Source organism: Bufo gargarizans, chromosome 3, assembly GCF_014858855.1.
Source record: "Bufo gargarizans isolate SCDJY-AF-19 chromosome 3, ASM1485885v1, whole genome shotgun sequence".
Taxonomy (NCBI): Eukaryota; Metazoa; Chordata; class Amphibia; order Anura; family Bufonidae; genus Bufo; species Bufo gargarizans.
Genome location: NC_058082.1, coordinates 422144098 through 422216186, shown reverse-complemented (window position 1 = coordinate 422216186; position 72089 = coordinate 422144098).

Sequence of the window (72089 nt, the reverse complement as noted above, 5' to 3'; positions counted from 1 at the left end):
AATGTAATTTTTCTGTAGACGGTGTCCGCTTCTGACAGTGACCTTACCAGGGCCACATCTGCAGTGTAACGTGTGCGCTTCAAAAAAAATTCTGTGACATACAATGTAATTTTTCCGTAGACAGTGTCCGCTTCTGACAGTGACCTTACCACGGCCACATTTGCAGTGTTACGTGTGCGCTTCAAAAATTTATCTGTGACATACAAAGTTCTTTTTCCGTAGATGGTGTCCGCTTCTGACAGTAATCTTACCAGGGCCACATCTGCAGGGTAACATTTGCACTTCAGAAATTTATCTGTGACATACAAAGTTATTTTTCCGTAGATGGTGTCCGCTTCTGACAGTAATCTTACCAGAGCCACATCTGCAGTGTAACATGTGAGCTTCAAAAATTTATCTGTGACATACAATGTAATTTTTCCGTAGATGGTGTCCTCTTCTGACAGTGACCATACCACGGCCACATCTGCAGTGCAACATGTGCACTTCAAAAATGTGTTTGTGACATACAATGTAATTTTTCCTCAGACGGTGTCCGCTTCTGACAGTGACTATATCACGGCCACATCTGCAGTGTAATGTGTGCGCTTCAAAAATGTATCTGTGACATACATTGTAATTTTTTCGTGGACGGTGTCCGCTTCTGACAGTGACCTTACCAGGGCCACATCTGCAGTGTAACGTGAGCGCTTCAAAAATGTATCTGTGACATACAGTGTACTTTGTCAGCTTTCAAACCATACTCCCCCCGGAACCCAAATACTTTGGTTTCCAGGAAGCAGCTCGGCGTGGGAATAATGCTGCCAGATCGCCGGTCGTCATCGTTTATGATCAGAACTACGACGGTATCTGATCGTCTTCGAACCTCCGACTTTCATTTTTGATTAATGAAAATTCTTGGCAAATGCTTTCGCTTTGGTTCACCTTGCGCAATACGGATGCCCCCGGCCGTCCCTCTTAATCATGGCCCCAGTTCCGAAAACCAACAAAATAGAAACGGAGTCCTATTCCATTATTCCTAGCTGAAGTGTTAAGGCGACTCGACCTGCTTTGAGCACTGCAAATTTTTTCAATAGTCAGCTAAGCAGCAGGCACTCTCCCATATTTTTTTAAATGGTCAGCTCTGCAGCAGGTCCTCAACCATAATGTTTTAGAGGGTCAGCTCAGCAGCCGCCCCTCATATATTATTTTTTAGAGGGTCAGATCACCTGCAGGCCCTTGCATATAATGTTTTAGAGGGTCAGCTCACCTGTAAGCCCTCACCTACAATCTTTTAGAGGGTCAGCTCACCAGCAGGCCCTCACCTACAATCTTTTACAGGGTCAGCTCACCTGCAGGCCCTCACCTAATTATACCTAATAGGTAATTTGCATGCATGTGGTAGACGTAGCTGTTTCTCAGGCTCCCTCTCCGGAATTGAACACTGATTCCCCCTTACCCATGGTAACCGTAGTTGGCGCTGAAAATAACATCAAAAGTTGATAGGGCAGACATCCGATTGGATCGTCGCCGTCACGGAGTCACCAAAGCGGCAGCAGGCCCACGCCCATAATGTTTTAGATGGTCAGATCAGCAGGCGCTTGCTCTAAATGTTTTTGAGGGTCACCAGCAGTCCATCAATCATAATTTTTCAACGCTGTGTATGATGCCCTCCTTTATGTGTAACAAAGGGTGTATTGGAGTGCCGGTTCCTTGTCATTTTTGGCAGCCCTTTCAATTAGTGCATAGACTTTATGAGTGTAGGAGTCCCACTACCTGAACAATTGTACCACAATGTGAATGAGGCCCTCCTTTATGCGATATACAGGTTGTATCAGAGTGCCTCTTCCTTGTAATTTTGGGCAGCACCTGCACTTTATATACAAGTAAATATAGAGGAAAGAATGTTTCCTAACAACGTTTCCTCTAAAATCCATTTTATCTTCGGTTTCGTGCGTATTATTGTCAGTCTGTTAAAGTGGCGTACTACTCAGACAACATCGTTCCCAGCAGCGACCTGGGAGTCCAAGATGCATCCAGACATCCTCCCCATGCTGTTCCCGAACCATTTTAGTGAGGTTTCCATCAATTTCTGACCTTTTCCTATGAACCAGGCACCCTCCTCTCTTCAGAGCAGGGGGTGTAAGGTTTAATGCTCGGGTTCTCCCATTGACTTCCATTATGAGCATCCCGATGTGTTCGGCCCGAGGACCCGAGCACTATGGTGCTAGATCAACACTAGTGGCAACTTAAAGGGATTCTCTGAGAATGAGGTAAAATGGGTAAAGGCAACTTGTCATAATATGTGAGAAAGACTGGTTGCCTCCACTTGCAGAGCTGCATAGTGGTGTGAGAGAGTGAGGCCTCTCTGCACACTACACTGCTCTATGGTAGACGGTAATGATGTGATCCTGCCTACGATTTGCTATCATTGTTGAGCAGCCTCACAGGATGGCTAGCCAATATATAGGATATGCAAGTGCATAGTATATAGCAAGGCCCCATACGCTCACCCTCCTAGACAGCTCTGCCAGTGGAGGCAACCAGTGCTGCTCACATTCTAGGACAGATTAATTCAGTCATTTTAAATGATTTTCAGGGAACTCTTTTAACATGAGGGCAATTTTTTATGCAGTTTTTGCTTGAACCCTTCTCTGGTGTACTTTGAGACAAATTTATGAAGTGGCGCACGTTGTTTTAAATGTCACCTTTTAAATGCATTTGTCTAGAAATGCTTAACTTTTTTATGACATCTCCCTGCTGAAGTGATTTTGTGATTTTTTTTTTTTAAGGAGTCACAGTGATAAATCTGTACTGAAACTAATTACCATATCAAACCATGCCCACTTCTCCAACGACTTTTTAAAAATTGCATAACCTGAGTAATATCTCAAAAACTTGGATTTGCACCAAATGTTTCGACTTTTCTATGCCAAAAAAGGAAATAGACTAGATTGTCTAAATGTGTGCCAGATTTATCATCTAGCATCAGCCAATTTATCAAAAGTCTAAGGGGGAAATGTATCCGGCTCTAAAAAGTAAAAACAAAAAAAAAGGATTTTCCATTTTTAACCACTCACTCAGTTTTGAATAGTGCATGGGAAAGTGGGTGTGGTGAAATATGCTAATTCGTTTCATTCTAGATTTATCACTGCACCTTTTTTTTTAAAAAGCTGCAAGAAAGTAATAAACTCACTCCGGTAGGGAGTTGTCGTAAAAAAACGGGAGACGTATTTCAAGACAAAAGTGTTAGTTTTAAAGATGTCCAAACAGTGACAAGCACTGTTTAATAAATTTGATACTAAATATTTGATGCAAAGTATTTAAGCCACGCCCCTTGCTTCGTTCCCTCTAAGCCATGCCCCCTTGTTGGACAAATCAAAAAAGTGTCTCAGCGCTTAATAAATGTTGCGCAAAGCTTGTATGCCAGTTTCTGCTGCAAATGAATCCAGAAATCTGGCGCATTTTGATTAGTAAATCTCCCTGATTGTGTTTGAAGTTTCATTGGAGGCATATTTAGGGAGTAGTTGCCGATGTATACCTTTGACGTGAGGTGAATGGGCATATACCAGGTGAATGGGCTCTGAAATAGGACAATCCATATATTCCTTGTAGCCCGTATGGTGACAAATAGCAACTGGATGGCAAACAATAGAAGATTGGAGAAAATTCATAAATAAGGTTATTAACATGAAATATGGTCTTACAAATATTGATGCAAATGCCAGTGTGAAATGAAAGAAAAAATTGTAGCATGCTTCATGGCGTGCTTTTTGTCTGTTTGCAGAAAAACTGCACTCATCTCATAATATACTTCTGATTTCCGCTAAGAGGATGAAGTAGACAGACACAGCTGGTGGGACCACATAGGCTAGGTCAGGGATCAGCAACCTTCTGTCACGGCTGTAAGTGAGCAACACACAGTAAATAGCAACTGACCGGACCCAAACTAGGGAGGATAAAGGGTGACCCCTGTCAGACCCTAAAAGCTCTCCCTAAGCTGCTGTGCACATGTCCAGATCCATATGGTAGATCGAGACATGCCCACGTACCTCAGGCTGATGACCATTGAAACCCCTACAATAGTGGAAGGGGCACGGCCACCGGTGCCCTGCTCAGTATATGGACGGAACCGGGGTCGCCTCGGATCCAGTCAGCAAAGAAACAGAAACACACAATGTCTGAACACTTATCTGAAGGAGCTGCGGCTGCAGTGAAAACAGATCCAAAGTCAGCAGACAATATCCGAAGTACTTGCTTCAGCAGAACACAGATCCAGTGAAAAGATATCACACAGGTGAAGCTACTCAAGCGAGAGATACAGCTCAAATGAAAAGTATAATCCGCACCTCTACAAAGGAGGAGGGGTGATTTAAAGGCAGTGAAATCAAACACAGGAGAGACAGCTGGGAGGAAGGAAACCGAAAGTAAAGACCTCATCACAGGGGCGGAGAAACAGGGCAGAGGGAATTCCTCCAAGCTCTAGTAGTGACATCACAGGGGTGGAGAAACAGAGCTGTGAGAACGTCTCAAAGCTCTGGTAGTGACACCTTCAGCATTCCAGCTGTTGTGAAACTACAACTCCCAGCATGCTCCTTTCACTTCTGTGGGAGTTTAGAGAACAGCCTAGCAAGAATCCATGATGGGAGATGTAGTTTTACAACACCTAGCGTGCCGGAGGTTGCTGATCTCTGAGCTAGGTGAACATACATTTTTGTTTTAAAAACACCATGGCCCAAATTTACTCACCCTACAGATGGCACCCGTTTAGACCACCAGATTTATCACAGATGCTCAGGCTGCATAATAAATCTGTTGCAGGGATAGAGACTTTTCTCTGACTGTATGCACTATTGGCTTATGTTGAGACAGATTTTCATGCTAGAATTGCGCCACAATTTTGTTGTAAAATGGTGCTCTTAGGTCCACACCCTTTCCCCTAAAGTCCCACCTCCTGTCGAGCATGTTAAGAATTTTTTGAAACCCTAGATGCCCCAAATTGTGCCAATTTTTTACTCACACACATTAGTAAATCTGGGCCCATGTTTTAAGAAAATCTGCAGCACATCATAATTATCACCCGAAAGGGGACTGGAGACAGTTGTTTTAAACATTTCAGGGGTCATTTATTAAGACTGGCATTTTAGATATCGGTCTTAGTACCCCTTTAGCTGCCGGTGGATGCACTGAATTTATGTAGAGACGCCGGCCTTTACATAACTTAGGCACAGCCACCGCCTGTCTTAATCTATGCCAGTTCCCTTGCTGGTGTAGATTTAGACTATTTTCTATGCCTAAAACAAGTGTAAAAAATGATAAATTAGATGGGTCTGCGCCCTGCCCATGCCACACCAACTTTTTTAGACCTGAAAAGTCGCAGATTGCATTGCTAATAACGTTTGCGCTGCAATCTGTTAATTTGTCTGTCATCATTAAAGGTAATCTGTCACAATGATTTTGGACTATTATCTACAGTAATATGTAAGCAGTATTGCGCTTAAGAAACCCAGATCACAGTTTTTTATTTTCCTACTGCCCCGATTACCCCGGTATGAGCTCTGAAAGCTGCACTGAAATACACAGCCCAGACTTCTGTGCTCTTCTAACATAATGGAGAGGACTTGTGCGTGTGCACAGCAGTCCTGACAATATATTTCACTACAGCTTTAAATGCTGACAGCAGGGGAACAGGAGGAGTAGGAAAATAAAAAATAGTAATCTGGGCTCCGTAGCAGCAGTACTACTCATGTATTACTGTACATATAGGGGTGCACCACCAATGAGGCCAGGTGAGGCAGCACCAGTTAGGGGCAAGAGGGGGGGACAGCCGAAGGGCCATGAGCTGAAGGGAAGGGGTAAGGTTAAAAAATTGTCATTGGGTGGGGGGGTGCTGTTTCAGATTTCGCCTCAGACCGCAGGAAAGATAGGTGCACTCCTGTGTACATAATGGTCCAAAATCAGGGTGACAGATTCCCTTTAACATTGGGATACTCACAATCAATTGTTCCTATAGTTGGTATGTAATGCAGTGGGTTGTAATCAGTTTTGATCTAGAGGTTGGGTAGGGGCATGGACTTACAGTATTATTTTGCATGTGTATAGAAGTGGTATCTAATTTCCATGCTTCTGGTTGTAATCTGTATCAGATCTGGATCACAGCTGGGGATCAGTTCTAGTTATTTTCACACTAAACCAAAAAGAGATGAGAGGCACCGAGTGACAGTGAGATCCCAGAGACAGACAATGTATTTTCTATGATGTCAACTCTTCTCTTGTTTAGTTCTGTATGTCAGCCCCCTCCTTGCACACACAGACATACAATTCTTTCTCCTACTTTAAAAAATATGCTTACCTGAAGGAAATCATGCTGACATCTTTACGCTGTCTCAGTGAAGTGAAAATGTGACATATTGTAACCGTACCCTGCAGTTGGATGACACTTGAATGATCTAGCTTTGCAAAGTGTTGCACTTCTTAAGGTCATCATTATTTAGTCTTACTCTGGAATGTGCCACAAAACATAGAAGAGAACATAAAATTACAGGCACAGTCACTCAGACAAGACAGGATTAAACAATAGTAACGGCATATAGTAACTGTCATTTATAAAGTAAAGGGATTTAGGATGAAGAGAATGTGGTCACCCAGGATTTATGCCAATATGCACCTCATTAGATGCTAAAAATGATAATGTTCAGAAACAGGGGATTTTTTTTTTTACATGAGTGATTCCCCTTTTAAACATTTGATAATCCCTCGAAAACATTTTCCTTTGGTAACTTGAGTCGCCATGATTATGCCAGGATTACACTACAGGGCTTTTAGAAGCTAGCACCATCCTACAGGGAAAAGGTTGTCAGGAATGAATACAGCTATTCAACTGTGAAATTGTGTACAAAGTAACTTTTTTATTTATATTTTTTTTATTTAGCCTGTAGTCAATCAGATTGAAAGGTGGGACAGGTAGGCATCGCTCCCATGCCCCGCCGCAGAACCTAACTGTATCGTCGTCCTGAGCATGGCAATACATAATTGGTGTTGCGCAACTGGTTAGGGGGGCCTGGTTTAAATTGAGATTGCTGAGACTCCGATAGCTACGCCCCTGTATACAGTCCACACTTAAAGAGGTTTTTCGGGCTACAGATATGAATAATCCATCCTCACTGATGGTGGGCCTCTGCCAAAAGATGTTGTTGCAGTAGAGGAGGGTTGCGGGCTCCTAGAGCTTTCCTGTGCTAAGAACGAGCTATTACTAACACTTCAGGTTCTTATGGCAGTGTCCTGCTTCACAGCCCGGGTTTGGAGAAAGCTCTGATCTTGCCTGTTAGCCCTTTGATTGCTACTGTCCATACCAAAGGACTCTCTCCTACAATGGGTTTCCCATTGGCCAGATCAGAGACTTGGGGAGCCATCTGCAGTAAGCCCTGAGAACCTACATAGGACTCCAAGGCTGTCAGTCTGTCCAGTTATCCTCCTGCTGTTAGGGCACACTGCACAAAAAACACCATAGCATAGTAAACATTTTATTGTACACACATTAAATCCAAATTCCCCTGTACCCCTGAACAAAGCAAAAAAAAAACCAACTTAAGCATTTCTTCTGCATTTACAAGCCAAGCCAAATTAAAAAAATTAAAAAATGATGAATGCTGAGAGGTAATAATTAAAAATAATTGCTAGTTATTGAGGCCTTTTTGGCCCTGGTCATTAGGCGTAAAATGTTTCTAAGTGTAGATTATGCTGCTGATAACTGATTTAAGCCTTATTCACACGTCAGTGTTTCACGGACGTGTGCTGTACGTGTTCTCCACGGACAGCACACTTCCCTATTCATTTTAATGTGTGTATTCACACATCAGTGTTTTAGTACTGTCTGTGGGTCAGCGTTTTTAGCACGGATGCGTGCTCTATTTTGTCCGTATCCATCACGCCCATTATAGTCTATGGGTCCGTGAAACGCACGGATGCCATCTGTGTTGCATCCATGCTTCACGGATCATTAAAGATTCTTTGAAAATCATTTTTCAGCTGTTCAGTGTCGGTGAAACACGAATGCAACACGGACAGCAAAAAAACGGTCACACGGACCCAACACAGATCCTTCACGGATGCATCACTGAACACCTGCTCACGGATTTGAGCACGAACACGGACGTGTGAATTAGGCTTTATTGTTTCCTGCATTTACACTGTCTAAATATTATTAAAGCGTCCCTCTTTGACCATCCAAAGTGTTGAGAAATATGATGACCCCTGTGTAGCTAAACTGGTTGCGCATGGCATGAAGAGTACAAACCCCAAAAATACAAGCATATTAATACTACCTTCACCTGACTCCTGTCCATCTGTCTTGATAATGGTCTCGGTTGACCTAGTGGTGACTTTAGTCGCTCAGTGCTCTTAAGCTTTCCAAAGGTAGTGCTGCCTTTCAAGAGTCAGGATAGTGCAAACTTTCTTTATGCTGAATTTGACTTATGCCTTGGGTTCTCCTGACCAAAAGCATTGGTCTCTATCGAATTAACAATACTGTATAAAATCCAACATAATAAAGTATATGACTAGCTCTTTCTAATCAAGCTAGAAATACTCCTGTAGCTCATATGAATCCAGAGATCTCCCTATTCATTGCTCTGCCAGATTTTTTTGAGCTGGTAGGTGAGGGAGCATGTCCGTCCTGTTGCATTTCTCTCCCTTTCACAACTCTGGTTGTGTCTGTTCTGCTGCAACTCTCTCTCTGTCACAGCTTGCAGGCAAATCAATATGTATGACTGCCTTTACCTCCTCTCTAGGATGAGCTTCACAAATGCTCCAGATAGTCTGCCTATTCAGATGGAGACACCAGTTCTAGATATCTCAAGGAGACCCTGGAGAAGGAGACCCTGGAACTTCCACATAGTGAAGGACTGAGCAGGATGGACTGGGTGCTCCAAGCTGGATGTAAGCAGAGTAATATGGCAAGGATCCCTCTCCATTTTTTTGCTTCTCTATCCTCTACTGTGTGAGTCTCGTTACACAGTACAAGCCGTTCTCTCAATAGAATAGAATAGAGAAGAAGGCAGTTGACTATCAAGAAGATCAATCAGCCCTTCTAAAACATGATCTGGCTGGTGGCAGTTGACAGATGGAAATGAACATGTGTGACCGGCTCTGTCTGCTCAGTAGGAGGACATGCAATTTACTACATGGAATGAACACTAGGGGTGCCACTTTAATAAAGTAAAGGGAATCTCTTGCAACTGGAGCATTTTCAAATAAAAAGTAAATTACAATAGTAATTAGTCATTAAAGTTGAATTATATTAAACTAACATTTAACATTGGGACAGTGTCATCACCTTCAAACCTAATTCTCCAAGGATGTCGCCCTCCTTCCCTAAATAATCTGGCACTAAAATTATTTGTATTACTGTATATAATACACAGAGCCTTAACTGGTATTTCTGGGTATGTGCACCTATAGTTAATAGGAACAGCATCAATTCGTAGGTCGTACATAAAATTATCTTAACCATCCATGGAAAAAAGAAAAATGCAAGCTTGTCCTTTATATTTCCCCGGGGACAGGAGAGCAGTGGGTACCGTTTATGATGTGTTTTTGAGCAGGAAATGTGATGTGACATTTAAAACCAGTGACATGTAGAGATGTGTGGGAGTGAGTCTCCCATGATAGTTCTTGCTCATCTTCTTTCTTTATGACACCTCCTTTTTTCCTTTCTGTCTCAAACGCCCACCATTCTCCTCTCCAGTCTCATTCACTCTTAATGTGTACTTAATACAATGAAGACAGGCTCCAGTGCAGTTAATGATTTTTCAGATAATCCCTGGTTAGGAGCCTACGCTATATTCAGTCTTCACTTTCTCAACAAAAAAAATAATCTGTTAAGGTTATGTGATTATAGTGTGTATGGGTTGAACATTCCAGTATTGTTATATCTTAGTGCGAGCGTACCACTACTGATTGTATCCAGACTTTTTTTTAAGATCCATCTTGCTATTTTTAATGATAATAATTGTATTAAAGTATTCTCCATATTCACTTCCATCACAGCTGCCAGGTTTCAAAACTGCTTTTGAGAAGTGATCCACAATATTCTAGTCCTCAAATAGTAGCCATGCCAGTTTAATGAAAACCGGTGCACCGCCATTAAAGGGGTTGTCCCCCTTTTTTTATATTGATGACCTATCCTTAGGATAGGTCATCAATATCAGATTGACGGGGGGCTGAATCTCAGCACACCTGCCGATCAGCTGTTTAAAGAGACTACAGCGCTTGTAGGAGCACTGCCTTCTCTTCACTGTTTACCTGCTCATCGTTGCAACTGCAGCAGTGAGCAGGTGTAATTACATCTTAGCCATCCCCATTCACTTCAATGGGCCAGCTCCTTAGTGTTCACTTGAATAGGAAGGAGCCGTCCAATGGAAGTGAATGGGATGGCTTAGTTGTAATTACACCTGCTCACCACTACTGTTGCAGCTGCGAACAGTGAAGAGAAGGCAGCGTTCATACAAGCGCTGCAGTCTCTTAAAACAGCTGATCGGCAGGGTGCTGAGGATAGGTAATCAATGTAAAAAAAAAGTGGACAACCACTTTAAAGGGCTTTTCTAGGAGAACAATATTAATGACCCATCCTTGCTCTGTAGAGTGGTGCAGCCTCTTCCTAGGCCACTGACGCCACAATCATTGGTCACTTGGTCATGTGCAGTTCAGTCCTATTTTAGTGGATAGCCTTGGGCTACAATACCAAGCACAGCTATTATACAGTGTACGGTGCTGTGTTTGGTAGGCTGTGAGGAGGCTGCAGTGCCCATCGGAGTTCCACAGCCTCTTCAAACAGCTGATCGATGGCGGAGGCGGAGTTAGGCAGTGAGCGGTCCGTGGAACCACGGTCTGGATTCCTGCTGAGAGCAGGAGCGCACAGCGTCATTGGTTGCTATGACGCCGTGCGCTCCCTGCTGCCGCCGCAGTACAGTAGTACACTGGCATGATCTATACCAGTGTATTACTGTACTGCGACGGCAGCAGGGAGCGCACGGCATCATAGCAACCAATGACGCTGTGCGCTCCTGCTCTCAGCAGGAATCCAGCCCATGGTTCCATGGACCGCTCACGGCCGTGAAAAACAACCGTGTGCATTTGGCCTTAGACCCCTGCTGAGCAGATATTGATAACCTATTTTGAAGATAGGTCATCAATATTGTACTCCTGGAATACCCCTTTAACAGTTTCAATGTGCTACCATTAACAGTACAATTTGCTCAAAACTTCGTTTTAATGCTGTACGGAGACGGATGTATGGGCTCCGGCAAGAGAAATGCGTTATCACCGAATAACTTCGGGAATTGATTTTTCAACTTGAAAACCATTTTAAAACTTAGTTCCAAAGTCAGCTTTGGTATTGAGGTACCAGCCGGTATCGAAGCCTACTTTGGACTCCTCTTTTCATTTTTAAAAATTGAATGCTGAAGCCCATACACTATTCAAACACAGTTTTGACCGAAGCGACTTCGGATCTAGCATCTAATTGTGACAGACTTCCTCACCAGCACATTCACCATCCTAAATCGCTAGATTGATACAATAGTGTGGATGTCTGTGATGTATTTCCTTGGGTGTATTATCCCCAATGATGTCTAGGTTTGGCATCTGTGTGATACTAGCATCGTTACACACACATTCAAACTGTATTTCTGGGTTGATACATTGATTCATGAATCTATTTGGAGCATGACAGCACAAATTAAGAAAAAATTATGGCTGTAAAAACCCTAATTAACATATTGACATGGTAATTGATATGAGTCTCTGATTTACCAAGCTGCTTAAGGGTTAAATAATCTGAGGATATTTTTAACTGAATATATGCATAAATATAGCCATATTTACATTCACGGATGCAGAATATTTTACACTGACAGCAGATGTCTTTAAGGGTAATGATTAAATTATGCAGAATCCCTACATATGCAGCTGTATAATCCCTTACCCCATCTACTGCACGCGGTAAAAAAATTGTCGCCTTACCTCACATATTAGATTTACTGACATTTATAAGAATGGGATTCCCCTGATCTGAGCAAAGAGGGGGGTGGAAATTGGCAGTGCTGAGTTTGGCAGGAAACTGGAGCTCACCGCCTCTGCCGTCTGTCTACACTCAATACCGCAGCCCCACTTTGCAGTGTGTTAATGCATTGTACAAACATCATATTAGAACATTATGCATGACATTTTTTGTAATTGCCTACACTATTTCCAGGGATCTGGCAGCAAATTATCATTATAATGGTTAATAAATCTCCTTTCTAAGGTCATTTTCACATGTCAGTATTTGTTCAGTATTTTTCATCAGTATTTGGCCGCCTGCACACAACCATGGTGTGTTTTGCGGTCCGCAAATCTCGGATCCGCAAAACACGGATGGCGTCCGTGCGCGTTCCACAATTTGCGGAACGGCACGGACAGCCTTTAATATTAATGCCTATTCTTGTCCGCAAAGTGCGGACAAGAATAGGACATGTTATATTTTTTTTGCGGGGCCACGGAACGGAGCAACGGATGCGGACAGCACACTGAGTGCTGTCTGCATCTTTTGCGTCCCCATTGAAGGCAATGGGTCCGCTTCCGAGCCGCCAAAACTGCGGCTCGGATGCGGACCAAAACAACGACCGTGTGCATGAGGCCTTTGTAAGCCAAAACCAAGAGTGGGTCCAAAACAAGGAAGAGATGCAAATATTTTCATGATAGCTTACTCCGTAGGTTTCACTACCGGTTTTGGCTTACAAATACTGATGAAAAATACTGACTGCATGAAAGTGGTCCAAGGCTGAAATCTCACATGCATTTTTTTATTTTCTTTTTTAGCAGATTTTGATGTGTTTTTTTTTTAAACCAAAACAAGGAGGGGATCCAAAAAGTTGAACCACATACAGGAAAGACTGATACTACTACTCTCACTCACTCCAGTATTTGGCTCAAAAGCTGTATACAAAAACTGCAGGTGTGGTTCTAGCTTAAGGGTACTTTGTTATGGAATTGTCACGAGGGTGTCAAGAGCCACGTCTGACTCCGTTATACCCGGGGTCAGGAAGTCGCAGCGGGTGGCTGCGCGCTCTATGTCTAAAGATCACGGTGTTTCTTAGTGTTTGTTTTCTGTGTTTGCCTTGCTATCCTTTTTGTCTCACTCAGGGATCCGTAGCTTCTCCTCCTCAGCTGTTTCTTGTCTGCCACCCCCAAACTCCTTATATTCTCCTCTCACACTTCTCTTGTTGCCAGTTATAGAGCTTCCTGCCTGGACATCTATGCTGACCCACTGGAGCTGAGAATCTGGTTGTTGTTCCAGAGTGCTACCCTCCGGATCCCTGTTGGGCTTTTGTTGTCTCCTGTTGTTGCCCTCCTGGGATTATATGTTTAGTTTGTATTGTCTGTCCTCCCCTTGGTGTTTTCCTTTAGAGCTAGTGGTGCGGACTAGTGTTCCCACCGCCCTGTTCACTATCTAGGGCTCATCCTAGGGAAAGCCAGGGTTTTAGGCACGTGATCGGCGTACGGGTGAGGAACCCGTCTAGGGACGACAGGGCAGCCAGGTGCCAGTCGCAAGGTGAGTCAGGGGTCACCACCTTCCCTCTCACTAGGGCAGGGCCTCCCTCTTTTCCTCCCTCCGTGTCACGTATGTGACAGTTACGCCGATCGTGATATTATAACTGGCCCTTATTTTTTTTTTTGAGGAAAAAAAAAAATATATATAATTTTTTTTTTTCTCTCTACTTAGAATCCAATATGGATCCTATTGCTGCTTTGGCAAAACAGCTTCAAGGCCTGTCTTTGGAGGTGGCAGGATTGAAGGCGTCTGTCCTCCAACAGCAGCAGCAAATGCAGCAGACCGTAAGCCCAGCGGTTGCTATGGGTAACCAGGTTGTTACAGAACCCAAGGTTGTTCTTCCTGACAGATTCTCTGGGGGAAGGGACAAATTTGTGTTGTTCCGTGAGGCCTGCAAATTATATTTTAAGCTGCGCCCCTACTCCTCAGGTAATGAAGAACAGCGGGTGGGGATTGTTATTTCCCTGCTTCAGGGGGACCCGCAATCCTGGGCGTTCTCGTTACCCCCTGGTTCCCAGGCTCTCCGGTCAGTGGAGGGATTTTTTGGGGCTTTGGGTCTCATATATGATGACCCTGACCGTGTCGCCCTGGCTGAGTCGAAGTTACGGAGACTCCTACAGGGAGATCGGCCAGCAGAGGAATATTGCTCAGAGTTCCGCAGGTGGGCTACGGATACTCAGTGGAACGACCCGGCTCTCAGGAGTCAGTTCTGCTCTGGGTTATCTGAAAGGGTTAAGGATGCGCTGGCGCTGTATGAGACCCCCCTTTCCCTTGATGCTGTTATGTCCCTCTCTATCAGGATAGATAGACGTCTTAGGGAGACCTCTCCCAAGCAGCAGTTAGTCTGTACTGACTTGGATGAGCCTATGCAGCTAGGAGGAACTTCTCGTCAGGTCCGTCCTCCTGAGGTTCGCCGTAGGTGGGGGGCTTGTTTTTTCTGTGGGGGGAAGGGTCATTTCATTAATGTCTGTCCCTCCTTTTCCCAAAAACAAAAGACCGTCGGAAAACTACTAACCCCAGGCTGTGCGGAGGATGTCAGCCGGGGGGTATACGTTTCCTCCATATGAACATCTCAATTTGTGTTGCCAGCGGTTATTGTTTTTGGTGTTAAGACGGAGTCTATTTCTTTTTTTCTAGACAGTGGTGCAGGGGTAAATTTGATAGATGCCCATTTTGCCCGCACTATGGGTTTGTCTCTCTGTACGCTGCAGAGACCCATTCCCATATTCGCTATTGACTCTGCTCCTCTGTCTCAGAGAAACCTCACTCACGTTGTCCATAACTTACATCTTCGGGTAGGGGACCACCATAAGGAGCGTCTTTCATGTTACGTTCTGGAGGGCCTTCCCTCTCCTGTGGTATTGGGTCTTCCCTGGTTGGTAGCGCACAATCCAGTGGTGGATTGGCAGGCCAGGGAGATATTGGAGTGGAGTGAGCATTGCAGAGAGAATTGCTTAAATAACAATTGCTTAATCGCCTCCATAGCTTCCCTACCTACATTTATTTCGGACTTTGAGGACGTTTTTTCTGAAAAGGGTTGTCAGAAGCTACCACCTCATCGTCCTTATGATTGCCCGGTTAACCTGATTCCCGGTGCAAAATTACCCAAGTCCAGGTTGTATAATCTTTCGGGTCCCGAGAGACAAGCCATGAAAGATTATATCTCCGAGCGTCTGGCCAAGGGACACATCAGACCCTCTTCTTCACCCGTGGCTGCAGGGTTTTTCTTTGTTAAAAAGAAAGATGGGGGCCTGCGTCCTTGCCTAGATTTCCGTGAGCTAAACCGGATAACCGTCCGAGACCCATACCCTCTTCCTCTCATTCCTGACCTTTTTAATCAGATTGCGGGTGCTAGGTGGTTCTCCAAACTTGATCTTAGGGGGGCCTACAATCTGATTCGTATCAAGGAAGGGGATGAGTGGAAGACAGCTTTTAAAACCCCTGAGGGGCATTACGAAAATTTAGTCATGCCTTTCGGTCTGACCAATGCCCCTGCTGTCTTCCAACATTTCGTTAATGATATTTTTAGTCATCTCATCGGCAGGTTTGTAGTCATATACCTAGATGATATCTTAATTTATTCGGCTGATCTGAAAACACATGAAGTACATGTCAGGCAAGTACTGCAGGTCCTACGGACGAATAAATTATATGCGAAAATTGAAAAATGTGTCTTCGCCGTTCAGGAAATACAATTCCTGGGATATCTATTATCTGCTTCAGGTTTCCGTATGGATCCTGGGAAGGTCCAGGCAATTTTAGATTGGGATCTTCCTGAGAACCTGAAAGCTCTACAACGGTTTTTGGGTTTCGCAAATTTCTACAGAAAGTTTATTAAAAATTATTCAGTGATCGTTAAACCCCTTACTGACATGACTAGGAAGGGGACTGATTTTTCTAAATGGTCTGACGCCGCTAAAATTGCATTTTCCTCTCTAAAAGAGAGATTTACCTCGGCACCTGTCCTAATTCAACCTGATGTCTCCCAGCCTTTTATTGTTGAAGTTGATGCGTCGGAGGTGGGAGTGGGGGCTGTATTGTCTCAGGGTCCGTCTCCTGGCAAATGGCGTCCTTGCGCTTTCTTTTCCAAAAAATTATCTGCAGCAGAAAAGAACTATGATATTGGAAATAGGGAACTGTTGGCGATTAAACTGGCGTTTGAAGAGTGGCGTCACTTCTTAGAGGGAGCAATCCACCCCGTCACGGTAATTACGGATCACAAAAACCTTCTGTACCTAGAATCGGCTAAGCGTCTCACCCCTAGACAAGCTAGGTGGTCGCTATTCTTTACCAGATTTAACTTTGTAATCACCTATCGTCCTGGGGCAAAAAATACCAAGGCAGACGCATTGTCTCGTAGTTTCCCTGGAGGGGGTAATGTTAGTGATCCGGTACCTATTTTACAAAGAGGAGTGGTTGTCTCTGCTGTACACTTTGTTCTAGAGGGAAAGGTGTTAGAGGCCCAGGGGGACGCCCCGGCCTCTTGCCCCTCAGAGAAATTGTTTGTACCGTTAAACCTGCGTCTTGAGTTATTGAAGGAACATCATAATTCGGCACTTGCTGGGCACCCGGGTAGTAAAGCAACCTTGGAGCTATTGTCTCGTCGTTTTTGGTGGCCAAGGTTGCGTCAGGATGTAATAGATTTCGTGTCTACTTGTTCTACTTGTGCACGCGCGAAAGTCTCTCATACACGTCCAGCAGGGTCTTTATTGCCACTTTTCATCCCCAATAGACCATGGATACATCTATCAATGGATTTCATCACTGACTTACCTTTGTCTGCGGGTAAAACAGTTATCTTGGTAGTAGTAGACAGGTTTAGCAAAATGGTACACTTTATTGCGCTACCCGCACTTCCTAATGCTAAGACTCTTGCTCAGGTGTTTATCAGTGAAATCGTGAAGCTTCACGGGGTCCCTTCCGATGTGGTTTCGGATCGGGGAACCCAGTTTATTTCTAAGTTTTGGAAAGCTTTTTGTACCCGTTTAGGGGTACACTTATCCTTTTCCTCAGCTTTCCATCCTCAGTCGAATGGACAGACTGAGCGTACCAACCAAAACCTAGAAACATATTTAAGGTGTTTTGCGTCTGAAAACCAAGAGGTGTGGTCATCATATTTACCGTTAGCCGAGTTTGCCATAAATAATCGCCGTCAGGAATCCACTGGCAAGTCACCATTTCTTGGTGCATACGGTTTTCATCCCCAATTTTGTACTTTCAAAGAGGGGGGGTCTTCTGGGGTTCCCGAAGAGGAACGGTTTTCTTCATCTCTTTCATCGGTATGGCAGAAGGTGCAAGCTAACTTGAAAAATATGAGTGGTAAATACAAATGCATGGCCGATAAGAAACGGTCGCCAGGTCCGGACCTAGGAGTGAATGACTATGTGTGGTTGTCTACTAGGAATATTAAGTTGAAGGTTCCCTCTTGGAAACTGGGTCCTAGGTTCATTGGTCCTTATAAAATTGTAGCCGTCATTAACCCTGTGGCTTTTCGCCTGGAGCTACCTCAGACTTTTAAGATCCATAACGTCTTCCATAAGTCGCTGCTCAAGAAGTATGTTCCACCTCTAGAACCATCACCGCTGCCACCTCCTCCTGTTGTTGTGGATGGTAATCTGGAGTTTCAAATATCCAGAATTGTTGATTCTCGTCGGGTCCGCCGCTCTCTTCAGTATCTGGTGCATTGGAGGGGTTACGGTCCCGAGGAAAGAATGTGGGTTCCAGCGTCAGAGGTAAACGCCAACAGGTTGATTCAGGCTTTCCATGTCTCTCATCCGGAGAGACCTGGTCCTGAGTGTCCGGAGGCCCCTCGTGAAAGGGGGGGTACTGTCACGAGGGTGTCAAGAGCCACGTCTGACTCCGTTATACCCGGGGTCAGGAAGTCGCAGCGGGTGGCTGCGCGCTCTATGTCTAAAGATCACGGTGTTTCTTAGTGATTGTTTTCTGTGTTTGCCTTGCTATCCTTTTTGTCTCACTCAGGGATCCGTAGCTTCTCCTCCTCAGCTGTTTCTTGTCTGCCACTCCCAAACTCCTTATATTCTCCTCTCACACTTCTCTTGTTGCCAGTTATAGAGCTTCCTGCCTGGACATCTATGCTGACCCACTGGAGCTGAGAATCTGGTTGTTGTTCCAGAGTGCTACCCTCCGGATCCCTGTTGGGCTTTTGTTGTCTCCTGTTGTTGCCCTCCTGGGATTATATGTTTAGTTTGTATTGTCTGTCCTCCCCTTGGTGTTTTCCTTTAGAGCTAGTGGTGCGGACTAGTGTTCCCACCGCCCTGTTCACTATCTAGGGCTCATCCTAGGGAAAGCCAGGGTTTTAGGCACGTGATCGGCGTACGGGTCTAGGGACGACAGGGCAGCCAGGTGCCAGTCGCAAGGTGAGTCAGGGGTCACCACCTTCCCTCTCACTAGGGCAGGGCCTTCCTCTTTTCCTCCCTCCGTGTCACGTATGTGACAGTTACGCCGATCGTGATAGGAATGTAAATTGAAGCAGAGATAATATTTGATTAACTAGTGGTTCACAATAGCGTTTACGTACTGAACACGTGTATCTTTTTACTGCCTAAATAAAGTACGTTAAAATTGTCTTTATTAACTTATATATTAAAATTGTCTGCAACACATTAGGCTTGGTAGGGTGAAATGGGATATCTCAGACTAATGATGCTGATCCCTAACATTCATCCCTACCACTAGAACTCCCAATTGTAAGGAGTTAATAATATGCGGCGTGTTCCTTCATAGGTTTGGGGTATATGGTAGGCTCCCATATATAGGCACCCGATTGAAACAGTGGCGTCCAGCACTCTCCGTTTAAAACACGTAGTTCATTAAGTGACCGCTGTCCCCAGTGTAAGGGGAAGAAAATCAAAACGGTGACAGTGAATTTAATGTGTTACATAGGGCTATATGCATTACATCAATTGCATATGGTTTAATATCTAGTCAGATGATTCCTGAGGCCTCTTGCTGCTCTGTAATGCACCCTGTGTGAGAGGGTGACATGCGGAGATAACAGAGGCTTCAGCTGTTTGCTCCTGATGAACCAACCAATAAGTTGGATAAGAGAAACGCGTCGAGCACTCAAAAGCTGTGATAACAACTACAGATTGACTTGCTGACTTAAAAGCCCACGGCCTGTTCCGATATCCTCATTGATTGGGATTTGAGCTATCCTAGTAGTGTTACCTGACACTGGGTGATGTGCATAGTCTCTTCTACTGGAGACCTGACACATTCACCCACTGTTTCAATCGGGTGCCTATATATGGGAGCCTACCATATACCCCAAACCTATGAAGGAACACGCCGCATATTATTAACTCCTTACAATTGGGAGTTCTAGTGGTAGGGATGAATGTTAGGGATCAGCATCATTAGTCTGAGATATCCCATTTCACCCTACCAAGCCTAATGTGTTGCAGACAATTTTAATATATAAGTTAATAAAGACAATTTTAACGTACTTTATTTAGGCAGTACAGAGATAATATTTGACAAATCCATGGATTTTGCTGTGAATTTAAAATTCATAATCTTTCACTAGTTTTTTCTCCAGATTGTGGATGATATTTGTAAAATCCACAGCATATATGCTGCATATACAGTATGTGGACATAGCCTAATGGTGATTTCATGTATAAAATAATATGCAATAGTAAGACTAGAAAGGTTACTGTAATTGTGATGCCCAAAATTAGGGACGGCACTAGTTCAGCTGCAATGTTCCCAAAAAAGGTGGCAGCACACCACAGAAATTGGCCACGTTTCAAGTGAAACAGATGTGGCTGGACACAATGATGTCACTGCTGTCCCGTGTGCCCCTATCCTTACAATTTTCAAAGGTCAATTAACAAGGAGCAACAGAGCTCACCTATAAAACTGTATATAAAATGATGTTACAAATTTGGTGGATATATGCAGATATGCATTGGAAAAGTGTGCTGTATTTCTCAACATATTGCAAATTACCTAGCCTAGATACCAACCTCTCAGTTAGGGCTCATGCAAACGAACGTATTTTTTTTCCGTGTCCGTTCCGTTTTTTTTTTTGCGGAAGTTACTCCGTGTGCATTCCGTATTTCCGTTCCGCAAAAAAATAGAACGTGTCCTATTATTGTCCGCATTACGGACAAGGATAGTACAGTTCTATGAAGGGCCAGCTGTTCCATAGAATACGGAATGATCACGGATGTCATCCGTATTTTTTGCGGATACGTTTTGTGCGGACCGTGTGCATGAGCCCTTAGGGTAGGCCAGGTCTGGTTTCCTGATGCAGTTCTGGAAGCCAAAATCAGGAGTGGATCAAAAAAGAAGAAAAAGAATAAAGGACAGATCTGACATCTCTTTTTTGAATTCACTCCTGGTTTTTACTTCTAAAACAGCATCAGGAAACCTGACCGTGTGGCCGTACACCTACATTGGGCCAATTATCGGGAACAAAAGTTCATAAAATGCTCGTTCCCAATAATTGTCCCATGTAATTATACTACTGATCACCAACAAATGAGATCAAGTGATCCATCCTTTATGTGGTAGCACATTGCCCTTTGTAAATAGTGATGTACTTCTGACAAAACATGAATCTGTATGGGGATAAACAATCGTCGTAACGATTGTTCATCCCCACACAGGGGGGATATTTGCTGTGTGTAAATGTGGTTTAAATGAGTGCGCCATCCTGAGGACAGTGATACTATTGAAAACTGCAGCGAGGGTGGTGTTTTTTTTTGTGCTGCACTGTGGTATTTGGTTCTGCAGGAGCTGCACTACAGTATTCCTGGTCCTTCCTACTTGTGTTGTCCCTGATTACTTGTTCTGTCAACTTGGACTTTCCTACAACATTTAAGTTTCCAGTCTGCCCTGATTATTATATTAGAGTTAAAAATGATGGACCGCCAGGCACAAAGGACCACATTAACGGTCGTCCGATCAATGGATTTTTTTTTATGTGAAAAGCAACACGTTTTGGAGATATAATTCTCCGTCTTTAGGTTTACATCGTGAAGCAGTAAAATTATATCTCCGAAACGCGTTGTTTTTTGCAATAAAAATAATCCATTGATCGCACGACTATCATTCTTAACTCTGCTTATCTCCTTGGAAGACTTGGGCACCAGTCCTTGAAGTTTGTGTGTCTCCCGCTGCATCCCATACGCATACATTAGAGTTGTGCCTAATCGAGCACAACCTATACAGGTGAGCCTCCAATTTACAGGGGTCTGACGATACATACTCCTGATATACTCACCCTATGGTGCGCTGCTTATTTCTGTTTTAACCCTAACAGATACTTCCTGCCTTCCGTTGGAAATCGATAACTATATTAAACACTATAATTTCATGATGCAGGGTTTTGCGGCAGACATTCTATAGGAGAGACCTGTCAAGCTGTGACAAGTTTACAGCTCTATAAAATATGTCACAGATCCTGTTGTTTTACAGTGGAAACTTTTGGTGTGTGGTAAAATGTATCCACTAAATGAAATAAGTATGTGTTATATTCACTGGCTACTTGCCTCCAGCACCAAGACTGCGCTTTGTAAGTATGGATTGGTAATTCCTTAGCTCCTGCAAGTTGTTTAAAAAAATCCAGTTATGCAATTTTTGGAGCAGACAGATCAAACAATAGTCTATACATAAAAGAAATCCTCATACACATAGGGACAAAAGACCCAGATTTCTGCTATATCTTCATGATTGCCTCATTATATCAGGCTTACAAGTAAAGTGAGACTACTAATTAAAAACATTGCCGGTAGGGAAGAGCGGAACACGGAGGACTGACATCTTTCAGCACAGACAAATATATCCTTCTTGCTATGTATTCAGTTTGTAGACTATATACAAAGGTTAAACTGTTCCTCCGGTTACAGTATAGTAATATACTCTGCCAGCTTTATTTAAAGCATTTCCTTATATACGGTACTTTATTAGGGGCCAGAGATTCTTCTTTTTCTTATGGAGCTACAATGCCACATTCCCCTAAGGGCTCATTTACACTTACAGATCAAATATGGACATGCATTTGTAAATCCAATGCATTGACTTATGGTTTAAAAATTGTACTCTTACAGACACGATGGAACAGGCTGCAGAGTGGAAAAATGCCAATGTGTTTTCAATAAGAAAAAAAAAACTGAATAAGGCCTCATGCACACTGCCGTGTTTCACGGCCGTATGCGGGCCGTGGAACCGCGGCCTGGATCCCTCCTGAAAGCAGGAGCGCACGGCGTCACTGGTTGCTATGACGCCGTGCGCTCCCTGCTGCCGGCACAGTACAGTAATACACTGGTATAGATCTATACCAGTGTATCACTGTACTGTGCCGGCAGCAGGGAGCGCACAGCGTCATAGCAACCAGTGACGCCGTGCGCTCCTGCTCTCAGGAGGGATCCAGGCCGCGGTTCCACGGCCCGCATACGGCCGTGAAACACGGCAGTGTGCATGAGGCCTTAATAAAGATCCGAAATATGCAACTGTGAATATACCCTTATACATAAATATTAAAATTTTGGTTAGTCTATATGGACTTCATATAGAATTGGGCTTGCATGCAGGTTCCATTGATTTTAATAACTGCTGTATTTGGATCAGTTATCCTAGTGGTGGTAGTGGGCCACCATCACTTTCACGTAAAAATGCCGGAACAGAGGGGGTATGGCGCTTCAACTGCAAACGCAGTACTAGGAAACATATTTAAATTAATCAGGCCACATGCCTACTGGAGATACACTTTTTCAGTGACCCTTCAGTGCTCGTTGTCCTCGTAGGATTTATATTTAGATGGTCGACACTATCTTGGCCTTTCCCTGGCAGAGCACTGTAGGAATGCCCAAGACATGCCCCCCCCCCCTTCCCCCCCGCTCCATTGCCCTCAGATGGACACAGCATCAGAGCAGAGTAGTAAAGTCTAAGAGATGACCCCCTGTTATTGCCCCAGTACAGAACTTCAAAAGCTTTTTCCTGGTCTAAAATACTGAGGACCTATCCTCACAATAGGTCACATAGCCTTATTGCAGCTCAGTCCTGTTTATATGGCGGGGTCTGGGCTGCAATATCAAGAACAGCTGTTATACAATGTGAGGCAGTGTGCCTGGTATGCTGCGAGGGGGCCCCAGCACTCCATGACCTCAACGGAGCACCATGGCCTCTTGGACTCCCACCAATCAGATATTGATCACCTATCTTGAAGATCGTCCATCAATATTGAACTCTTAGAAAACCCCTTTAAAAGTCTTGCTTTGTTCAAACAAGCTAATAATCACAAACTCAGGTACTGTAATTCTACGTCTATGTTTGGTAAGCGAATGACTTAGTTCTGCCTAACTGGTCATAGACATAGGCTTAATAATAATAATGTTATGTGGCCCATAAGTGCTGTATTGGTAATTCATGTATATGATTCCAAAAATATAGGATACAATCAACTAAATCCCTTTGAATGAATAGGAATGAGGCGAGAGATTTACTAACGCCTGAGTGCCAGGATTCTGGTAGGATACCAAGTAATGCAATGATCTACATTAGACACTTTTCACGGCTTGCTAGACATTTTCAAAGGTCTAGAAAAGGAGGTGATGCTTTGTGGAGTCAGAAAATGCCCTCGATTTATTAATGGAATTGTCAGTTTTTTGGAGTAAAGGCTGAAACTATCACACAGCATATGTTACTGTGATAAATTTGGCACATCTTCTAACTGCTTGGTCTAAGTTTATGCTGTCTTAACTACTTTAGACATTATTAATGAATCTGCCCCAATGTTTCAGACTTGAAAATCGGATCTAAAATCCCGATCATCAACGCACACCTATAAATAAACTGTACACAAGCCCAGTGCTGAATGGGTTAGTAGCATCTTTCCGAGGCTTCTCCACTGGGATGTATTGTGACATAGACTATCCACCCTCCCTCACTCCCCCTCTCCTATTACCTTCACTGCCCCCTCACTCTCTGCTTGAGCAAAAAGGAAACCCACCCGCTCTTCACCTGCCTCCTCACTGCCCTCTCTCCTTATCTTCCTCAGCACCTTCCCCTGGTTATTCACATTGTTCTGTCCACCCCTCCCTGTCCCTTCTCCTGTACATATGTGGGCTATCCTTTTAGAGAGGGATCCCAGAGCGGTGACATAAAGGTGGAAATTCGCAGAGAGCATCAGAAAGGTAGGGGGATCTTAGCATCTATTGGAGAAGTGTGTTTTTTGTGTATGCTAGTGCACTACAAATGTGTGACATCATGCATGTGTGTATTGGTAAGCCTACTACTCCATTGTACCTGAATGTTTGGGTCTATCTATCTATCTATCTATAAAGGTAGGGCCTTACATAGCCTAATATATCTTAAAATACATATGTATAGACACATGCGTATTAGTGATATACTACTATTCACATCTGCGAGACAACCTGCCTAATAATAACCAAACTGCTGAGTTTGCCTACCACAACATCAAGCTCTCATGGTGTGAACTAGTGTAAATTGGCTTCTTCTCTCCTAAAGAAAAGCTCTCACCCATGATTTCTATCCTGCACCTAGAAATGGGTACCATTTTTCCCATCCCAAAAATGAGACTAACCCCTGCAGATCCCACCCCATTCTTGATATGCATGATCTTTAAGTCAATTTTCTTTGTGGAAGGTGGATGAGAAGTCATTACAGTTTGTTGGAGGGACTTGTAACATGTTTTTTTTTTTTTTGTGATCCTTCTAGGTTCCCACCTTATTCAGCTTGTCCCTCACAGCCCCTCCTTATAAAACAGGGGGGACCTCTGTTTGTAAGAGCGGATCAGGCGGAAGGGAGCACAACACAAGATATTCTGCAGCCACAGAGGGACAAAGAGAGAGAGAAGGGGGGCAGACACAGACCTGGCAGAGCTCGAATACAGAAACCTGTAAGTATCATATTGAAGACATCATTACATAGAGGAAAAACCAAAAAGGGAAAAGGGACATTGAGAGAAGCTTGGAGAAATGACATTTGCTGGAGTTCCCAGTGTATTGTTGTATCTTCTGGCAGTGAAAGAGTAAAACGGCAGATCAGAGAGGGAAATGCGCAGACCATCCTGCCGTCTCATAACAGAGGGGAAGCACAAATGGAGGGAGAGAGAAATGGAGCAGAGACAGGGTAGCAAGTGAGTCTAAAAGATGGAGAAGGTGTGTATGTGTACAATGGGGGTAGGGGGTAAGCGGTGATCATCCTTAAAGAAAGTATACTGGAGATTCCTCTGTTCTTTCTGTTTATATAGCGCCTAAAGGCCATGAAATGGTTAAAGTATTTTAGCCTTCTGGTGTTACGGGGGGGGGGGGGGGGGGGGTGATAAGCAGAAGCTGTGTTCTGTATACTTCCAATACACAGTCCACTGCATACCTTATGGGTTGTTTGTCCAGTCATTATGAAATAATAAAACTAAATCACAATGGACCAAGCTATCATTATTTGGTGTAAAGCTGTGTCACAGACAACAGACGCCACTGTCAGGGTCACAAATAGTAGGGGCCTTGGGAAGGGTTAAGGACAACCCGCGAGTGGCAGAAAGGCCAACGTATTCATGGTCAGAGAGGGAGGAGAGATAAAAGACCATAGGGAATGAAAGAGATGGGGGTGCAGCTTAGGGCAAGCGCTGTGGATGTCCAGCAAAGCCCTTCCAGCACCACCTTAGTGTATTCCAGGTCAGCATGCTCATACTATGGACATTTCATCGTAATAACAGAATACGTATGTGCCAGTAACTAGTAGGCAGTTTATCTGCACTCTAGATATGAGCGGTGGGGTTTTTGTGTATTATAGTTCCATTTTTGTAGAACCAGATCAGGATATTGTTAACCAAGTGCTTAGAAACCATCCAAGTATTTACATGAAGTGCTGTAATCATGAACCCCTCACTGATCTCATCAATCATGCCACCTATACTCGAGTATGGGTTAACTGTGCCAAATGAGATAAAAATGGAGGGAAGATTTGTCAGGAGACTTGAAGTTCCTGATCATGAAGAGATTCTTATAATAGTAGATATGAGATAGATAGATAGATCGATAGATAGATAGATGTGGACCCACTGTGTCAAATAACTGGTTTGGATTTGGGCTAAACCCTAAGGGCATTATTCTGGCACTCCCCTGGTATCACCCTTTAACCCCTGTACAAATATTTAGACTTGTCTGTGGGGGACCAACGACACCACAACCTCTTGGGATAGTCTCAGTATAGTTTTAAGCCTTAAATATTCAGGGACCTCCAGCGATTGGCTGGGGAAGGATTTGGAAGCGTGCACTGGCCCTTTAAGAGGCCAGAGGTGAGCGCACCTGCACCCAAAGAAGACAAAGGCAGAAGCATGAAGGCAGCAGCATGGTGAGTAGCACGCAGGGGAGAGCAGGGCAGCGGCAGACCTAGACAGCTGACCTAACAGTAGCACAGTCATTCAAAAGGCTTGGCCCGATTGCAGGTCTAATATCTAATTATAAGTAAAAACATCATAAATCCTTACGATTTGGATCATAAGACCTGAGGTCAGGTCAGAACTTGTGATCATTGTATGGATGAAACACTGGTCTTAGGGTGGTTTCACACATAGCGTTTCAGGAAAAATGCCGTTTTTTTGTGCTGTTTTTACTTGCGTCTTTTGCCTGAGCCAGATGTTTGCTGTGAATCAATAGGGAATTATGAAACGCACTACAAATAGTGATAATTATAATAAAAATAGGTGGAAATTGTGGCTTGTGTGTATATATACTGTATATGTACTGTATATACAGACTATGGGGACATTTATCAAAGTCGCAAATGATGCTGCGTGCAACTTTTTGAGCAAAATCTTGCGACTTTTGGAAAAATAGAGGGAAAAATAGGTCTATTTTGGTTATTCAATGACTTTTAAGGGAAATTTATGATGTGCAACATTTTAAAATGTTGCACAAAATGTCTCAGTACAGTACGACAGGCTCAACATGAGAACCCAAAGGCAGATTTTATATTGACGCAAATAATACCGCAGTTGATAAATGCCCCCTCCCCACCCCCATATCTGTAAATGTGCTGAACGTCTTCTAGATTCTGTATGTAAAGTATATATCGCAAGAAGCAAAGTGAGGAATATTGGATTCGTATTCCCCTCAAAGCTAGTTTTCCATAAGGCAGGAAATCTATAGAGTTGAGGGCTATACACTGCAGATAAATGGATATGATATTATTATGTTACACATGAGGATCTGAAGAAACATTCCCCCACCTCCCAGTAATATTAAATTACCACTGTTCATAAGAGAAGAGAGATGAGCTGGCACAAATATGATCACTTCCATACTGGAGACCCATCATGTTTTATCCTTTGCATATGTCTCATTAATTAAAATGAAAATGTGTACCCACGTTCTCATAACAGAAAAAAACACAATCCAAATGGAGACGAGAAGGAACAGCTTGGTTGTGACTGGCATCACCGGTTTCCTTTGGTCCTTTTGCCAGGCAGCAACTATTTTCTTTCTTAAAAGCAATGACCAGTATCGGACAGTAAATGTAAAACCACCATCCTTTCACTGGCTGCCAGCATCCAGCGTTCTGCCCTACAAGTTTAGTTAAAGGGAACCTGTCATGGTAAACATGGTGTCTTGGTTACAGAGCAGAGCAGGAGGAGCTGAGCAGATCGAGGTATACTTATTGTGGAAAAAGATTCAGCGAAACTTGTAACTTAGGCTACATGCATACGACCGTATGAGTTTTGAGGTCCGCAAATTGCTGATCCGCAAAAAAAAACGGATGAAATCCGTATGCCATCTGTTGTTTTTTTTTTTGTTTTTTTTGCGGATCCATTGTAACGATGCCTAAAACGGACAAGAATAGGACATGTTATATATTTTTCTGGCGGAGCTACAGAAGGGACATACGGATCCGGATAGCCCACGGTGTGCTGTCCGCATTTTTTGTGGACCCATTGAAATGAATGGGTCTGCATCCTATCCGCAAAGAAAAAACGGAGCGGACACGGAAACAATATACATTTGTGTGCATGAGGCCTTATTCATTTAAATTCCTGCTCATTTGAAGTCAAGGAGCCGGTCCTCTCAGTGATTGACAGCCTTATCTCTGACTGTGTATATAGAGCTGTCAATCACTGAGAGGACCGCCTCCCAAACTATATATCATTCAGCCTAGCGTCTCCCGCTCTATAACATGCTGCCCACAGATTATTTAGCATTTTCATGGTTCCCTTTAAGTGGAAACAGAGCTGCTCTGGCAGAGTGAGATGCTAGGGTAAGATAACAGACAACTGGCACTTAATGTACCAGAGGTCACTGGAAAACTTGTAATATGTATTGCCATTGTAGCATAGAATATATGTAGGCATTCTAGCTGAAACTACAACTCCCAGCATGCACATTAGAAGTGAATGATGCACACTGGGAGTTGCAGTTTCACAAAAACTGGAGTGCCAGAGGTTGCTCACCCCTGCCATGGACCATTAAGAAATGGGCACGATAGAATGAGTTGGCAGTGATTTGGATATGTATTGACTTGGCTTTGTGCATAACCACTGTTCTTATAGAATATGCTTGAATATTAACTATTGCTAACAGGAAGTCTGGCAACTTTGTACATGACTCTATATAGTTTACATTAGATTTCTTACTGGTCACGCGGTCACTCTGCATCTGGGATCGATGGGTTGTGGACAATGTGGGGTGTATGACCACTGCCCATCTGATACTGGTGGGGTATCTGGAGGAAAGGTAATCAATATCAAAATCTGGAACAATCCTTTTAACTCAAAGAAGGCCATGCCAGCATTTTAATCTGTACGGAATCTGCCTCGCTTTATTTTCAATGGGAATCCATGCTGCTGTTCATATCGCCATCCATGGTGGGTTTCCACTTATGAATTCACTCCAATAAATGGGGCTGATTTGTAGTCAGAGCTTAAGCTTTCAGATATGTGGCAGAGATCCAAGGTTTAGCTTACTTTTCCACCCCATATTTTTACTAATAGTGATGTTGTCCTATCTGCCTTTAGAATAGAGAAGATGTACCTTTGGTTTCCAGTATTCCAAACATCAGTGGTGGTATGCTGTGTAATTGTGGCCTACTAACCTTAGAACTTGCCTGCAAGAATGAGTCTTAAGTAGCTACTTTCTGGAAAAGCCTTTTGTAACTGATTGTCAATTATAATGTCTTGGAAACTTCTTTGGCTGAACCAATTTCTCTATGCAACAAAATGGACATTTGGTTTAAAAAATACTCTCAGGAGAAGGATCAATTTAGACGTGTTTCAAATCAGCTAGAACAATGGGGTAGATTTTTAAATTGACACTTAAAGGATTACTGAGCTTTCCAAAAACGTTTGATATCTCATAGCGACGTTTTACAGATTTTGATTGGTGGGGTTTGAATGTTGAGACCCCCACCAATCACTAGAATGAGGAAAGAGAAACTTCCGCATCTCTGTCTTTTTGCTGCAGGAAACAAAACTGAGAGGGGCTCATAGACTTTCTGTTGAGTCTCCTGCAACAAGGAGAGAGCAGTGCACCTGAAAAGTGGTGTGTTTTTACCTGTTTTGTCGGTGGAGTAGGTGTTTCCTCCATTTTTTGTGTGGTTGGCGCCATGCCTGGCAGTTTGTATTTACTAAGGGATGGCCAGATGTTATGTAAGCAGAGTTACAGTTTTAGCCAGATTTATAATTGTTCAGATTTTTTGTAAAAAGGTATAAGTGTACTTCGGTGTCCTAGTGGAGTAAAATTTGATGGAGCCTTTGTAATAAACAAGATTAGACTTTACAAATTACCGTGTAATTTGCATGACAAATTTAACAAATGGTGTGCAACATTTTGTAAATTTGTCACATAAATGGCTTCAAAACTAGCAGACACTCTTAAAAAAAATCTGTGGAAATAGTCACATCTTGATACATTATCCCCATAGACCCAACAGTCTGAAGATAAAGCCACACGGTCAGGTTCCTGCATGCAGTTCTGGAAGCCAAAATCAGGCGTGGATCATAAAAGGAGAGAAAGTATGAAAGACAGATACAACTTCCCCTCTTTTTTTTTAATTCACTACTGATTTTGGCTTACAAAACTGCATGAAGAAAACTGACCGTGTGGTCGTATCCTTAAAGGGATTATCCAATGTCTCCAACAGCCCCCCATGTGCCAGGCCCCTCACATGTAATATACTTACCCCGCTCCCTGCGCCGCTCCTGGCCCCCGCACCGCCACTGCTGCTTTTCCCTGTACCCGGGGCATTTTCATCCGTGTACAGGGAGAAGCAGCAGTGGCGGTGCAGGGATCAGGAGTGGCGCAGGGAGCGGGGTAAGTATATTACATGTGAGGGGCCCAGCATATAGGGGGGCTGTTGGAGACATTGGATAATCCCTTTAAAGAGGCCACAACAGTGGAAGGTTGATGCATAGTAGATTAAGCTAACACGTGAAAGTTTTTGAAAACATAAAACAAGTTTTAAAAAAAAGTCATATCACCCGCTTTTCCCATTAAAAATTAAAACAAACAATAAAAAGGAATTGGTATCGCCACCTCTGAAAATGCCTGAACTATCAAAAATATAAAAGTATTTATACTTATGGTGAACGCTGTAACAGAAAAAAAAAAGGCAAAATCTAAGTTTTTTGGTCGCCTTACCTCCCAAAAAACATGATCAAAAAGTCATGCATACTCCAAAATTGAATTAATTTAATCAAAATTGAATCAATTTAAATTTATCATTACTGCTTACTAACCTCTGTTTGTCTAGTTGTATCTAATGGGCTTATAAAGGATAATAAAGTTATGGGCGTCAGAATATGGTAATACAAAGAAATTGTTTTTAAAGTGTTTGATTTTATTTATTTTTTATTGTAAGGACAAGACACAGAATTGTGTTTTCTTTCCAGTTCCACCCCACTTTTTTTTCAGTTTCCCACTTCAACATATGGAATATTAAATGGTGGCATTAGAAAGTACAACCTACTGTATCCTGCATAGTGTTGAGTGAATCGAATCCGAAGAAGTGGAATTCAATCCGAATTCCAGGATAAATTCGATTAGCCGTGAAGCCGAATTTCCTCGTGCTTCGTGGTAGCGAATTGATTTAACCTGAAATAGTGTAAAAAAAAAATCATACTTACCTCCTCCATTTGCTCGTGAAGGGCCGGCTGCTTCCATCTTGATTGAAGATCTCAGCAGAAATCCCATGCGTGGTGATGTGTGACCTCAGGCCGCACGCGATTTCGCGCCAGATTTTCAAGCAACATGTATGATCGCAGCTTCCTGTCATTGCACCCACTACTTGCCCTTCGTGATGAAGTAATTCGTCACAAAGCAACATTTTTTTGTAGAATTCAGCTAAGAGCAGCCAAATCGAATTCTGAAGAACTTTGCTCATTTCTAATCCTGCAAATGAAGAAGCCCTTATATCACCTTGTTAATGAAACAATGGCTTTCGAAAGGCAGGGAGCAAACAACGGAAAATGGCTTGGTCAGGAAGGGGGTGAAGACATGACAAGTCGCTTGCAAACAGGTAACACATCTGACATCTTTCAATGAACACCATCTTGTCCCGTCGTGTGTGCTATTTGATAATATTTGATGAAGGCGTTTTTGAGCCCTTTGACATTTATTATAAGGGTTCTATCAATTTGTACGCCATAACTGGACTGGAGTCTGTAAACTGTACAGCTCTGGCCACTGTTTAATGGACTGAGCTGGAAATCACAGCTCTGGTCCCAGTAAAGTGAATGGAAGCAGTGGGCAGTTACAAGCACCATCCGCTGCACAATGGACTGTGTAGATCAGGCGCCAACTTCCAGAGGTGGAGCTACTCTGAAGCAGCTGATCGGTGGGGGTGCGGGCTACTGGACTCCTGCAGATCATACAAACTTTTCCTGGAATAACCATTGAAGGTTCCCTTTTATGTGAAAGTGGCACTATAACTGGCCGACTAGAGGGTGCGGTAGCATCATTTAATTAGAGTAATTAAAATAAAAAATGAATTTATACAACTTGACAGCATATGTATATAATTACTAGATTACTACTGGTGCAATAATGCTCAATATTCAGAAAAAGGGTATGATAACATTAAGGAGTCTTGTGGATGGACATACCTGAGAAAATCATCAAGTCAAAATATATTTTCAATGTTATGTAAAGGGTGTATCCAACCCCAAAAATGCCTCCCCAAATGCTAGGGAGGCTCGTCCCTGTCACCGGATGTTTTGATATGCAGCCGTGGCACTGCGGGCATCAGAAGTGGCACAAGTGCTAGGGAGTGAGGTAAGTACAACACCTGATTAATATGTTGTTTTTCTTTTCAGTTCCCAAATTATGGTACTTTTTCTTAATATGCAAATTAGGCTTATGGTGCACTGAGAGTGCCACCATTGCTGTTGTTGCACCCAAGCTCCCCTCATTTCTGTGGCCAACCCCTCACTCTCTGCTTTGCCATTGCCTTGTTCTGTTAATCAAAGCAGCCATGGAGGGGCTGTGCCACAGAAATGAACGGAGCAGGGGCGGGCTGGGACGGGGGGCAGGGAGGCAATTGCCCCCCAGGCCGCCCTTAAAAAACAGCCGCTAATAATAATTTTTTAAATTTATTTATTCTTATTCCTCAGGCCCGCACCGCCGATCACCACAGGTCCTGCATGTAATTGCGGCGGCGGCCAGTAGGAGATGAGTGCTTCCATTGTGGAAGCACTCATCTCCATATTCATCTGTATCGCCGTCCTCAGGACAGAGATACAGATGCCTTCCCTGTTCTTCTGATAGGCTGCAGGCACTAATGCCTGCAGCCTATCAGAGGCTGGTTCAGGCGGCGCGATGGCGTCATTATCATTGCGCCGCCTGAGCCGGGCAGCACACAGCGGGGGACACAGGCCGGAAGAGGCCTGCATCGCATCACTGCTGATGGAGGTAAGTATTAGTGTTTTTTGTTGTTTTTTTCTTTGCGGGGGGAGCTGGCACTATGGGGGGAGCTGGCATTTCTTACAGCCCCATTTTTTTTTGGGGTGGCATTCTGGGGGCGTTTATTTCTTGCCCATTTGGGGGTGCACTATGGGAGCATTTCTTACTAGCACATTATGGGGGGGTACCATGGGGGAGAGGAGCAGTGCACTATTTTGGCATTTGGGGCTCTAAAGGGGCTTCTTTTTATTATTGGCACATTATGGGGGGCACTATAGGGGAGAGCGGCACTATGGGGCATATGTTGGCATTATAGGGGCATTATTTGGGGGCACTATGGGAAAGTGGGGGCTCTAAAGGGGCCTTTTTATTGGCACATTATGAGGGGCACTATGGCATCTGGTGGCACTAAAGGAGCATTTTTACTGGCACATTATGGGAGGCATTATAGGGGAGAGCGGCACTATGGGGCATTATTTGGGGGCACTATGGGGGAGTGAAGCACTATTGGGGCATCTGGTGGCACTAAGAAGGGGCATTTTTTACTGGCACATTATGGGGGAGAGGAGCACTAAGAAGGGGCATTTTTTTACTGGCATATTATGGGGGATACTATGGGGAAGGGGGAGAGGAGCACTATGAGGGGATTTATTGGGGCACTATATAGGGTTATTTTATACTGGCATACATTATGGGGACATTAGTTCAACTGCAGGCACTAAGCGGGGGTATTTCATGTACTGTCATATTATAGGGAGAATTATTACTACTAGGAGGTATTATGGGGAGCTTTACTACTACTGGGGGGCTATGAGGAACATAATTACTAGTATGGGCACTATAGGGGCATTATTACTACTAAGTGTGCTCTGGCAGAGAATTATTTCTATTGGTAGGATTTTGGGGAGGACTGTTACTTTGGGGGGCACCCTGGCACAGTTTCAGTTTAGCACAATTATTTTTGGGGGACATTATCTTTATACTATTAGTGTCTGGGCGCAGTTATTCTTTAGAGCACTGTGTGCCAATAATTGTTGAAGGGGGCACTATCTGTGTGGTAGTAGTATTTCCAGGGGGACTGTTTCTGCAGTATAGTATTGGGGCACTATCTGTGCGGTAGCAGTATTTCCAGGGGGACTGTTTCTGCAGTATAGTATTGGGGGCACAGCGGGCACAGTATTGGGGGCACTATCTGTGTGGTAGTAGTATTTCCAGGGAGACTGTTTCTGCAGTATAGTATTGGGGATGGCAGAAAAGGGTATTCGGAAGATGTGAAGATGATGGAAATGTGGGAAACTAATGTCTGTTTCTTAATCTCTGCAGAGACGGGAGATGGCTGAAAAATCATCATGGCGGTCTGGTCTGAATGGAGAAGATAAAGAAAGAGAACGTCTACAACAAAGGTGACATCGCTGGATGTAAGAGGTATGTGGTGCTATGTAGGAGAGGAGATGCTCCGGCTCCTCCACCTGCCATTTGCAGAAGGAGGATTCAGAGCTGGGTGAGGACGGTCAAGGTTGGCAGCAGGCCACGGGTGGGTGGCAAATGGTGGGGGGAACCACAAGCCCTGAGCAGGATCTGGGGAGGGAGGAGAGTGGAGGAGCTTCCTGGTTGTAGCCTGCTGTTGTCTATTGTATGATGTGAAGCAGGTAGTGCAGCCAGGACAGGCCTCCCTTCTCCGTATGATGTGTAGAGACAGGCCTCAACTATAGAATTTAAGCTGTACAGTGTTTGTTAGGAGTGGCCTATTATATGCAGGAGGGGCTTTTTATAATGGGTGGGGCTAAACATGGGCCACTTGACTGGATTTGCCCCCCAGGACTAAGGCTGCCAGCCCTCCCCTGGAACGAAGCTTGGGTGCAACAAGAGCAATGGTGATGGCCTCAATGCACCAAAGGCCTAATTTGAATATTAAGAAAAAGTATCATAACTCGGGACCAGAGCTCCAGTAAAACAAAAACAGCCTTTTAACCAGTTGATCCACAGGTATGTGTGTATGCAAACAGTTGAATAGGGAGGTCGCTGGTGACAGATTCCCTTTAGGGCATATTTCCAGGGAGTTATTTGGCACTGATTTTGGTGCGTTTTCTACACCGGTATCAGCACCAAAACACTACTTCAGATAGCTTTCCATTAATTTCAGTGGGAAACATCATTGGATTTATTTTTCCAGCGCGGGTCATACTGCGCATGAAAAAGGAAAAAGCATGCCCTATCTTGGCACAGAATCCACACTGAATCTCCCATTGAAAAGAATAGGAACCTGAAAAAAAAATGCACTGTATCGCGTGTTTTATGGGTTGGATTCGAATAAAAAAAATGTGAGCAGAAAATGCAGTTGTGAAATAAAGTATACATTCTAAAAAAAATAAAAAATAAACGCCAAAAATGTGCCTAAAAACTGCATCAGAACTAGGGCGGATTCTGCGCTGATTTTTGGAGGCATATTTTAAAATCCATTGTGTGAACATACCCTTAAGCTTCTTGAATATTCTGGTACCTGAAAGCTGTTGGTGAATTGTATTTTCTAAGTTTTCTGCATTATACTTGAAGGTGTCAGATGATTTTTGGAGGCATATTTTAAAATCCATTGTGTGAACATACCCTTAAGCTTCTTGAATATTCTGGTACCTGAAAGCTGTTGGTGAATTGTATTTTCTAAGTTTTCTGCATTATACTTGAAGGTGTCAGACTGTGAAGGGACACGATTAGACAAACAACTATAAGAAGATTCTAGATTTTCTAGATTCTTAGTCTAGGTTTTATAAGGAAATTTTGTTTTACCTTTAAAAATTGTCTTCACTTTCATCCAACTTTATATTAATCAACTAAAGAATAAAAGAAAACAATGTAAAGGGGTTGTCCTCTAATACAGCAATTGTGATAATATATCTCATACTCAGGTACTTCACCCCCGCTGCTTTCACTCAATTTTTTTTGGGCTGAAAAAATGACAAACACGTATACCCGGTGTGGGCACTGCAGCCAATCTCTGGCCTCATGTGCCCTATACCAGTGAAGACAGTAATTGCCTGCAGCTGTGTTTGGGGTATACGACAATGTCATTGCTGCAGCCAAGAAGATAACTGATGCAAAATACTAACAGAGACTGTGTGAAAGTGGCCTAAGAGGGAGAGGGTGTGAAGCCACTGCTAGATATTTCTCCTGAAAGAAGAAAGTGTAGGGTATAATGATATCCAAAATGCCTTTGTCTGCTATAAGGGAATCACCAGACTGTCCCCATTTATGAAATTAGCGGGTTTGTCAATCAACAGTATAAACTAGATGGCGGTATGCTGCCAAGTTGTTTACGGCTACTAGTATTTTGAAAATATTTTGAGCCCACTGGCTCTGTGGCGCAATGGATAGTGCATTGGACGTCTAGAATAAGTAGTATTTTGACAATGTATCATGCAGGCAGTTCAGAAGAGCTATCCGCAACAAGAATTGGGCAACCTGTGGGACCACACAGGCCGCATCACCCTGTCCTCCAGAGGGGGGCGCCAGACAGGCCCCTTTATCCAGTCACCAGGTTGCTTTACCTGGGTACTCCTGCACTCCATTGTATCTGCGTCCACAGAACATAGATATAGTTGAGAAGTATGTTCAGGGCACTGCTCACATGAGGTGGAGAAGGACATTAATGATGTCATCATCATGTGACTAGTGCAGGAAGACAGAGCTCAGTGCAGTGTTGAAGGACCTGTGAGGGGCGGAGCGTCTGTGCAGTCCATGAAGGAGATGGAGAGGTAAGTGGTTTCTCTTCCGTTATAACTTATAAGTTGTCACTTACTAGTAGTTGTAGTTCTCTCCTTATGCAATGATAGCTTCTAATATTCTACAAATGCCGGGAGCCATAGTTTTCTCCTATTATGTCCCTCTCCATGACGTTTACTGATGCCTTATAGGAAAAGTCTGTGCATGCTGGGAGTTGTAGTTCCCTTCTCTTATACCCCTCTCCCTATAATGTTTACAGACACTCCATAATTACATCCTGGACATGCTTGGTGTTGTAGTTCCCTTTTCTTATGCCCCTCTACCTATAATGTTTAAGGATGTCCCATAATGGACTGGACATGCTGGGAGATGTAGTTCTCTCCTCTTTTACCCCTTACCTGTATTGCCCTCTAACTTCCAATAAGAAGAATCTAGTCATCATGAGTCTTGTAGTTCTCTTGTCACGATTATGATGTTCAGCGGCATCTTAGGTGTTTATTAGGCTTTGTTCACATCTGTGCTAGTGATTTTCACCGTTCTGATCTGTCATAGGAGCACAACCATGAAAATCACTGTAGTGCCTGATCTGGCACATCATGGATGACAATACCTGACAGATCCTACTGACAATGATGAGATCTGAAGGGTTTCCATCATGGAGGCTGGTAGGCTGCAAAATATTGTCCAGTATTTATGACTAGATCTGTGATGGAGGCCCCAACACAGATGTGATTGTAGCATCAGATTATCATGTTCTGCAGCAGCTGAGTTGTGTATTAGGAGGATCTGTAGCACCTGAGGTGTGTATTATGAGGTTGTAAAGCAGCTGAAGTGTGTATTATTATGTTCTGCAGCAGAAGAGGTATGTATTATGATGTTATGTAGCGGCTGAGGTGTTTTATGATGTTCTGCATAAGCTGAGGTGTGTATTATGATGTTGTGCAGCAGTATTGTTTCTCAACAGCTGAGGTGTGTATTATGAGGTTCTTTAGCAGCTGAGGTGTATCGTGAGGTTCTGCAGCAGCTGAGGTGTGTATTATGAGGTTCTGCAGCTGTTGAGATGTGTATTATGAGGTTCTGCAGCAGTTGAGATGTGTATTATGAGGTTCTTCAACGGCTGAAGTGTGTATTATGAGGTTCTACAGCAGTTGAGATGTGTATTATGAGGTTCTACAGCAGTTGAGATGTGTATTATGAGGTTCTAAAGCAGTTAAGATGTGTATTATGAGGTTATGCAACAGCTGAGGTGTGTATTATGAGGTTCTACAGCAGTTGAGATGTGTATTATGAGGTTCTAAAGCAGTTAAGATGTGTATTATGAGGTTATGCAACAGCTGAGGTGTGTATTATGAGGTTCTACAGCAGTTGAGATGTGTATTATGAGGTTCTAAAGCAGTTAATATGTGTATTATGAGGGTATGCAACAGCTGAGGTGTGTATTCTGAGGTTCTACAGCAGTTGAGATGTGTATTATGAGGTTCTAAAGCAGTTAAGATGTGTATTATGAGGTTATGCAACAGCTGAGGTGTGTATTATGAGGTTCTACAGCAGTTGAGATGTGTATTATGAGGTTCTAAAGCAGTTAAGATGTGTATTATGAGGTTATGCAACAGCTGAGGTGTGTATTATGAGGTTCTACAGCAGTTGAGATGTGTATTATGAGGTTCTGCAGCAGTTGAGATGTGTATTATGAGGTTATGCAACAGCTGAGGTGTGTATTATGAGGTTCTGCAACAGCTAAGGTGTGTATTATGTGGTTCTTCAGCAGCTAAGTTGTGTATTATGAAGTTCTGCAGGAGCTGAGGTGTGTATTATAAAGCTATGCAGCAGCTGATTTTGCCCCAATGTAACATCTGTAACAGGCTCCCAAGGTACTGATGTTTTGTTATAAGGCAGAGGGGTCTTTGGTCCCACAGGCCCAGATGCAACATCTACCTCTTAACCTGCTATAGATACGCTACTGGCTAAAAAGACTTTGCAGTCTTTGGGAGAACTTTTCATGGTGGTCTGAGGCGAATGGAGAAGAGGTGAATAACTCCAGTCAGAGAAACATCAGTTGTGCGTGAATGGAATACTTTAGTATTCCATGTCTGCACCTTTTACAATGTTTTAAAATTAATTTTATTAGCAAGTAAGATAGTTTTTAATTAATTATACAAAGGACACACCATTTGCCTAATCTGCCTAGACAACACAATACCTAGTCCTGGCCCTGAGTACTGTATTTTTCGCCCTATAAGACGCATCAGCCCATAAGATGCACCTAGGTTTTAGAGGGTGAAAATAGGAAAAAAATATTTTGAACTAAAGGTGTGTAAGGTTATTACATTATTAGGAGTGAGGTCACTCTTATTAGGAATGAGGTCACTTTTATCAGGAGTGGGGTCACTTTTATTAGGAGTGAGGTCACTTTATTAGGAATGGGGTCACTTTATTGGGGGGATCGCTTTATTAGGAGTGGGGTCATTAGGGGTACCTTAGGGATGACTTTCTGGCAGGAAACAGCTCTCACAGCAGTCACAGTGTACGTAGTCAGGAGCAGGCACATGTGAAGACTGAGAGGCGGAGCAGGCATGTGTGACAAGGAAGTCTGTCCGCCCCTCATCTGCCTGCTCCCGCGCTCCCATCAACTTTCCTCCATAACAGCGCATCTTTGGGCCGGCCGATCCCTACCACCCAGCACTTGCTGCGGCCGGCCAGTCCATACCACAGACAACCCGCAGAGGTGACCAGCCCTTGCATCCCACCATCTGCAGCAGGGGGCGGTCCCTGCCTCCTAACACCTGCAGCATACCCGGCCCTTTGCGCCCATCACCCGCAGCGCGGCGGTGGTGGTGCAGACTCAGGATGGAAACATGAGTGCCCTCTGATCCCACATTTACCATATATACCAGAGCGAAAGTCAAACTCGGAGCGTGAAGCAGAGGGCACTTCTGGCAACTGGGGCGCACGCCCGCACTTCCCGCTCCGAGTTTGACTTTCGCCCTGGTAATTACTGGTAAATGCGGGATCAGAGGGCACTCTTGTTTCCATCCTGAGCCTGCTTCACCACCGCTGATTCCATCTCTCAATGCAGCCCTTTCATCCCAGCACTGCAGCGGCATCCCAGCACTGCAGCGGCAAACGTTGCAACATCTGTGGCATTGTGCTGTGTGATCAAACTGCACATTTCAGAGTGGACTTTTATTGTGGGCAGTCTAAGGCACACCTGTACAATATTCATGCTATCTAATCAGCACCTTGATATGCCACACCTGTGAGGTGGGATGGATTATCTCGGCAAAGGAGAAGTGCTCACTAACACAGATTTAGACAGATTTGTGAACAATATTTGAGAGTAATGGGTCTTTTAGTAATGGTTCTTTTGTGTATGTAGAAAATGTTTCAGATCTTTGAGTTCAGCTCATGCAAAATGGGAGCAAAACCGAAAGTGTTGCATTTATATTTTTGCTCAGTGTAGTTTAATGGACAAAATTCAGTGTAACTTGTATTTCATTCATTAATATCCCAGCTTTTTATAAGCTTTGAAGAAAAGGAGGCGGTCCTGTGACTGATTGACAGCCTTCCCTCTAGGACTGTGTATGTAGAAAGAGCTGTCAGTCACTGATAGGACCGCCTCCTTCACTTCAAAGCCCAGAATGAGCATGGATATAAATGAATAAATTACAAGTTATACAGAATCTTTTTCCACAAAACTACATATCAATCTGCTCAGCATCTACTATTCTATAACATGGTGCCTGCAGATTATTTTGCATTTGCATGGTGACAGGTTCCCTTTAATACTCTATAATGGTTGCGGAGTTGTGTGTGGACCAGGGGGGTGCCAAAAAGACTTCTCGCACAGGGTGCCATGTAACCTAAGACCGGCCCTGATTTAATTACGGTAATGAAGTCTGTACTTTGTTGATATGTTCAACAAAGATGTTTTTATTTTTAATCACTTTTGATAAATCCGCCCCCAAATTCTACAGGTGGGAAATTGCAACCTGCAGTCCTTGTGGTTGCAACTACATAAAATAAAAGACAATAATGTCAGCCAATTATGTCATTTAGTGTGTATTCATACATTGCTAGTCATGTGGGGGAGATTTATCAAAACTGGTCCTATCTTTTGCTGCATCTTGTGGATCGCGTACCCATTGAAGTCAATAAGTCCGCACCACGATGCAGAGTCTGCAACACATGCTCGGCGGCCCTATGGTTGTGAGACTGCCCCCTAAGACAAGTATGTATCTACCCACTGAATGAAAATAAAAAATAAATAAAGTCATAAAAACAGTGATGTAGAGTTATCAAAATTGGTGTAAAGGAAAATTTGCTTAGTTGCCACTCTGGAAAACAAAAGATGAAATCTGGTTGGTTGCTATGGGCAATTAAGCCAGTTTTCCTTTACAGTTTAATAAATCTCTCCCATTATTTCATCATTTTACATGATAACACAGGGGGTCATTTATTAAGACTCGCGTTTTAGACACCGATCTTAATAAAACCCTATAGCTGGTGGTGGATCGCCAAAGTTTTGAAGAGGTGCCGGGCTCTTCATAACTTCGGCGCATCCAGCACCAGTTCTAAATGTGCTACAGCTTCTGAGCTGTCTTACATTTAGACCATTTTTTACACCTGAAACAAGCGTAAAAAATGGTAACTGGGACAGCCTGCCAGCCTGTCCCTGCCCGCACCATGCCCACACATTTAGACCTGGCATCAATATAGGTATACAATTAGGCAGCACTCCAAAACTGAAGGTGATATAATCAGTGATTTTTATTCAACTGGACATAATGGTGTGTAATAAATTCAGGCAACGTTTCGGACTATATGTAGCCCTTCATCAGGCCTGGTGTATAGGCACAATCGCGTGGACGCCGGCGCTGGGTGAGCTGGGAAAGGTCACAGATTGCGGTGCAACTAACACTTGTGCCGCAATCTGTGCCTGAAATATGCCTTATTTAGGTGTATTCCAGCTTGCTAAATGACCCCATATTTTGTATGGCGGAAAAAAGATAAAAAAAATACATCCAGTCCCCTCTTGAATTCCTTTATTGTACTCACCATCACCACCTCCTCAGGCAGAGAGTTCCATAGTCTCACTGCTCTTACCGTAAAGAATCCTCTTCTATGTTTGTGTACAAACCTTCTTTCCTCCAGACGCAGAGGATGTCCCCTCGTCACAGTCCTGGGAATGAATAGATGATGGGATAGATCTCTGTACTGACCCCTGATATATTTATACATATTAATTCAGGGGCGTACCTAGAGCATTTGGCACCCGGGGCGAACCCTTTGTTTGGCACACCCCCCCCCCCCCCCCCCCCAAGAAAGTTAAGAAAACATGCACAAACTTTTTTCAATGTTTTCAATAATATTTATTACAAAACATTCAGACATCCGCATGTGTTTTGCGGATCCGATCCATGTATCAGTGGATCCGTAAAAATCATACGGACGTCTGAATGGAGCCTTACAGGGGGGTGATCAATGAAGGAGGTGATCAGGGAGTCTATATGGGTGATCACCCCTCTGTCATTGATCACCCCCCTGTAAGGCTCCATTCAGACATCCGCATGTGTTTTGCGGATCCGATCCATGTATCAGTGGATCCGTAAAAATCATATGGACCTCTGAATGGAGCCTTACAGGGGGGTGATCAATGACAGGGGGGTGATCAGGGAGTCTATATGGGGTGATCAGTGGTTCATAAGGGGCATCTCCTCTCCTACATAGCGCCACATACCTCTTACATCCAGTGATGTCACCTTTGATGTAGACGTTCTCTTTCCTCATCTTCTCCATTCAGACCAGACCGCCATGATGATTTTTCTGCCATCTCCCGTCTCTGCAGAGATTGAGAAACAGACATTAGTTTCCTGCCACCCCCAATACTATACTGCAGAAACAGTCCCCCTGGAAATACTACTATAGTGCCCTAGTAATCATGTTCCTCATCCACAGATACCCCCATGGTGCCCCCCCATAATGTGCCAGTAAGAAATGTCCCCATAGTGCCAGCTCCCCCCCCATAGTGCCAGCCCCCCCCATAGTGCCAGCTCCCCCCCATAGTGCCAGCTCCCCCCCATAGTGCCAGCTCCCCCCCCTATAGTGCCAGCTCCCCCCCTATAGTGCCAGCTCCCTCTATAGTGTCAGCTCCCCCTATAGTGCCAGCTGTCCCTATAGTGCCCCCCCATAGTGCCAGATCTCCCCCTATAGTGCCAGATCCCCCCCTATAGTGCCAGATCTCCCCCCTATAGTGCCAGATCTCCCCCCTATAGTGCCAGGATCTCCCCCCTATAGTGCCAGGATCTCCCCCCTATAGTGCCAGATCTCCCCCTATAGTGCCAGATCTCCCCCCTATAGTGCCAGATCTCCCCCCTATAGTGCCAGGATCTCCCCCCTATAGTGCCAGGATCTCCCCCCTATAGTGCCAGGATCTCCCCCCTATAGTGCCAGGATCTCCCCCCTATAGTGCCAGGATCTCCCCCCTATCGTGCCAGGATCTCCCCCCTATCGTGCCAGGATCTCCCCCCTATCGTGCCAGGATCTCCCCCCTATCGTGCCAGGATCTCCCCCCTATAGTGCCAGGATCTCCCCCCTATAGTGCCAGGATCTCCCCCCTATAGTGCCAGGATCTCCCCCCTATAGTGCCAGATCTCCCCCTATAGTGCCAGATCTCCCCCCTATAGTGCCAGGATCTCCCCCCTATAGTGCCAGGATCTCCCCCCTATAGTGCCAGGATCTCCCCCCTATCGTGCCAGGATCTCCCCCCTATCGTGCCAGGATCTCCCCCCTATCGTGCCAGGATCTCCCCCCTATAGTGCCAGGATCTCCCCCCTATAGTGCCAGGATCTCCCCCTATAGTGCCAGGATCTCCCCCCTATAGTGCCAGGATCTCCCCCCTATAGTGCCAGGATCTCCCCCTATAGTGCCAGGATCTCCCCCCTATAGTGCCAGGATCTCCCCCTATAGTGCCAGGATCTCCCCCCTATAGTGACCCCCCATAGTGCCCCTCCATAGTGCTAGTTCCCCCATAGTGCCCCTCCATAGTGCTAGTTCCCCCATAGTGCCAGGGCCCCCCCCCCCCCCCCCCGCAAAGAGGAAAAAAAAAAAAAAAAAACGAATACTTACCTCCATCAGCTCAGCAGCGATGCAAGCCTTTTCCGGCCTGTGTCCCTGCTGTGTGCTGCCCGGCTCAGGCAGCACGATGATGACGTCATCGCGCTGCTAGAGCCGGCCTCTGATAGGCTGCAGGCATTAGTGCCTGCGGCCTATCAGAACAACAGGGGAGGGACACGCCTCTCCCTCCCCTGCCCCACAGCACACAGCGGCCGCAATTACATCCAGGGCCGCGCCGCCTGTGGCGATCGGCGGTGTGGCCCTGAAGAATAAAAAATATAATTTTTTTTTTTAAAGACAGGCGGCCTGGCACCCCCCTTGTGAGTGGCACCCGGGGCGGCCCGCCCCCCCCCCCCCCCTTAGTACGCCACTGTATTAATTAGATCTCCTCTCAGTCGTCTTTTTTCTAAACTGAATAATCCTAACTTTGATAATCTTTCAGGGTACTGTAGTCCATCCATTCCAGTTATTACTTTAGCTGCCCTATTTTAGACCATATAAAATGTATTCACAAACAGGTAGTCATTTCATTCCTAATACATTTTTATCCCATTCTTGTTTTATGAAAGTCTCTTTTCTATCATCTGATATATAAAAAGTCTACAGTAGACACCTGCGGAGTGGAGAGTGAGTGTGAGTAGAGGATGGCAGCAGGTGCACAGATTAGAAGCTGCTTCGGGCTCTGGTTGGGAGGTGTAGAGATGGGGCTCACATAATAGCCTGTAGCATTTTCTATTTCACAGACCAGAAACAGCTGAATGGAGCCTTTGTTAACTGGCTCCTTCAGGAATAGAGAAGGCAAAATACCTGACCCCCCTTCCCTCTAGCTCTGCCTCCAAACCCTCTACTCCCCCTTCCCTTTCAATCTCACCCACTTCACCCCTCACATCCCCTCCTTCATACATCTCAAGTGTTCACTGCAGGCCTGATGGGTCCCTTTCTGGGAGACTTGAGGAAAGGAAACAGAGCACACATTTAGCGAAAGGAGAAAACAGACCAGGAATGGGACAGAAGTGAAGAAAAAGGTGATCATACTGGCAAAGGCCGCAAGAGAAAAAGACTCTCCATACTATGAGAAACAGATGAGGAAGGAGAAAGCATGAGTTCTCTCTCTTGCCGGACAACTAAGGAGGTACTGAAGCAGGTAAAGCTGTGTCAGGGGTGGGATTTCTTGGACAAAGACGTTGGGGTCTACTCATCACAGATGTAGGGGTTCTTAGAATGGTGGGGAGGACTTTGGAACTCAGCCAAGAGAGTTCTTCAGCATGCTGTGTACTTTATGCATATGCAAGACTATATCATCCTAATGCAACGCAACAATAATCTGGTGATCACTGATATACAGGCATTATGCCTAAATAGTCTATTTCTGCCTTTCTCTGTGAAGCCGGTGCATCTCCTGGTACCTTCTTTCATTAAGATGTGATTTCATTGTATTTTACATTTAGCTTAGATGGCAAGTAAATAGCAAGTATATGATATAATATAGTAGTATATAATGCTATAAAATGAGAATACAGAAGCACATTTGATGTTCTTGGTAGCGTGATGTCAGTATTCATAGGTTGTTTGTTATGTCTGTATGTTAAGATTTGGTTTGACCGTGTTTACTGTCCGTGTATTACAATTGATTGGTATTTTGTAGGTGCGTGCACTGTAATAGTACGAAAAAAACATAAAATCCATAGTACATGTGTAACGATTCCGCTCTGAGAGATCCCCCTGCTGTGGTCTATGGCTTTTTATTCCTATGTGATTGCATTACTACCTCACGTAGGGCTAAAAGCCATGCACTGCAAAAGGGACATTCACCACAAAATCTGAATGGGTGCTTGCTGCACAATGCTTCTATACACGTTACAAGCTTCAATCTGATCATTTTACATGCTGTAATATGCTGGTAATGGTACAGATCATGAAATGTAAATGAAATTTGAAAAGAGGTTTTTTGCTAAAGAAAAAAAACACCCCTCCGTCTAACTGATCCGGTAGGCCGTTACGGCAGAGATCAGCCTGCCAGAGTTCACCGGATCCTAGTGATATGCAATTAAAGTTTGAGATGGGAATACACCTTTAAGTATTTTTTTGCTGTGGACTGAAGATGTCTGCATTATTGTAATATCTAGAGATAAATATATTTTCAGTGTATTTACAATGAGAAAGTGGCAGACATGAATGGTAAAGATGTGGTCTCTCTACGGTCTCTCTGGCTTATGCCATTGAGGCACAGCATATAGTATAGTATTAAAGGGTTTATCTGGCAATTTATATTGATCACCTATCCTCAGGATAGGTCATTAATATCACACTGGTGGGGGTCCGACACCCGAGACCCCAATCAGCTGTTAGAAGAGTCTGGGCGCTCTGTGAGTGCCGCGGCCTCTTTCTAGGCCATGTGATGTTACCACACATCAGTCGTATGACCTAGGTGCACCTCGGCCCTATTGAAGAATGGGGCTGAACTGCAATACCAAGCCCAGCTGCTATACAGTGTATGTTTGGAGAGCTGCTGGTGAGCTCGGTGGCTCCCTGTAACAGCTGTTCAGTAGGGGTGCTGAGACTTGGATCTCCGCCGATGGGATAATGATGACCTATACTGAGGATTGCTCATCATTATCCAATACTGGATAACCCCTTTAAAGGGGTTGTCCAGGCTGCTAATATTAATGACCTATACCCCGCACACCCACCAATCAGCTGTTCTCTGCAGCCTATGGCACTGGAATCAGCCCTTGGATTGGAATGGGAAGCACAGCTCCATTCCAAGTGTAGTGGCCGCGGTTGGTTACTGCAGCTCTGCTTCCAGTCACTTCAATGATAACTGAGCTGTGGTAACCCAGCACAGCCTCTACACTGTGAATGGATCCATCTGCTTTCTGCTCCATTTAAGAGCTAGTTCAAGCATCCAAGGCCGCAAGAACAGCTGATCAGGGGTTGCGGGGTGTTATACTCCCACCGTTCGGATGTTACTGACCTACCCTGAGGATGTCATAAATATCAGAAGCCTGGAAAACCCCTTTAAATGCAACAGACCAGTCCTATAATCTGTTGAGGCTTTTGGCAGGAACTGGTCTGAGGCTATTCTCTCATGTGTGAGTACACTGTGCTTTCTAAATTCCTAGTGTTTTTATCATAGTTAATTAGCGCATCTGCAGGCTCAGACTGCTCCACAGAGGTGCAGGTGAATCCCCCGATGGGGCCCTTGAACGAGGTAGGCCCCTAGTCTCCCACCCCCTGCAAAAGTGGCACATAACACAGTAGACTTACTGCACTACATACATACAGTACATGTACAGCCCCTGCACAGGTAGCAGTTGCACTTGGACTCTGGTGCCTAAGGGGCCCAAATACTCCTCTGCTACATAAAAAGACACCATTATTATGAATGACACTTGATACTGAAGGTGCAAGCCATGTTCCAGACTTTGCATTGGTCCCAGGAGCTTCAAGTTACGACTGTGCTTCTTAACCACTCACCCATTGAAATAAACATGCACGCTTAGCTGACAGTTACAGTATCTCATGTGTATGGCCAGCTTTCATTATACAATACTGGTTTGAAAAGATGACATTTCCCTCAAGGCAGATAACTGGAGCAAGCACTGTCCAGACACTGAGCCAGCCAGGAATACTGGGAGATGCAGAACTTTGAATGCTTGACATACAGATGTGCGACCAGACCAATATCAATCTAAATGGGATATATAGATGGCCAATTGATCCGAATGAAATCTGGCTCATCTGCCAGAAAACTGATCTAATTTGTCAAGTAATCACAATGATTGTATCGTGTATATAGAATTATTTGAATGACAATTCATTATAGCGAAAAGAAAGGTTTTATTTTATGACTATCTTACCAGATGAGAACCTGACAAAATATCTGTGTGTAAGCAATTTCATCCTCTGTATGGGCTTGTTCACAACAGCAGAGCGAAAGGTCCTGCAATTACCAGATCCTCTTTTTTTCTCATTCAGTTAGTCATTCAGAGAAGGTAGGAGAGAAATGTCCTACATGTTTGAAAATGAAAAATGAGTGTCAGAGGGTCAAACAGGTTGAAAGTAAGTTGTCCTAGGACGACAATGCGTGTTTAATGACACTTATGTTGGGTTATTGCCTAAAGATGAGATCTTTAGGGCAGATTTTAATTATTAGTTGGAGTTGTAGCAACATGAAGTTCTATAGAACATTTTTGAGCAATATGTTGGATGTTGAAAGTTTTGCAAGACATATTTAAAGGACTCACTGGTTTTCATTTTGCATTATACATTAGATGCAGTGATGAACGGTATATGGTGTGCTTCCAAACATTCATACCAGGCTGTTACAATTCCCCTGTATGCAATTTACTGGTTATCTATGCTCTTTTGAAAAGCTGACTAAAGAATTCTATCCAGACGAGTGTTGCTGTTGATTATTGCATTTCATTTCTTGAAATATAGAGGTTCCTGATGCTAGAGGAGGATTAATAGTAGAGGGCTTCTGGGCAGAACGGTATCCGTGGCCCCTATTCTCCAACAGGAACTAGCATAGAGTAAAATGCTCCTTTGCACCACCCTTGAGGGCCCTTATCAGAACTCTCAGTATTTCCTCTTTGGTGGACTACAAATCATAACTAAGCCATAGAAATACGTACTACAGTCACTTGCTTGCAAACTGAAAGGAAGTACTGTAGTACTTTCTTTAAAAAATTGTTAGCCTTCTTGCCTGCAGGGTCCCTATGGAGCTGCACAGATGATATGTAGTTCCTGCATTTTTTGGTGTACATCTACAGCATACCCTACCTGTCCTGTTTTTGCAGTGAATTCCCCCTTTGATGTCCCATGACCCCAGAGGAGCCAGAGGGGAGAATGAGGGTAGTATTGTTTCTGGTCGCAACAAATTATCACAGTGGCTATCCTCTCGCTGTTTCTCCATAGGGCCGGGGCAGTGACAGGCAGGGGCACCCTTTCTTAAGTTGGGGCACACCCTGATTCTGAGGCTTCTGCCTTATGGTAGCTGGGGTGCCCATGATGTTAACTGTTTATATGGGTGCACTGCAGAGCGTACTGAGTGCAATGGCCAACGTATAGTGTAGGAGTCAGAAAACCAGGCAAGAGGTAAATGAATAAACGCCTCTCTTTAGTGCAAAATGGGATTTGTAGTACATCCAACAACAATGAAGCACAGTTTTGTCTGTACACAGTGCAAATCCTTTCCCCAGATAGCAGGGTCTGGCGGCTGGCAAAGCTGTGAGTTATGGCACTTTTTGTACACTATCCTGCTAAAGTCTCTCTCAGTAGAATCTATGGTTGGCAACAGTACCTTGCCAATAATGGCTGTAGTGTGCACTGCGGGATAACAGGGTTTTTGAATGCACGTCTGGCCAGGACATATCAAAGTTTGATGGGTGTCTTAACAGTGTCCCTTACAAGCAAACTTGTAGTGGCAGGTTACCTTGCTGACTCCTATGCTTGGCCATGCAGATTTTAGGTTCTATGACTATCACTCTTTCTGTTGATCTTGCAGGGATCAGTGAGCCTCTGAAGTTTGAGAAGGAACAAAAATCACTGCTTCCTTCCTCCAACAACTCCAGTCTAGACCCACCATCCATACCATGCTATGCTGTGTATATATAACATGGCATAACATTACATAACCTTAAATGACAAACCATTTGCAGGTACCCCCTGCTCTGGGGTACTGTAGATGTCAATATGAATAGAATGTACTCCACTCAAGTGTGAATTTCCATAGTAACAATGTTAGGGATCAATTCTGCAACCTCCAGCATTACAGCAAAAATACGGGTTTTGCCACAGATTTTGGCGTTGTGCCACACCACTGTTTATGTATGTAGGCTAGGACTGGTCCTCAGGGGAACAGGTGAAATCCCCAGTGGGCCCCGAGTCCACACACCCTCTGCACAAAATGTATTATCAGATATCTCTTTTTAAGGTTGAACCTCAACAAGGGCTGGCAAAGTCCTCTCAATCCTGTTTTGGTTTTACAATTATAGGATAGAAACCTGTCAAGGTTAGGCCTCTCTTCATGCCCTGGCTCCTGTACGCCAGTGCTTGACAACCCTAGACTCTCTCTAGGAATACAAAGTGATAATAGCCTAAGGATGTGATATAGCCAGGGGGCGTAACTACCATAGCAGCAGACCATGTGACTGCTATGGGGCCCAGGGCAAGAGGGGGCCCAGTCTTAGTTGGGATTATCTCCTCTTCTACTGGAGGTGAAAACTTGGTCAGGATTCTACTCTCTAAAGGAAAAACTTTTAGCAAATGAAGCAATGTAAAATTGCCCAAGGGTCATTGAAAATGCTTTAGGCTACTTTTACATTAGCGTTTTTAGTGGATCTGTCATGGATCTGCAAAAAACGCTTCCATTACCATAATACAACCGCATTCATCCGTCATGAATGGATCCGGTTGTATTATGTCTTATAAAGCCATGACGGATCCATCATGAACATCATTGAAAGTCAATGGGGGATGGATCAGTTTTCTATTGTGTCAGAGAAAACTGATCCGTCCCCATTGACTTACATTGTGTGTCAGAACGGATCCATTTGGCTCAGTTTCGTCAGACGGACACCAAAACGCTGCAAGCAGCGTTCTGGTGTCCGCCTCCAAAGCGGAATGGAGACGATACGGAGGCAAACTGATACATTCTGAGCGGATCCTTTTCTATTCAGAATGCATTAGGGCAAAACTGATCCGTTTTGGACCGCTTGTGAGAGCCCATGACGGATGTCACAAACGGAAAGCCAAAACGCTAGTGTGAAAGTAGCCTTATGCAGAAACCTTTCTGTACTGCGTCGGGGGGCCTGGTTTGATCCTTGTTATGGGGCCCTTACTTCTCTATGTACGCCGCTGGACATAGCACCGTAAATTAGACATTGGACCCCCTTTGCTTAATTTCCAAGAGGTTTTTTCCAGGGCTTCAGTATACTGAATGGTACAGCTTTATTAGTGGACTCTAACCCATTTTAAAGAGGACCTACCACCACAAAATGCAGTGCAATCGGCAGGCAACATGTTATAGAGCAGGAAGAGCTGAGCATAGTTTTGTTGGAAAAGATTCAGTAAAATGTGCAATTTATACATTTATATCTCAGCTTTTTTTTATAACTTAAAACCACTCCCATGTACAGCTATATACACTTACACAAAGAATGCTATCAGTCACTGATAGAACATCCCACGTGAAATTGCAGAGATTTAAATTACAAGTTTTACTAAATGTTTTCACACAAAAATATCTATCAATCTGCTCAGCTCCTCCTGCTCTATAACATGCTTCCTGCAGATTGAATTGCAATTCTTGTGGACATAGAATTGCACTCTATGGGCTTCTCCTCCATGAGGGTGTTCTTTCGTTGGTCATGCCTTATATGACAGCTTGAACTAGAACTACATATTTCAGCAGTTTGGGCAAACGCATTTATTTTGGTCCACACCACAGGTCATCAGTTTCAGGCAGGATGCAGGAAAAGAGCTACAAGCTCTATCCCATGGGCACGCTCCAGCCCTATGAGGCTACGTGTACATGTGATATTTTCTGTGTCCAGCAACCTTCTGGAGATGTGTTGTTTGTGGAGTTGTCGCTTTATAACGCCTTCAGTGCTTCAGTAAGCACTCTGTACTGTATAATAAGGTATTATGCCAGGGTACAATGGTCTTCTGCTACAGTGCATCATTTCTGACTCATTGTCCTCATCAAAGAAAGGCTTTCTGCATTTTTTATCCAAGTAGGCCTGCCAATTCCCACGACAATGGAAAAATCCAGATTCTGCCCTCAAAAGCAAAATTATTATATCCTTTTAGGAAATGTCATATGGAGAAACTGCTAGTCCATAATAGTGACCGGAGTGGCCAGATTGTTGCAACTACGTTGCTTAGCTCTAGCATATACGTGGTTCTGTGTTCCTATTATGACTGCGGTTATATGCATTTTAATACTGTATATCTCCTAGAACTCCATGGATTTACAGTGCTGTGGGATTTTACTGGTTTAATTACCAGTTCCATTTATTGATATGAAAGTGACTGAGAATCTCATGAATCCCATGACTACATAAGGAGCTGCAATATCATCAGGTTCCTGATTCTTGACCTTAGCGAATAGATATTTAATTGTCTATTAAATGAAAAGAGACACTTAGAATTCAGAGCTCATTAGGACTAAAAATAGCGGAGGACTACCTTCCCCTATTCTACTGGTGTAAATAATGGCATGAAATGTGTAACGAGACACAATTACAGTATTATAGGGGAATAAATGTCAACACATAAATATGACTCCAAATTTATATTTCTTCTCGTTTTTTCTCTTTCTATGTGAATCAATTCCCATTCTCATATTAAAGCTTTCCCAGTTTTTGAAGATAAAATATTTTATGTGTGAGTCATTGTCCAGGCTGTTTGATGTGAATGGGTAGAAAGCAGACAGATAAGGAATGAATAGCACAACGATTAACAAATGTAATCATCATTTCTAGGCTTAAAACATTTTAAAATAGGAATCCAAAGTGGGCTTTGTACCAAGATACCAGCCAGTACCAAAGCCCATTTCTGATTCCTGTTTTAAAGTGTTTTTAAAAAACGCAGATAGGAATACCAAAGTAATTCACCAGTTTCACATGACTTCAGGCAATACAAACTTTGCCTATGCATTTTTCATGAATCGACTTTGGATCTATGATCCAAAGCTCGATTTGCTCAAGCCTAACACATTTCTAATGCGCAAACATCTTCAATTTGTTTCTGTCTCTTTCATACCCAAATACAAGCAAAAGAAAATTCTGTGTAGTTATGATTATACGTTCTATAAGAAAGTATAATTTGCCTTAAACATGATTTGGGAATTTATTAATGCAATCATGCCAGTTGTTATGGAGATGGTCCATGCTCCCCTCCTGCTGGTGGGCACAGCCACTGCCTTGCTCACCTGCTACAGGGCTCAGGCAGTCTGGTCCCGCTGGTGTATCTCACTCCCTGCCCCGCTGTCCTCCTATACACGCTGAGGCCTGCTTCTTGCCGGCAATGACTCTCACTGGCTGCAGCACACACACACACTCTTTCTGTCTCTTAGAGAGCCAGTAATTAAGGTACCCCTCCCCTATAGGAAGGTGCCTGAGCAATAGGTTCTAGTATGCTAGAACCTGCAGAGGTGTTCAGTTAGCTTGTTTGCCTATTCTGACTTCTGCTTGACTTCTAGAATTGACCCTTTGCTGCTTGACCTGACCTCTGCTTGTTCTCTGTACTGACCCTGAGCTGCCTGCCCTGACCTCAGACTGTTGATTTCATTGCCTGTCCCTGACTATGATTTTGCCTGTTTCTTGACCCCCATGGTTCTACATTCACTTGTAGAACCATGGGGGTCAACAGAGGCTACTTCAAGAGGTAGCAGCCTGGTAGTTACCCTCAGCAGAGTCCATATCCCTGTACAGGAGATAAACTGTGAAAACCTGGCGGGCCACTCAGAAAAAAAACCTTAGGGGTAGACCTAGGGCAAATCTATTCAAATCTCACAGTGGATCCACATCTGCTTCATTAAACCAGTTTTCAGGCGTAACTGCATTAAAGGAATATTCCAGTAACAAGAAGGTAATAACCTATCCACTGAATACAGGATAAATGTTAGATCGGTGGAAATCTGACCACTGGGCTCCACACGAAACATGACAATGGAGGTCCTGTGTCTACCATTTGAATGGAGTGATGGCCATTCAAATGGAACCCCCATTCTAATGTTCAGTGAAGGTCCCAGTAGTCAAACTCATACCAATCTGTTATCTCCTATTTAATGGATAAAATACAACTTAATGTTACTGGAATACCCCTTGAAATGCAGATCTGTCACCATATTATGCTACCTTTTTGAAAGACTACATATTATGAGGACAGGACTCCTATACATGTATTAGCCAAAATGGCTCAAAAAGTTATGTTAATTTTCCCTAGCTTTGCCTAATGAAGAATGCATTGGACTAGGGACATGAGGATAGGACTTCCCCTCCTCATTCCTTACCAGTAACTGGTAGCTGCCATATATACATGCAGATACACAACTATACATCCGGCACTAATGTTTTTTGTTCCGTTTGGGTATATAGTACAGCGAACAAGTCCTCATATTATGCTGCCCTTGAGCATGTCAGCATAGTATTCAGGCAGAGCATACTGAGCACCTATAGGGAAAGAAATATAGGTTTAGTCTGGTTTCCTGTTGGATGTGTGAAGAAGAAATCTTATGTCTAGTAGGTAGAGGTTTTAGAAGTTAAAAAAATGGGACATATAAATGCAAAATAAAAAGTAAATAAAAAAAGTTTTGAATATTGTTTTTTGTTTTGAGTTGATGTTTAAGGTTTTTATTGATATTGTGAATAGTGGTGTAAGTTCCAATATAAAGCAGCCAATGTTGAGGGGCCCCATCTGCCACACAATCAATAAAAAGAGTGGAGGATATGCAGCATTACTTAGTGTATGCAGTAAATCCTTCACAGTCCTCGTCTTCCTAAACTTCCTGGAACTTTTGGGTCAGACAGTGCTACTGTTTAAAACTTCTTCAACAGATTTAGGCCTCACGCACACAATAGTGCGCATTTTGAATGCTGAATAGAGGAAAGGCTTATTCAAAAGTCCTAGTCCTTATCTAGTTACACCCCTGAATGAGTTACTTTCATTACTGTTTGTTACATTTTGTTGTGTCAATTACTTAATGAGTACAGTTTAGTTTTAACAAGTAAAAGACCCTAAGATGAGAAGTAGGGAAACTCCATGTACTAAAATAACCACAGGGTGGGGAGATTCCTGGTTTAACTATCTATATTGTGGGAAGATAGAAATGCTGTGTGGTAAGTATTCATTTCATAAACAATACCACTGGAATTCTTTTTGCTAAATTGAAAACCTATTGGCATTGGATTTAATTTACTACATAGTTTGCACATTTTAAAGGTTATGTATATAGGACAAGGTCTAACTTTTTTTTTATTTTTTACTATAGGTAGCTGTGGACATCATTCCGAGTCCCAACACTACAGTCCATGCCTCAATTTACCTTTGCATGTTTCTGTGGTCTTCATGGGTTCTGTACAATGAAGCCAAAGAAAGAAGAACCACAAGCTGAACAGGAGACCTCAGTATGAGGGACATAGGCTCCCTGCTCAGGGACCAATCAGTCTACATATTGGAGGGGTCCTAATGCCAATGAGTATGTAGGAGCCCATCCAATACTAGTACAGCACCAAGGCTGGAAATGCATTTCTGGCATCCAGAAATGAAAGATGTAGTTACGTGCTGTTCCCTCTGTGAGGGAATTCAGAGTTTAATCGATGGCACTGGAGTAATACCATGGAAGCCAAAAAAAGGCGACAATCTAAATATGAATGGAAATTATAAGCGAATGGTGATTAATGTATTGCTAGTCCTTTCCTTAGCTGTTCCACAAGAAGTTCTTAGCCAATGTGGAGAAATTAACCAAATACTATTATTTGACCCAGATAATGTTTTAACGTTTTTACTTAGCTAATACAGATGGCATTGTGAAGCAAAGTGACCTGACCCTGCTCATAATAATGTTCACATTAATTTCACTAAAAATATGTGGAAGCTTTGGCTATCTGGGCTTTAACCAGCACCAGGTTAGGCTACTTTCACACTCGCGTCTTGGGCGGATCTGTCATGGATCTGCAAAAATTGATCCGTTACAATAATACAACCGCATGCATCCATCATGAACGGATCAGTTTGTATTATCTGTAACATAGCCAAGACGGATGCGTCATGAACTCTATTAAAAGTCAATGGGAGACGGATCCGTTTTCTATTGTGCCAAAGAAAACAAATCCGTCCCCATTGACTTACATTGTGTGCCAGGACGGATCCGTTTGGCTCAGTTTCGTCAAGCGGACAGCAAAACGCTGCAGGCAGCGTTTTGGTGTCCGCCTTCAGAGCGGAATGGAGACGAATCGGAGGCAAACTGATGTATTCTGAGCGTATCCTTTTCCATTCAGAACGCATTAGGGCAAAACTGATTTGTTTTGGGCTGCTTGGGAGAGCCCATGATGGATCTTACATACTGAAAGCCAAAACGCGAGTGCGAAAGTAGCCTTACCCGGTTTTTAAGGGCCTCATGGCCTCCTTCAATCAGATAATGACAGGAGCTTGCACTTACTGTATATTCTTCACATCAGGTGCACAAATGTATATGTGCAAGTAGAGAGCAGAGATGGGTACAATATTACAGCACAATGTCTTCACATTAAGTGACCTTGTATGAAAATGTATAATTAAAATGCATTATTACACAGAGATACACTATATTGTATAACATACAATGCACATAGCATGCTAAACCTAAATATACACTTTGCATTCTTAGAGGGGTTATCCCATAATTAATGTACAAAATGAAAAACTCCTTCTAACAAAGCTAGAGCTAGCCCTACGCCTCATGGACCCAGACATCTTCCCAACCATTCCTCCAATTGCTGTGCTAGATTTATTTCAAGCTGGCAGCTTAAGAGGCATTCCTTTCTCAGGGGGCTTGCCCAGTCTGCTGCAGCCGATGGCAGTTGTAGGATGGAACTGAGCATGTGCGTCCACTTCAGTAAGGTGGACAGAGAAATTAGAAAAAAAGCAAACAGCGGGTGGCGCCATACAGATATATTTTATTGAATAACTCAGTGGCTATGCCAAATGTTTTATTGCAATTACAAAAGTATTCATATTCAGGTGCTGGTTTGAAAACTGTAGAATTTTTTCTTCATGGGGCAACCCCTTTAAGTTCAATTTCTATTAAAAGCATGTGCTTTCTTATTCAAATTGTTATATATATATTAGTAACATCCGTTCTAAAACATATATAGCATGACAATGACAATCGGCATTCTAATAACAAGAAGCTTGTGCATTGCTTATACCATTGACCGCCCTCCTATACCTGAGTGCAAACTTAGTTTATGGAAAGGTGATAGAGACTTATGCTGCTAAGGTGTATTTTGTACTACATATAAGCCTCAATATAATTTTTTTTATATAGATCTAACTAGCTGTATGAAAAGCAAATATCTATTAGTTATACTAACTACTATATACTCTGTATACCTAGGGTCCATATAATGAGTTGAATGTAGAATATTTTTGCACATAGTATAAGGTAAACTCATTCATATCCTATATAGAGTAACATTAATACATGCTATATTTTATTAAAAAAGCTGTAAAGTGGCAAATACATATATCAATTATATAAAATTAGCAGCAAATTAAATATTATAATGCTGTTTGTAGACTGACTATTGTAAAGTAGATGCATGTCAGTTATTACTGTACGTCATATTACTATATTGTAGTTTTAGGGTGCTTTCACACTTGCGGCAGAGGATTCCAGCAGGCAGTTCCGTCACCGGAACTGCCTGCCGGATCCAGCAATCTGGACGCAAACAAATGCATTTGTGAGATGGATCTGGATGCGGATCCGTCTCACAAATGCATTGCAATACCGGATCCATCTTTCCGGTTGTCCTTTTTTTTTTAATGGTCTGCGCATGCGCGGACGGAAAGAACGGATCCGTTTTGCCGGAACACTTGGGGCCGGATGCGACATTAATGCATTTCAATGGAAATGGCAAGTGTTCAGGTTTTTTGGCCGGAGAGAAAACTGCAGCATGCTGCAGTATTTTCTCTTGCCAAAAAACGTAAGAGGGACTGAACTGATGCATCCTGAACGGATTGCATTAGGATAAAATGGTGATAGATCATGTGACGGACCATGTGATGAGCGTAGTGACGTCATCAAAGGTCCTATTCCTCAAAGAAGAAGACAGAAGAGAAGCCGGGCTGTGCGAACAAGTGGATTAAGGCGAGTTAAATTATTTTTTATTATTATTTTTTAACCCCTCCAGCCCTATTGTACTATGCATTATGTACTCAGAATGCTATTATTTTCCCTTATAACCATGTGATAAGGGAAAATAATAAAGATTGGGTCCCCATCTCGATCGTCTCCTAGCAACCGTGCGTGAAAAATCGCACCGCATCCGCACTTGCTTGCGATTTTCACGCAGGCCCATTCACTTCTATGGGGCCTGCATTGCGTGAAAAACGCAGAATATACAACATGCTGCGATTTTCACGCAACGCACAAGTGAGGAGTGAAAATCACCGCTTGTGTGCACAGCCCCATAGAAATGAATGGGTCCAGATTCAGTGCAGGAGGCCTAAGTCTTTTAAGTGGTTGTCAGGTGACAACATCTAGTTACTGGATATCTATCCTGTGTAGTGTTTGGACAATCCCTTTAAAGAAAACTACTCCAGTCCAGACAAAACTGATATTGAAATCAATTATACTAGTTAATCACAAGTTTTATCTGTCTTTTGGCATCAGTGGGGTGAGTAAGCTGACACATCCATAAACTGTTATACTTATGGGCGCCCATTCACTCACCTGAGCCTGAAGTCTGTGAGCATAGGAATATATCGGACTTCAATGGTCATCAAAGGAGTCTGGGAAACAGGAGTTCAGCCTGTCTAAGATACGGTCCTATACTGTATGTGCTCTCTACCTGTGCCAGGATGAGCTGCTTATTTGGGCACCAAGTTAAGCCTCTTTCACACTACAGTTCTTTTTTTCCCGTTTTGCGGGCCGTTTTTTGCGTTCCGTATACGTAACCATTCATTTCAATGGGTCCGCATAAAAAACAGAATGTACTCCGTATGCATTCCATTTCCGTGTTTCCGTATCTCCGTTCCGTGCAAATATAGAACATGTCCTATATTTGGCCGCAAATCACATTCCGTAGCTCCATTAAAGTCAATTGGTCAGTACTTTTGTGGGGTTTCATGCACCTTTCGGATTGCGGACCCATTCAAGTGAATGGGTCCACATTCGTGATGTAGTGAGCACACGGTCGGTACCCGCATATTGCCGACCCGCTGTTTGTGGGTTGCAATACAGGCACAGCCGGACATGAGCCCTAAAAAATTTTAATGATGATTTTTACTTCATGCTCTGCACACTTCCTTTCCATAAATTGAAATAGCATAATTCCAATTTATAGAGAGATCCATTCTACTGATCTATTATTCATTGGAATGCTTGCATAATTCGTATAACATGTTTTAATATGGCTGAATTAACTTTATTAAGAATGGTATTCTATGCTTGCATTTATATGTACAGGCACAATTGCATTAAAAGCTATGAACAACATTTTAGGGCAAAAAATATATTTTTAATAGGTCTTAATTAAGTTTTTGTTTTACAGGGTTACGTTTCAGAATTTCTGCAGAATATCTTCACACTAAACCAGGGATGGCCAACCTGAGGCTCTCCAGGCTGTTGCAAAACTACAACTCCCAGCATGCCCAGACTGCCTACAGCTAGCAGCCTACAGCAGGGCATGGTGGGAGCTGTTGTTTTACAACAGCTGGAGAGCCGCAGGTTGGCCATGCCTGCACTAAACCATTCCAGTTACTGCTCTGACTGCTGAATGTATAGCCCTTATCTCTGAACAGCTCATAAACACTCATTTAAGGGCTATGTACACCTTTGGGAGAATTTTTTTTACTATTGCATTGTACTCATTTTGAGCCAAATATCCTTTTTTCAATTGGTCTTGAATAAACAATGTTGAACCACTGTCTTTGTGCATCCTTGAGTTTCTCAAATATTTTTAGACCTTCCACACTAGATTGAGCGTGTAGAGGTATAATGTCACAACCCAAACAAATTGTCAGTAAATTATGTGAACTGGGTATCTTAAAACATAACTTTTACTATATATTATTTAAAACAAGTATCATATGCACCACATTGTTGTGAGACAAAAATGCAATTTAGATAGAAGCGCCACTAACTAATATCACAGGATAAGGGAAAAAAGAGAAAAATGGGTGGATCTTACCACGTCCAGTAGGGAGATCCACATCTGGTGGCATAATGGTCCTTTTGTGAAGTGGCAGAAGGACAATGGTGACGGCACTCTTTTGGTCAAGGCATTGGTTTGTTCTCCTGTAATAGTCCATCACCCAGGACCGCTAGTGACCAATGACCAATATTTTGTGTATTTTGTATTTCCCTTTTTTTTCCTTTATATTCCCTGAATGTTCATTGAAGTCCCCTGATAAGTCCTGGTAATTCGGAATGAAACATGGCATGTAGGGCTTTATAAATAGGGTACAAATAGGGATTAGGCCCCTATACAGTGAAAGGTTCCGTATGGGGTCGCCCCTGTCGGGGCGGATGCTCTGTGTCTGATAGGCAGGCAACCTGGTTAGCCCCCTACCCTTCACTTAGGTAGGGTCTTATTTTAGGGTTAAACAGGAGAACAAACCAATGCCTTGACCAAAAGAGTGCCGTCACCATTGTCCTTCTGCCACTTCACAAAAGGACCATTACGCCACCAGGTATGGATCTCCTTACTGGACGTGGTAAGATCCACCCATTTGATCTCTTTTTTCACTTATCCTGTGATATTAGTTAGTGGCGCTTTTATCTAAATTGCATTTTTGTCTCACAACAATGTGGTGTATATGATACTTATTTTAAATAATATATAGTAAAAGTTATGTTTTAAGATACCCAGTTCACATAATTTACTGACATCCTTGAGTTTCTCTAGTAGCAGGATCTGAATTTTCACTCCTTATCTCTGCTCTCTAACATTATAAACACACAGTGTACCTCAATTCTTATCTTACTGATAAGAATGTGGCTTAAATAAGTGTTTATGACCTTTTAGTAATTTAAAGATAAGGCTTATTAGGTGACTGGCACTAAGAAAAAGTAGGGTTCACAGAGAAAAACTGTTAATTCTTTGTGACAGAATGGCTCAATATTTTTAATAAAGACCAATTGAAAAAAATGTTCTTTCGCACAAAATGAGTTAAATGCAATTACAAAAAATGAGTGAGCTATCAGTAATAACCTGACGAGTTCAGTGTGAAACTGAAAGCAAGATATTCTGCAGACAGACTGAAACTAACCCTGTAGATCAAAGACTGTTCATTTTTGTTAATAAAGATCAATTGAAAACATGTGTAGCTCAAAATGAGTAAAATGCAATAATTAAACAAATTGACAAATGTGTTAATAGCCTTTAAACATGGAGGTATTTCTAGAGAGCTCCATCATCACCAGCTTGTACTACAGTTTAATACAGTCAGCTTTTTTCATCTAGTAGACATCATTTAATTTCTATATATACTACTATTGTATCAAGATTAGAGATGAGCGAATCCAAAGTGGAATTTGATCTGAATTTCAGGATAAATTAGATTTGCCTAGAAGCCGAATTTCCTCATGCTTCCTGTCAGCGAATTCATTTAACCTGAAATAGTATAAAAAACAGCCGGTGTGATCACGTAATCTCGTGCCGCACAGGATTTCGGCCGAGATCTTCTAGCAATATGGCGGTGGGCGGCCCGTCGCGAGCAAATGGAGGCGGTAAGTTTGATTTCATTGCACCTGCTACTTACAAAAAAAATGCTCTTCGTGATGAAGAAATTCGCTCATCTCTAATCAAGATGTATCATGCTGGTAATGAAGCATTTCACATGGGCTGAGTGGTCTATAATAGTCAGGGTTTTTTTCTTACCGCAAATCTGACACTTAGGATTAGTATATCTAGATCAAAACTATCCAGGTATAATACTGTCCATTAAGGATTATTTTGGATGCTCATATACATGGAAATATTCTACCACAGTGGTACACTGTGCCTGTTTTACACCCTAAAATAATGGAGAATCCAATTTCAAGTATCCCATTATGTTCCTGTTTAGTATCTCCCATTTTTTTTGTCTGTGCGCCATAGAAATATGCTCTCACTACAAATGAAGTTCATTGTACTGAAAGGTAAAATACCTTTGTTTCTCAAAGCATGTCTGATGAAAGCATGGTGGTATCATTTGCAGGGTAAACTATAATCCTGAGCAGATAGGTATTAAACGTATCCAGTGTCATGTAAAAAGACTGAGCTCAACGATTCTCATGCAGACAAAAAGCAAAGCATATTTGTGTCAATGAGATGTGACTTCTGAGGTCAAATAGCAATCTCTGAGAAATTCCATGAAAAATGAAGATGCTTATCTGGAAAAATAGTAGGCTAAAGCCTTAGTGAGCTCCCGTCATCACTGATCCTATATCAGGGAACCTCTCGTGGTCTCAGTTGCAAGGTAGAAGAGGTAATAAATGACAAAAGCTGACAGTCTTTCCCATGAGGCATTACTTGAAGCTCCTGTTCCCAAGTGAGTAATGTGTACAAAGGCCCTTAGAATATTGGTGTATTTGTGGTAGAGGAGCTTTTGACCCACTTCGACTCTAGGACCTGGTTGTGTCTTCTTCCTCTGCCTTATAGCTATGTTCTGGTACAAATGCCATATGACATTCATTTTTACATGTTAAATACACAGACAAATGTACAAAATATAGGATACTTTTAGCCATTAAGACATTCCTTATAGCTGGAACAAACCTTAGATACCCTCAAAACCAAGTATTGTTCTGTCTTGTGTAGTTGGATTTTAGATGTAAGAGGCATAAGCACCACAGTCTGCTACTTTCACTATATAGCATGCTAACTAAGCAAGATAAGGAGCATATTCTTTACTCATTATATGCCACCCCATTGTGTTAGTAGCACCACTGGTAGTGAGATTACCTAAGGTAGATCACTAGCAGTAGGGTATACTTGCCAACTTTTCACAGTTGACTTGCAGGAGATTTTAGAGTAACGTTTTCAGGTGTGGACATGCCCTTTTTCATGTCTCACCCGCTTTGCAGAGCGCCCCGATACTTTTGTATGGAGCCCCGGCTCTTCAATGCACTTTGAGTATTGGGGCAGAATCTAATGTCACAGATTCCATTGCCACCTACAATTAAAATATTTGGAGGGCTACTTTCCAGGAGAGAGCAGTCCTCCATGCTGTGCCTGAGAGATTTGCCAACTCTTCTGGGAGTTTGAGAGGTCTCTCCTTTTTTTTCTGTAGCCTCCTGGATGTTTCTTGGGAGTTGGCAAATGTGCATTAGATTTCCCTTATATAGTACAGCTAGGCCTCAGTGTCTGCATGTGGATTACTGGACCCTCACACTGCTAATTAACCTGAAACTTAAACAGTTTTTTGGGTAGTAAAATATTGATGACGTATCCTCAGCATAGGTCATCCATTGCAGATCAATGGGGGTCTGACTCCCGGGAACCCCACAATCAGCTGTTTGAAGAGGGTACAGAATTCTGTTGAGTGCTGTAGCCTCCTACTAGGCAGACCAGTGACATCACGTTTATCGGTCACATACCCTATCTGCAGCTCAGCCCCATTTAAATGAATGGCCCTGGGCTGCAATACCAAAAACAGCTTCTTTAGAATGTATGCATTTGGCCCTGCAAAAAATAGAACATGTCCTATTCTGGTCCTTTTGCAGACAAGGATTGAACATTTCTGCACTCGGCTGGGATCCATGTTTCGTAGATCAGCAATTTGCCTGAGCCCTTAGGTAAACAGCCACTATTAGGCTGAGCAGTTGTATGTGTTACACACCAGGACGCAGTTGTGTTGTTTGTATGTTTGAGTGTTTACATGTGTCTGTACATAATTTTGTATATGTGTAAATATAAATTTGATTGCGTGTTTGTTTATGGAAGCATATATTTGTGCCTATGTGTGTGTATGCCTGTTTGTATGCCTTATTGTCACTAAGACCTTCATATAAAATTAGCACAACTTTTTTAAATTAAAATGATTAAATTACCCATGCCACTATTTCTTTTGCCAAGATTTCTAATCAATTTCATGTTCAGCATTACAAAAATACTCTTCAGGTTCCTTTTCATTGCTTATGTGTAGTAATCAGATTTTTTTATTCATACCTGTACATTAGTCATATGTTGCATTTTGTTCAGTTTGGTTGGTTTCTGCACCTTTCTGCCTCATTCCCACCAGGGCATAACTATTTTAGGCTACTTTCACATTAGCGTTTCTATTTTTTTGGTATTGACATCCATCATAGGGTCTTAATACAAAAAAAAAAAAAACGCTTCAGTTTTGTCCCCATTCATTGTCAATGGGGACAAAACGTAACTGAACAGAATAGACTGCTCCAAAATGCATTCCGTTCCATTTGGTTGAGTTCTCACACTGGAGAGCAAACCGCAGCACGCTGTGGTTTTATTTCCATCATGGAATGCTGAGCAAGATGGATCCGTTTTACTCTGACCCTATCTGACACAATAGAAAACGGATCTGTCCCCCATTGACTTTAAATGGAGTTCATGACGGATCCGTCTTGGCTAAAGATAATACAACCGGATGCAGATGGTTGTATTATCAATATAGTTTTTCTACACTTTATCTCAGATGGTTCCATTACACAATAGCTGGTGCTATGTTTTGCCACCTTTAAACATATAAAGCCAATAAACCTTAACCACTTTGTAAGAAAATGATTTTAGTTAGGTAACAACCTTTTACTGATAACTGACTTATTTTTACAAAGCTAATGCCTGTACTGCCAAAATACAATTTTTCCATTAGAAAATGAAGAAAATATGATAGCATCTATCTGAAAGGACAGACAAAACACATCTCTTTAGACTTCAAGGGAAATCTGCATTTCAATATTCTGCTAAATCACTTGAGACTGAGAAAGTATTCGTCAGAAACCCCACAAATATTTGAGGGAAATAATAATTGTTACACGGCTTATCAGATGTGAGAAGATGCCTGCAGTATGGTTGAATATTACTAAGTGTTCTGTGATTCACTTCTCCCTTGTCTTTAAATTTCATCACACTTATTGATACGGTGCCTTTTTTATTCCCAAGAGCTACAGATGTTTTACTTTGCCATGTAGCAGAAGTCTGAAGATTGTTTCATGTATTCTTTACAGTCAAGAACTTGCCACGCTGTTGGATTTTTGAGTAAGGCTACATTCACATGACAGTGAAAAAAACAGCCACTAAAAAAGGACACACTGTCCGTTATTCATGCCATTTTGCATCAGTGTTTGCATCCCTTTTCCTGCTATCAGTTTTTACATAGCCGTTTTGCATCCCTTTTTAATGGTTTTTTAAAAGGCCATCAAAAACAATTCATTTTAAACATCCCAACCCCTGCAGTGCCCTCGCAGTATACATAATGCTTCCCAAAGTGCTCCTTGGACATTATATGGCCCCATAGTGCTCCCTGGTATGATAAATGGCCCCCGTTAGTGCCCTCCAGTATGGTTAATAGTCCCCTTTGTGTTCCTCAGTAGGAATAATGCCCCCCCTTGTAGAGGTACCCGGTATACATAATGTAATGTCCCCCTTGTAGAGGTGCCCAGTATACATAATGTCCCCCTTGTAGAGGTGCCCAGTATACATAATGTCCCCCTTGTAGAGGTGCCCAGTATACATAATGTCCCCCTTGTAGAGGTGCCCAGTATACATAATGTCCCCCTTGTAGAGGTGCCCAGTATACATAATGCCCCCCTTGTAGAGGTGCCCAGTATACATAATGCCCCCCTTGTGGTGATTCCCAGTAGGAATAATGATCCCTCTTAGTGCTCTCCCGTATGAATAATGCCCCCTCTCAGTGCTCCCAAGTAGGAAATGACCCTCTTAGGCCTCTTTCACACAGGCGAGTTTTCAGCGCAGGAGCGATGCGTGAGGTCAACGCATTGCACCTGCACTGAATCCGGACCTATTAATTTCTATGGGGCTGTGCACAAGAAAGTGAGGATGCGGTGCGATTTTCACTCATGGTTGCTAGAAGATGATTGGGATGGGGACCCGATCATTATTATTTTCCCTTATAACATGGTTATAAGGGAAAATAATAGCATTCTTAATACAGAATGCAAAGAAAATTAGGGATGGAGGTGTTAATTTTTTTTTTTTATAATTTAACTCACCTTATACACTTGTTCGCGCTGCCCGGCTCGTCTTCTTTCTTCTTCTTTGATGATCTGGGAGGAAAAGGACCTTTGGTGAGGTCACTGCGCTCATCACATGGTCCATCCCATGATCCATGACCATGGTGATGGATCATGTGATGGACCATGTCATGAGCGCAGTGACCTCACCAAAGGTCCTTTTCCTCCCAGGTCATCAAAGAAGAAGAAAGAAGAGAAGCCTGGCTGCGCAAACAAGTGGATGAGGTAAGTTTAATTATTTTTTATTAATTTTTTTAACCCCTCCATCCCTATTTTACTAAGCATTCTGTATTAAGAATGCTAATATTTTCCCTTATAACCATGTTATAAGGGAAAATAATAAAATTTACACAACACCGATCCCAAACCCGAACTTCTGTGAAGAAGTCCGGGTTTGGGTCTGGGTACCAAACATGCAGATTTTTCTCACGCGCATGCAAAACGCATTAAAATGCTTTGCACTCGCGCGGAAAAATCACGCATTTTCCTGCAACGCACCCGCATTCTATCCGGCCCTCGCATGCGACACCCATGTTAAAGAGGTCTTATAGTGGTGCCTATTCTATTTGGGCAGAAAAAAAACTAATTTGCACACACAGGGAAACTTGCCCTTCAATGGAAATTGCACGACATGACGCTCCCAGCATCACACTGGGAGCACAGGTCCTGCTGCATCCTGTGAGGAGCTAGTGTCCCTAGGTATGCAAGTGGATGCGGTATGATTATTTTATTCATTTAAACCCCTGAAAGGCCACAATGTACCCGTTTTTAATGGTCATTACACAGGTGCACGCCTGTCTAAACGGCCATTAAAAACAGTCCCATTGATTTTTCCTGAAAATATGTCCTATTTTTTGACAGCTGCTAGTCACTGGTTAAAAAAACAGCCATGTGAATATCTCCTATAGACTTTAATTGATTCTAAAAACGGCCATTACAAAAATGACACACAGCTGTCTATTTTTACTGTTCTGTAAATGTAGCCTAAGGGGCTTAATCACCAACATGATACATATGGTGAGGTGTATGCTATGACAATGATATCACTTGCTATATACTTTAGCACATCAATGCCTATTATATATTATATTCAAAGACCCTACATGTATTACAGGAAGTAATAAGTGGTGGCCTCTCAATGACCGTTAGCACTAAGAGCAAATTAGAATTTATTCAGGGTTGTCTGGAACTGTTCGTACTCATAAATTCAGAGTCAATGTCTTAAAGTGTAATATTCAAGATTTTAAAAAGAACCTGTCGCCACTCCTGACATGTCTGTTAGTAAATACTTGTATAGTTGCGGACTGTCTGTGTAGGAGAAGGAGAATAGTAATGTCCAGTTTTTCCATTTATTTCTCCTAAGCATTTAGGAGTAATAACAGAGGAACGATACAATAAAGAAATTTAAGTAAAGATTATCCAGCACTGTTATTTCATGATGATCAGTCAACTCGAAACCTTTATTATTTTTTTATAGAATGTGTACATACATAATCTGTATGGCGTTTCACGTCATGGTTTAATAAAGATTTGTATTGAATATACTTTAAATATAAAATGGAAAATGAATAAATGAATCTTCAAAATGTCATAGCTTCCAGTGTGTAGTCATTAATACTGTGAAAGATTTGCTGTGAATGTGAATTATGTGATGAAGATTGTAGTAATTTACATTATTGATAAATAGAGTTGTATAGCTTTAAAGGGGTTTTTGAGACTTTAATACTGATGACCTGTCCTCTGGATAGGTCATCAGTATCTAATCAGTGGTGATCTGACACTCATGACCCCTGATGAGATGGCACCGCCGCTCTCAGTAGTGCCACAGCCCTCTCCAGCTTTGCGGACCGTATGTGAAATCATTCATTTCAATGGGTCTGCAAAAAAAACGGAAGGTACTCCGTGTGCATTCCATTTCCGTATATCTATTCCGCTAAGAGATAGAACCTTTCCTATTATTGTCCGCATAACGGACAACAAGGATAGTACTGTTCTATTAGGGGCCAGCTGTTCCGTCCTGCAAAATACGGAATGCACACGGATGTCAAAATACATACGATTGTGTGCAAGAGTCCTTATAGAAGTGAATGTTGCTGAGCTGTGATACCAAGCACAGCTGCCGTACGGCGCTGTGCTTGGTGAGCACAGAGAAGGCAGTGGGGCTCACAGGAGCATTGGTGCCTTCTCAAACAGCTGACCGCAGGGGTCACAGTTTTCGGTTTCACAAAAGGCTTGGACTGGCCTACAGGGCTACAGGTGAATCTCACAGTGGGACCCTAATGCACAAGTGGTACGGGCACAATAGAATGAATACTACATACATCATCTCAACCAGCCTATGCGTCCATAGAAACACTGGGCAGATTATTTAACAAAATACCAATTTTATTATGTTTGGCTGCGATGACTTCTGGATATAGAGGCAGACCATCCAGTATCCACTTTCACCAGAGACCCACCTTCTTGGATGCCACAAATCGTCAATGCCGTTGTCCGTCTTAAGCCTCATTCACACCTCAGTGTTTTGGTCAGTGATTTCCGTCCGTGATTCAGAGCCAAAACCAGGATTGGAGCCTCCACAGACATAAGGTATGAGGGAAAGATCTTCACCTGTTCTATGTTTAGAGCTGCACCTGGTTTTGGCTCTTAATCACTGATGGAAATCACTGACCAAAACACTGAAGTGTGGATGAGGCTTTACATGGGATCCTGGTCTTGTTTTTGTTGTGGTTTCTATTAATGACAGAAACACAATGCAGATGTGAACAGATCCTAAACTTCTTAAGGAACTGGCATGGAGAGAAAAATGGATCAAAAATTGTAAATAAAAAGGAAAATGAAAACTGATATTCATGTTTATAAAAAAAAATCTATGGGGAGGGTGTGGATAGAAGCCTATGCAGCTAGACGTGTGAGCTGTGTGCTCTCTGACTTACAGGCTCCTAAGCAGAGAGAATTTGCATGCCTCACCACCAGATGGGGAAAAAACAACAAAAGTGACAAACTTCACAGTGTCTGTGCCTGACAATGAACACTTTCCTAAACAAAGACCTTCACAGCTCAGCAGCGTGACCAACATATACCTCATCGCTCTACCCTGCAGGGCTACTCGCTGTCTTCAGGCGTCCCTCCGGCTTCATTCATTAACTATGGGGGTCAAGAACAAACTCCCAAAAAGGAGCTCTGTGGTCCAGATGGGATTTCAAGAGGTGAGGGACCTCCTTTCTTCACCATGCAGTGGGCATGTTGCTCCCCCTGTAGACTCCTGCAGCAGTGGACACTGCCTCTTCTCCCCCAAAATACTATATAGACACTGTTCCTTCAGCTGCATCACTACCGCAGACTGACGACTCCACCACAACTCTGCCATGATCTTTTGCTTCTAATGGTATGTCAGTATCGGGGGAAAACATGTATTGATATCTTACAGCTATTACAGACATTGCATTTTACAAATTCTTGGGAATGCACCCCCTGTCTGCATTTGTCTCCCCTAGCGCAAGATCCGCTTCCTGAAAGGACTTCTAGACACCCAAAGTCCACTATACCACCTAAGATGGGGATATCCACTGAGCCCATGGCTGAATATTGAGATGTTCCTCAGATTTTGTGCTCCAGAAGCTCCTCTAGGAATTTGTCTACTTCTTCCCCAGACTCCACAAGCTCTTCCCATTATACAATATTTTCACACACTTCTTTCTGAAGTCAAAGATGCTTTTCAGACTGACATAGCAGTGAATCGTGATCAAACAATATTGTATAGGCCAACCTCAATGAACTTGAAGAAGACCATATGGTTCTAGAACTGTTGTGAGCCATCTTCAAGAAAAGATTTTGTTTTAAGCGACCACTAATTGTAAACTACAATGCCATGTCGAAGATTTTGATAACAGAGGGAGGCTACATAATATCAGGGTGTGAGGAGTTCCTGAAACACAAGGGGAAGAAGATGTGCTTGCTACACGCCAAAGGAAATTTACCTCTATTCTGGGCCAACTGCCAGATCGAACAAATGAAGGAGGAAAATCCACGGACATTATCTGCTAGAACACTGACTTTTGCCTTAAGGAAGAAATCATGGCTAAGGGCTCTTTCACACCTGCGTTCTTTTCTTCCGGCACAGAGTTCCGTTGTCGGGGCTCTATGCCGGAAGAATCCTGATCAGTTTTATCCTAATGCATTCTGAATGGAGAGAAATCCGTTCAGGATGCATCAGGATGTCTTCAGTTCCGGACCGGAACGTTTTTTGGCCGGAGAAAATACTGCAGCATGCTGCGCTTTTTGCTCCGGCCAAAAATTCCTGAACACTTGCCGCAAGGCCGGATCCGGAATTAATGCCCATTGAAAGGCATTCATCCGGATCCGGCCTTAAGCTAAACGTCGTTTCGGCGCATTGCCGGATCCGACCTTTAGCTTTTTCTGAATGGTTACCATGGCTGCCAGGACGCTAAAATCCTGGCAGCCATGGTAAAGTGTAGTGGGGAGCGGGGAGCAGTATACTTACCATCCGTGCGGCTCCCCGGGCACTCCAGAGTGACGTCAGGGCGCCTCACGCGCATGGATGACGTGATCGCATGGCACGTCATCCATGCGCACGGGGCACTCTGATGTCATTCTGGAGCGCCCCGGGAGACGCACAGACTGTAAGAATACCGCTCCCCCGCTCCCCACTACTACTATAGCAACCAGGACTTTAAAAGCGTCCTGGCTGCCATAGTAACACTGAACGCATTTTGAAGACGAATCCGTCTTCAAATGCTTTCAGTTCACTTGCGTTTTTCCGGATCGGGCGTGTAATTCCGGCAAGTGGAGTACACGCCGGATCCGGACAACGCAAGTGTGAAAGAGGCCTAATGCATATTTTCTATGTCATATTGACTATTTAGGGACACAGTTCTCTGTCTATCAAGACCTATCTTGGGTTAGTCTTCAAATATATAGAGCACTGCAACCCCTTCTAGATACAGTTGCAAGAAAAAGTATGTGAACCCTTTGGAATGATATGGATTTCTGCACAAATTGGTCATAAAATGTGATCAGATATTCATCTAAGTCTCAACAATAGACAATCACAGTCTGCTTAAACTAATAACACACAAAGAATTAAATGTTACTATGTTTTTATTGAACACACCATGTGCAGGTGCAGGTGGAAACCATTCACAGTGCAGGTGGAAAAAGTATGCGAACCCCTAGACTAATGACATCTCCAAGAGCTAATTGGAGTGAAGTGTCAGACAACTGGAGTCCAATAAATGAGATGAGATTGGAGGTGTTGGTTACAACTGCCCTGCCCTAAATAAAACACACACCAGTTCTGGGTTTGCTTTTCACAAGAAGCATTGCCTGATGTGAATGATGCCTCGCGCAAAAGAGCTCTCAGAAGACCTACGATTAAGAATTGTTGACTTGCATAAAGCTGGAAAGGGTTATAAAAGTATCTCCAAAAGCCTTGCTGTTCATCAGTCCACGGTAAGACAAATTGTCTATAAATGGAGAAAGTTCAGCACTGCTGCTACTCTCCCTAGAATTGGCCGTCCTGTAAAGATGACTGCAAGAGCACAGCGCAGACTGCTCAATGAGGTGAAGAAGAATCCTACAGTGTCAGCTAAAGACTTACAAAAGTCTCTGGCATATGCTAACATCCCTGTTAGCGAATCTACGATACATAAAACACTAAACAAGAATGGATTTCATGGGAGGATACCAAAGAGGGAGCCACTTCTGTCCAAAAAAAACATTGCTGCACGTTTACAGTTTGCACAAGAGCACCTGGATGTTCCACAGCAGTACTGGCAAAATATTCTGTGGACAGATGAAACCAAAGTTCAGTTGTTTGGAAGAAACACACAACACTATGTGTTGAGAAAAAGAGACACAGCACACCAACATCAAAACCTCATCCCAACTGTGAAGTATGGTGGTGGGGGCATCATGGTTTAGGGCTGCTTTGCTGCGTCAGGGCCTGGACAGATTGCTATCTTTGAAGGAAAAATTAATTCCCAAGTTTATTAAGACATTTTGCAGGAGAACTTAAGGCCATCTGTCCACCAGCTGAAGCTCAGCAGAAGATGGGAGTTGCAACAGGACAACGACCCAAAGCATAGAAGTAAATCAACAGCAGAATGGCTTAAACAGAAGAAAATACACCTTCTTGAGTGGCCCAGTCAGACTCCTGACCTCAACCCGATTTAGATGCTGTGGCATGACCTTAAGAAAGCGATTCACACCAGACATCCCAAAAATATTGCTGAACTTCAACAGTTCTGTAAAGCGGAATGGTCAAGAATTACTCCTGACCGTTGTGCACGTCTGATCTGCAACTACAGGAAACGTTTGGTGTAAGTTATCGCTGCCAAATGAAGTTCAACCAGTTATTAAATCCAAGGGTTCACAT